Source organism: Helianthus annuus, chromosome 9 (assembly GCF_002127325.2).
Source record: "Helianthus annuus cultivar XRQ/B chromosome 9, HanXRQr2.0-SUNRISE, whole genome shotgun sequence".
Taxonomy (NCBI): Eukaryota; Viridiplantae; Streptophyta; class Magnoliopsida; order Asterales; family Asteraceae; genus Helianthus; species Helianthus annuus.
In genome coordinates, this window is record NC_035441.2 from 12490481 (window position 1) to 12562569 (window position 72089).

At 37.7% G+C, this 72089-nt stretch overlaps 3 protein-coding genes and 1 non-coding gene across 4 annotated transcripts in view; 1 reads left to right on the plus strand and 3 right to left on the minus strand.

The window, feature by feature from the left end:
• Positions 1-171, plus strand: part of LOC110877210 — a 2299-nt gene extending 2128 nt beyond the window's left edge. The window contains exon 4 of the mRNA XM_035977433.1: positions 1-171. This exon is cut by the window's left edge and continues 264 nt beyond it. The gene's annotated coding sequence lies outside the window, so the exon portion shown is untranslated.
• Positions 172-1659: 1488 nt separating this feature from the next.
• LOC110875303 (TMV resistance protein N-like) lies at positions 1660-2230 on the minus strand. The gene has a single exon (XM_022123499.2). It carries the CDS (start codon positions 2157-2159, stop codon positions 1698-1700), a length of 462 nt encoding a protein of 153 aa, XP_021979191.1. The 5' UTR covers positions 2160-2230; the 3' UTR covers positions 1660-1697.
• Positions 2231-30917: 28687 nt separating this feature from the next.
• Positions 30918-31952, minus strand: LOC110875302. The gene has a single exon (XM_022123498.1). The coding sequence runs from the start codon at positions 31950-31952 to the stop codon at positions 30918-30920; it is 1035 nt and encodes a 344-aa protein (XP_021979190.1).
• Positions 31953-61366: 29414 nt separating this feature from the next.
• LOC118482403 lies at positions 61367-61472 on the minus strand. The gene has a single exon (XR_004868443.1). It is a non-coding gene; the product is annotated as a small nucleolar RNA R71 (small nucleolar RNA).
• Between the last annotated feature and the right edge of the window lie 10617 nt (positions 61473-72089).

A 72089-nucleotide genomic window follows, 5' to 3' on the forward strand; every position in this document is an offset into this window, starting at 1 on the left:
GATGCCACTTGATCAGTAACAGGAAATTCATGTTTAATATTTTACTGTTATTTCTTTTTTTGTTTATTAATTCAATGCGTAATAAAATTCTTTGATTGTAATTAATGATATGACCACCATGTATTGTATTTAAACTTTTGAATTTGTATTCCTTCTCTTTTTTTGTGAGAACTGTGAACTTTAATTAACCAACTACACCACACTCAGCTCAAATTTACACCATTTAACCCAATCATGGACTTGCACCTTGACTTATTCTTGAAACAAAGGAAGGACAAGGACTGTACTTCGTCTTCAATCCTCACTTCTTTAATGGCTCCTTCCTAATCTCCCTCAAACCTGAATGACTGTACACTCATCCGGACCGTAAAAACATGGTCATGGTTGGTAATCTATTATTTTAAGAGAACATTGGGTTGGTTTGTTTACATCCTTTTAAAACTCTTTAAATCCCTATGACCGGTTTTGAAGTACCTTAACCGAAAATTTAGATTTTAGTTATGACCGAACTGAACTGAACTTTTCTTATGCACACCCTTAGAATTACTAACAAGGGTTATGTTTTCCATTGCATCGCGAATTTGAGACACACAATGATGTGTCATTCTTAAAATATGATTTCCTTATGTTCTTTTAAAAGGATAATTTTTATGTAGATATTTATTATTCGTGTCTTCAAATATTTATTTTTAAATTACTATATATATGATTGATATTTTCTTCCTGTAACTGAATCATCTTCCTGTATATATGTCTACGTAGTTCTTTAACAAATGTCGAGTCGGGGGTCTCACTGGAAGCAGCCTCTCTATTCCTACGGGTTAGAGGTAAGGCTGGCTACATATTACCCTCCTCAGACCCTACCTTAACTTTGTTATTGGTGGGATTTACTGAGTATGATGATGATGACGATGAGTTCTTTAACAAATGTGAGTGTGATTCTTCTTCTACCACTTTCTCCTCATCAATAACCGCAATACTATGAGCGTTTTAAGTTTAGATAAACATAAGGCGTAAATGAGCCGAGCTAGAAATAAGCCAAGCTTAAACGAGCTTGAGCTCGAGTTCGAGCCTAAAAACAAGCTTGTTTGAGAAATCCTTTGAAATTATTATACCATCTCAACATTATTAGCTGTCGTGTAGTACTGTGTTGTAAATTGTCCTCGCAGCCGATGGACTGCTCACCACCCTATATAGACGGCAGACTGCTCCCCTTTCAAAGTGCAACTATAGTTTTTTTTCTCGAATTTACTTCATCTGATGGGATATAGATTGTGGGTTGTACATTGCTCATAACATTCATTGCTAGCTAATGCAGTTTTGGCACGTGTGTGTTTTTTTTAAATACTACGTTTTTTACTTATATTTTCTTAATAGCATGTTTGTTATTTTTAAAAAGCCTGTAAGGCTCATGGTATACGCCACACACGGATGCTACGAATAAGAAACTTAACAAACGTATAATACAATGTATCACGAGAAAATTGACAAACTCACAGTAAACGAATACCGCATAGTAAATTGTCGTCCCGCCGCATCGCGCGGGTATACGTCTAGTATATATATATATTATATATATATATATATATATATATATATATATATATATATATATATATATATATATATATATATATATATATAAAGTAATAACAAATTAATAATTAAGATGAAGGATTACCCATCAACAGTGTTTTTCAACTCCCACCCAACCAACCAGCTGCTTCTTTCAGAGCATCTCTCCATCTCCGAGAACCCTCTTTCTCTACATGTTTTGCAAAGGCTTTTCCGACTGACCCACTTTGGTTGCGGACTTCAGTGGGTTCCACATCATAGAAGACGGGATAAGCAGTCTGATCCTTTGTTTTTTGGCACTCCATAATCTTGACCAGCTCGTCTAAGCACCAAGATGAAGATGCATAGTTCTTGGAGAAAATAATGATGTGGCATTTCGAATCTTCAATGGATCTGATGAGTTGGTCATTGATCCTTTTCCCTTTCTCGATTCTTTCGTCATCTTTGTAAGTAATAATGCCTTTATCATTAAGGGCGTGATAAAGATGATCAACAAAGTTTTTGCGGGTGTCTTCTCCTCGAAAACTCAAAAAAACATCGTATTTAAAGCTCTTTTGAATGGATGAAACTGAATCAGATGCCATTAAATATATGGAAGGATTGAAAGAAATGAAATATTTGTCAATGGGGAGAAATTATATGAACCAGTATTAGATTACTCTTTGGAAAACCTTATAGTTAAATGTATGGTTAAAGACATGCATATATATATGGGCGAGTGCTGACCAGGTCCTATATCTACCAAGCCAACTAATCTTATATTTTATTTTGTTTTCTTCGTTGTAGCTGACTTAAGGGCCCACTGCCAACCCGGTCCAAGACATACCAAGTCAACCAAATTTTATTTAAAATTAGGACGTTGTTTTATTTTACATATTGTATATTTACCTATTTGTTATTTCTTTACATTTCTAAAATTGCATTATTATTTAGTTTATATATTAATGACTAATAAGGAAGGAAGATTGAGATGGTTTGGGCATGTGAAGTGGAGACAAATGACGGCACCAGTTAGAGTAGTGGAAACTCTTAGTGTGGTTTGGGCTTCAAAATGGAACCAGAGAGCGTACTTTAGTACAAGAAAAGTGAAGCTAGATTATGACCTCTTATGCATGGCTGTCCTGGTTCAGGAAATAATAAATGTCGACTATGCATTTGTTATTCATACCACAAATCCATCTCCAGGAGATCCATCAGAGATATACGCCGAGGTAATTAGAAAATATTAACATTTTTAATGTTTCATGTCAAATGTTACATTTATGTTGCCTACAATGGATTAATAATATTCAGTTGAACAGTTGAACAGATATGGAAATATAAAACTGTCTATAACTATTTGTTGTGCTAACAGGTTGTACAGGGACTTGGGGAGACTTTGGTCGGAGCTTTATCCAGGTCGGGCTTTAAGTTTCATTGCCAAGAAAGACATGCTCGACTCTCCTAAGGTACATCAGTCTATTTCCAAATTTCATTTTCTAAATAAATATATTAGTTAAAAGGAATTAAAAATTATAGTTTCATATACAACCATGTTGAATTCTGTAGGTTTTGGGTTACCCAAGCAAACCCATTGGCCTTTTCATAAGAAGATCCATTATTCTCCTACTAGGGATGTTGTATTGGTGGATGGCAATTTGTTCTAAAGTGGCAAGAGGCAAGAGGCGATCTACAAAGGGCGACGGTGCGGTGATAAACAAGATAATGGTAGCAATGCTTGGCTATGTCGGTACGACGGCCACATCTGGTGGTGAATGGTGGCTAATTCGCTGTTGTGAAAGGTGAAATAAATCTGCCCATAAAGTGCAGCGAACGAGACCACAATGTCTTATGTTTCGGGGTGGTTTTGAGAGCAAATCACGGGGTACCTCGCAGCAGTGATTCGGGTTGTTTGTGGCTAAGTGGGAGTTGCTCGAGGGCTGCAGATGACACCGGGTGATGGGGGTGATGGCTGCTAGAACAGAATGGAAAACGAGACATCCACGTCATGTGATTTGGGTTTGGTTTCGGGGTTGAATGTATTAGATGAAACAATTATTAAACTTAATTTATGATATGTATATGTATTCGTATGATAATATGATAACTAGAACTCGATATGTATATATGATAAGTCAAGGTGGATGTTATAAGCGGGTAATTTAAACTGCCAATGACAGTTTCCCGCTTGAATTAACCGCCAAGTTTGACATGTATATAAGTGTAAGGACCGGCATCATTTACCGGTACCAAGACACTCAATTTCCTTTCGTTAATTGTCTGTCCATTCGTTTGTTTATTATCTGTTAATTATGTCAAACAAGTCCGCTGCAAACCATTGTTTGAATCATCTGCAAGATGATGATGTTCAGATCAAACCTGTGTTAACCCCAACATGTGGTATCAGAGCCACGGGGACAACACTTCCCTGTCAACACTGCAATGACAAAGAATCCAGACGACCACTGAAAATGCATCGAACAAAATTATGTTATTATTGTCATCGTCCAGGCCATTTCATATACGACTGCAAATCAAAGGAGAATGATGAAAATACACAACTGATCTCTCAAGCAGTAAATGCAGGAATAAGAAAACAAAGAGTATCAGTGGAAGAAAGAAACGAGATGATTGTGACTGGTTCAGAAGGCGGTACATGGGGAGACATATGGTATGTTAGTCTTTCGTTTACACAACACTATGCCGGTAATCTAAATGTTTTTAAACGTATCAAACATTTAGTGGGGGTTGAAACCAACTCGGGGGAAAATGATTTCTTGTTTATGAGGGGTATAGGGATTGTGGAAGTCAAATCCAATAACGAAAAACTGTTAATTCAGGGTGTCTTATACACACCGGAATTAGACAGAAACGTACTCAGTCTGAATCAGTTAACTATGCAAGGCTTTACGGTTAAGAAGGACGGAGATACTTGCAAAATATTTCCTATGTTCTCATCTCCAATTGATAACACAGTAAATGAAATAACGGGGTTAACGAAGGAAGATGAACTAGGCCTAAAGGAAAAACAAAAGGTCATACGGCTAAATGATGTAAATGAAAAATATAAAGAGGAATATCTTAATTCCTATTTCGAAGATTTACATGTTTCCTCCGATGAAACGGATTGGAGTGTGATGATCATAAGGGCTTTGGAATTCAATGATTTCAAAGATTGTGTGAATCTGTTAAATATGTTAGAAGATAGCAAGTTTGTGTTCCATTACAAGTACGAACTCGAAAAGAAATTCGACGAAATGGTGTCTTGGTTTCTTATAAGTTTCCTGGGTATAACAACAAGGCCAATGCCTCCGGTTATGACCGAGAACAGGAAAGTGGATCTGCTGAGTTTATACATGATTGTGGAACGGGATGGGGGTTACAACAGTGTAACCGAAGATAATCTCTGGCCGATTATCGCCAAAGACATGGGCTTTGAATACAAGGATGGTGAATACATGCGGACAGTTTATGCCATGTATTTAGACATCCTTGTGTACTATTATAAGTTTAAAGCTGTGCAGACAAAAGCCAACGATTCAGAAAGGATGAAGGATAAGCAAGATGCACCTGAATGCAGTCTCGAAAGGAGCACAAGTGCTGAAGAAGTCAAGAATGTAACTGAAGTGGAATCCTTTGCGCTGTATGCAGAAAATAGTTGGGAAGGAGCATGGAATGCACACAAGAAACGAAGAAAGTTTAACTTTGATCATGCAAGAAAAGCGGTTGAAGAAGCAAATGCAAGCGTTCTCAAGGGTGTTTCTAAACGTAATTAAGTTTAGGGGGAAGTATTAGATGAAACAATTATTAAACTTAATTTATGATATGTATATGTATTCGTATGATAATATGATAACTAGAACTCGATATGTATATATGATAAGTCAAGGTGGATGTTATAAGCGGGTAATTTAAACTGCCAATGACAGTTTCCCGCTTGAATTAACCGCCAAGTTTGACATGTATATAAGTGTAAGGACCGGCATCATTTACCGGTACCAAGACACTCAATTTCCTTTCGTTAATTGTCTGTCCATTCGTTTGTTTATTATCTGTTAATTATGTCAAACAAGTCCGCTGCAAACCATTGTTTGAATCATCTGCAAGATGATGATGTTCAGATCAAACCTGTGTTAACCCCAACAGAATGATGGTGTATGTACAAAGTTTGAGTTCGAACGTTATAGGTGAGTTCTAAACGTCCACGGGTTTTAATGGGTTTTGGGTGATGATTACTTACACCTATCAAAAATGGTTTTATAATAGCGATGCTTAATAACGTTTTTGTTGATTTTCTCAAACTGAAAGCATGCTTCTTAAATGGGTTTAGGGCTTATTTAATTAAAAAAAGAACTTAGGCTATGTTTATGGTCATCTGGTACTAAATTTTGGTTCACAAGTTTTAAGTCGACAAATCTGCCCATGACTTTGGTTCATATTTCATACAGCCAATGAATCTAGATGTTGTATCGGTTCTAACCCTTTTTCTTTTCCGACTGATCTGCCCATGACTTGGTTCAGATCTCATAAAACCAGGTGTTTTTATTAAAAAAAAAAGAGGAGGGAAATGCTACAAAAAATAGACGTATCTACCTGACAAGGAAAAATGGGCAGAACCAAATGGGTTGGCTAACCTGTTTTGGTTATGACCCTTTTCTTTGGCCGACTCATTTTCAATGCCTTGGTTCAGATTTCATACAACCAATGACTTGTGAAAGTTTTGTAAGATACGAATGTGGCTGATCTTAGTTATGTGTTATCATGTCTAACGGACAACCAAATGGTTTGAATTGGTCAAACGAGTTTGTCAGGCACAGCGAAAGTCACTCAGATTGATCAAATCGGGTCAAAATAAACACAAACTGCACTCATATATTGTTCTATACTTTTTGTAATCACAATTACCCACCGTTCATTTGCTCTGTGTTATTTTAGAACGGCTAACTTACAAATCCACTTTTTCAACAACTTGATACCACTAGGCTACAAGCTCTTATTTTGCCATGTTTGACTCGTAGAACTTGTCAAAAATATAGTTTCCAATTTTGTTGTTTGTGTGCAGGAAAAGTTTGCAAACGTGAAAGCTGATGTATTGGTAACTTTGATCATGTTTGACTTCTATGTGGATGCACTAGGTAAATGGGTTTGTGAAGATGACAAAATAGTGCTGACTGTTTTGATATACTGAGTTATGAGTGTTGGCTGCGTTGAGAAGGATCACGGTTGGAAATGACTGCTTAGTGAAGTTGGTGTCAATAAATGCCAAGTTTTAGTTTTCACAAGATGAAAACCTTATTCTATATTTATAGTGCTTTTCCTTGGTTCCTAATATTAATAATATACAAGATGATAATCTTATAAGTTTGCATTGTTTTGGCCCATTGGTATGTTAATTATATATGCACAATCTGTAATAACCTTTTCTTCATCTTGCTTTAAGTAAATAGCGTATCTTTTATCTTTTGAGTGCTTTCAATTGTTATTGTTTTAATTATTTAAGTAAATAGCATTATCTTTTAAGTAAATATTATGTTGCTTTCAATTGTTATTGTTTTAATGATAATATTTTATCCATTGAGATGAAACATAACCTAAACCGAACCATTCCAAGTAGCGGGGTCAAATTTCTGGTTTTGATATTATATTAAATGGTTAAATTTATATTTGCAGATACATTATATAACTTTTAGAAGAAAGATCATGAGTGGGGTTGGAAAAAGTTCATGCAATTATCCAAAGTGAGGATGGGTTTGTTAATGCTGGTGCCTACTTTAATTGTTTTATGTAACTTATTGGTATTTATTATAATGTTACGTATTATGGTTTATAGCCCTTTTCAAGCTTCATTTCTATTTTTGTAGTATCTTATAAAAAAATTCTAATCCTCATTGAACTCCCTAAACTATGGTTCATCTTTTTTTTGCTGGTGCCTACTTTAATTATCTTATGTAACTTATTGGTATTTATTATAATGTTACGTATTCTAGTATTTTGTTATGGAAATAGTAGCTGGTCCAACGACTACTTAAATATCTTTTTAACACCTTTCAAAACGTGTTTATGTCATTGGCATTTTTTAAATGATTACGCATTAGAGTATCGTTTCTTATGGAAATAGAATAGTAGCTGGTCTAATTTTAGTATAATGTGTAATTTTGTATTATATCGAGTGCTCTCGTGTGAAATTACTATTTACCGTATACCCTAACGATGACCCAATCGCAAATATTTGTTTTGAACGACTTAAATCACACTAAATCCATCTTCGGCGGGACTCGAACCTTTGACCTCAAGGGAAGTAACCACCTTAACTCCAATGACCCGATCGCAAATTAGAAAGCATTTTATAGACGAAAAGAGTATTCTTTTGATCTTTTACAAATTTGTTACTAAGTATTGCTATTAGTTTTAACGTTTAATTAATATTCCTTATTCATTGTGCATTATTCATTTTTAAAAAATATATTTATATTTGTGTTTAATAAAATTTAAATATCCAACCCGTGAGTAATCACGAGTGATAACCTAGTTTTTTTTATAAGGGTGATAATGTGTAATACTGATCAATTATTCATAATTTGGTTAAAGACAAGTGAGTTAAACTGTAATTAAGATGAACGGATTAAAGTGTAATTAATGTCTCAAAGATCAATTTAGCTTCATTTTAGGGTTCTAGCTTATGCATTAAAGTAAAAACAAATTCTTAATTATTGGGTATTTTAAAATGCTATCCCCTTATATTATAATATAGTATAGATATAATGATGTGATAATTGTTACTTTATAAGACAACTAGGTTAGAACCTCGTGTGTTACACGGGTTGAATAAATGTAATTTTATATATTAAATAATAAAAAGTTATATCTTTGTGAAATTCGTATATTGTACGGGTTAAATAAATCTAATTTTATATATCAAATAATGTAACACCCCGAAATTACAAATTCTTATATTACAAACATGTTGTAAATAAATAAGTAAAATAAACTAACTAGGAATGACACTAACCTAGTTAGATGATGACTTATGAGTAGTTAAAGAGTTAAAACAAAATAAAAATGAAAGTTCAGGGCTGAAAGTGTTAAAATTGAAACTAGATTTAATTTAATAATTAAAACACACACCAAACACACACAAAAGGTGTGTCTGGTCGATTAAAACACAGGGGGCGACTTGGAGCTCCTCTTCAAACCCTAAACTCTCTTAAATCTCACAAATTGAAGGTCTAGATCAGTCCCAAAACGAAATTAGAGCCTGGATTAGTGATCCCCATTGTAAGGAGATCATAAGGTATGTAAAATTTGATAGAAAATCTCTACTTGAAGTTCTCATGAATTTAGGGAATTCGAAATTTGATGATGCATGATTGTTATATCGATAGAAAAGGAATGATATAGTGTATAGGAGTAAACCCTAGACAACAATATGTAAAATCATGTCTAATTTCTGGGAATTTCATGAACACATTGAAGGTGATTCATGGGTTTTGTGAGAAACTGATAAACACTGAGCATTATTCTAGTGTAATATGGTTCATAGAAAGAGATTTCTAAAACATTGATGTTAAATTTTATACGTGATAGCTTAATTGATGTTAATTTTGGCTAAATAACAAGCCATGAACTTGAATATAAATGATATAAAATCCTGTCCTTAAAGTGTTTGTGAAAATGCCGAATAGAAGGAAAATTGTTGAGATATAAACAAAAACGCATAAATTTTACTAAATGGTAAACTATGCGTTACATGTGAAACAAAGGGTTCTAAATGCAATATGATTGAACTCTATAGGAAAGGAAGCCGGAGCTTCGAGCGGACAAGCCGGTGTTGACGCACGATTAAAGGGTGTGCTTTGAACGTACGTAACTTGACTTGTTACATTGAGTAATTTGATAGATTGAATATGTATAGTTGCTCTGTAGAATAAAGGTTGTGTTGATTGAAGTGACAATGTTTGTTACTTGAAATGATAGGATAAGAATTGGTTGGAAGTCATTTGGTAGTCATCATAATAGAGGATTCCATAGATGAGCCAAACAGGTCGAACGATGGTATAATAAGTTATGTTGAGTTGATTTAATAGTTAGCATGGGCGGTAATAATCACAAGAGCATGAAACCATAAGTTTGCTAATGAAGTGTCGGTGATAATAAGCCCCGGAAGTTTGGGTAAAAAGCGCCTTATGTTTAGTATTAAAAAGGGTAGCAAAAATATAAGGGTAACTAGAATGGGTCGAATAATTTCATAGTGATCTTTAGTCGTCCGGTCCGTAAACCAAAATTTTCGGTATGTTGATCATTATAGGTACGTCGGTAATGAATTTACAGATGTATAGGAAAAAGAATCACCTAAAATGCACTTACGAGTCAAAAGTTATGGTCAAATGAAGTTGAAAATATGAATTTCCGGAGCCGGCAGCAAATGCAGGTCAAAAACCTGCACCTGCTGGAAAATGGTATCCCCCGCGCCACGCGACAGGATCACCTTGATCTGGCGTGACACGCGAGAGCTGCCGCGGCATGCGACAGAATCAGCGGTACCTGCCGCGACACGCGACATGACAAGTTTTGAAATTTTATTTTATTTTCCATGATATGATGCTAGAACTTGTTTATACGCACTATATTAACACCAAAACTAATACTTTAAGTGGTTTTGACCGTTAGGTGACAGTGGGGACTTTCCGGTTGGCGATCAAGCATGTTTTGAAGAACCGAACACACAATTTTGAAGCTTCCGCGTTAATTTAACTTTGTTAGACAATGTTGTGATGTAAACAATTTACCAAACGTGTTTTGAAATGTTTAAACTACTTTAGTAGTCAACTAGTATGTAATTACTTTAAAACTTCTAATTTTGCACTTGTGATGAAGTAAAGTATCCTTTTCATAAAGTCATGCTTATTTTCAATAATATCCGAGTAGTAATTAGACGGTTGTTGTAAATTGGTAATCAGAGCTCAAGGTTGTCAACAAAGTGTTCGGTTCAAGCTTGATCGATCATCCGGTAAGAATTAACTAATTATTTTAGTAGATTTTATCTTATGTAAGAAATGAGATGTGAATTAATGTGCATGGGAAGAGCGTGTTAACACACTCAAACCCGGAAAGTGCACCAAATGTGAACAGTTAAAGCAAGTTACGAACTTGGCTAAACCAAAGCAAATAAAGCTATGTTATAAATGAAATGTTTAATGATTAATGTAAACATTTCAGTTTCAAGATGACGGAAAGAAACGATGATGATCCAGTGCCGACAAGCACCGTACAAATGAAAGAGATCATTGTCGAAGAAGCGGGGAAGGCAATTGAAGGTAGTCTATCCGGGTTTATAGAAAAATTTCAAAACACGGTGTTATCACTAGTCGAAGAACGAGTCAAAAGGTTGGAAGATAATGTCAACCTTATGAAAGAGAAAGTAGGAGAACATAAAGGATGTTCGTACAAAGAGCTTATGGCATGTAAACTGCCAATCTATAACGGGGAGGTCGACCCGATAGTATGCCAGAGATGGTTAAGCGATGTTGAAGGACTATTTGAAAGGACTCATTGTGACATAAGTGACTTTGTTGCTTACGGAACGGGTCAGTTTAGGGGCCAAGCCAAAGATTGGTAGGACAATAAAAAGAAGGAAATAGGAGCCGAAGCGGCGAGGGTCATGACTTGGGATGAGTTTAAGGTGCCATTCCTTAAACACCATAGTCCCAAAGCGGTTATTAGCAGGATCAAGGAAGAATTCATCCAGTTAAGACAAAAGGGTGAAACAATCGATAAGATCACGGGCATCTTTATAGATAAGCTGAGATTCTGTGATGAGTTAGTCACCACTGAAGAGCAGAAGATATATTATTATTATAATATGTTGAGCGCTGAATACCGGGCGTTCATGACTCTATCAAAGTACGAAACCCTCACGGATATCATTAACACCGCTTGGGAGCGGGAGATTGAGTTAAAGAAGCAGATTGAGAGGGGCAAACGAAGGGCACAGGATGTGAATCCGAGCCCTACAAAGAAAGCTCGGACCGTTGAATTGGGGAAGAAGGCAGATGTGAAAGTCGGGTCGCCGAGTTGCAAGGTGTGTGTGTAGGTCCCCTTGATGTATGGATCTTTCACAGAATTGTCAATCTAATCAAGAGTGCGGAATCCTCTTGATCAGAATATAGCAGAAAACGTGTAGGAGTAGCAAGACACTTTCAATCCGGGTTTCTATTGATTATCAATCACAAGAATTACAATCAATCAAACCCTAATTTCGTCCTAGCTGTTATGCTCTCACAAAAATCTCTCTAAATTTGGTCCAAACCTTAAAGCTCTCACGAAATTCCTCTCACAAACTATTTTGGCTGATTAAACTAAACCCTAAAGCAAAGCCTTGTTTATATAACACAAGGTTGCAACTGGGCTAGGTCAAAACCTCATGGGCTGCGAATTGGACATGCCCAATTCGCCCCCATACGCCCAATTCGTTGGGTTTGGTAAGCCCGAACATAACAACTAACTATTACAAAGCTAAACCCGCTAACCGTTTATCGTTTAACTAATTACAAGATATCCAAAGACCAAATCTAAGCTGTTGTCACAGAATATGCACCAACAAACTCCCCCTTGACAATAGCTTCATAAAACTTTGTCTTCAGTCAAAACGTTGTCTTAAGTCTTCTTGCAATCTTCAAGTAATCTTGCACTGTCTTTCGTCTTTGGATAGCTTCAGCTTCAATAGCTTCTGTCAGCAACAGATTCCCCCTAAGCTGATGCATCCAATCACCAAATCTTCAACACGTTAGCACTTGAGTAAACTCCAGTTTAGCATTTGAATAGCAATCTTCAACTCTTCAATCTTGTCTGCAATATAGAAAGGAGGTTCTACCATGCATCCAACCAAACTCTCATCTTCACACTTCACATCAACTTCTCAGCAACAAACTGCTTCAATCTGTATACTATAAAACAAACTTCTCGAGAAACCATAAGAATTTTTCAACAAAGTTAAATAAATTATTATTTTTCAAGAGATGGTTAAACTGTATTACAGATTAAGCATTTTCAATTTATCACCAACACGCAAAACCTTTTGTTCAACAGACAAGAACCTGCATGATTTAAAAATTTTGAACTCACTTTGTAACACCATCTCCCCCTATCGGTAACAATTCCTCCACGAATAACAGTTTTCCGTACGTTAGGTATTTTAAACAGAAAAAATACACTATTTTTGGATTTTTATATTTTCTGAAAGCAAGTAAATTACAAAAGCAATAAACACTCTATTTTTGTGAGAATCATCAGTAAGAAGATCATATCAGCACAATCAAACTGTTTCACACAATTAGATTATTCTTTGTTTATTTTTTTAGTGAAAAGCAGTTCAAGACAATTACCAGTATGTTCGTCCACTTAAACAAAATGCATGAACATTTCAAGTACCATTACTGTATGATACGTTAAGGTAATTTTATTATACCGAAATACGAGCGTGTCCCACTTCAGGATATACCCCCGCGATCAAGGTATGCACAAAGATTCATCGTAGTAGGTGAGTATACTGAATTCATCCGTTTTATTTTTCAACGATAGATAATTGGTGAACAGGTCAGTACTTCCGTACAGCAGAGGGACCAAAATATCTTATTGAGGGCTAAGACAAATACCATTTTTGGTACGATTTATGCATTTTTCACTTTTTGAGTGACTCTCTATGAGAGCTTCTTCATTTTCAAGGTTTTGGCATTTTTAACTCTTTTAAGATATCCTGGGTGTGTCTAGGTCAGCATGTATCTGGATGCAGCAGAAGGACACCCCTGATATCCCCAGATGAAATAACAGTATAAAGACCCAAAACCTCAGATTTTGGCAATCTATCAATGCAAGATTTAAGGTCATTAAACCATACACCACTGATGTGTTCCCCACTCATATGCAGTTCATTTAGGTTTATATCACTTTGGTAAGTTGATTATTTCATGCTTTTTGCCTACTGGTACATCGTATAATGAAGCTGCTATCACACTTAAGCAATTTTGGTTCAATTTCAGTATGACAGTCTAACTTGCTGATGTACTATCATTTCTTCTTTTCCACACAGTGATAACTCATTTTTTTAATTTTTTATTTTTTTATGTTTTTGATTTTTCAATTTTTTTTATTTTTGATATTTAAGAAAAACAGTAAACTATTTACAAAAATTCTTATGAAAAAAACAGTTATTTAGGATTCCTCATCCCGTTGAGTTCGACTAAGTGTTCAAAGCGAGCCCTGTCAAATGATTTAGTATAAAGATCTGCCAGGTTATCTTCTGTGTCGACTCAGCACTTTGAACTTCAATTTAAATCATTGAATATACATATATATCAACAATCTCACATCCCCCGTCATGTACCTTGAGCAGCCACTATCAACCTAAATTGATAATCCTCCTTAGCAGCTCCTGCACACACCAACTAAGAAATTAATTAGATTGGGGGACCAAGCCTTTATGGTCTTGGATCGTCCAAATTCACCAACCACTGGAACATCCATCCAATATCCATTACTCCTAACTGGAGTCTTGGATCTCAGACCTGTTGGAATTTGATTTTGATTTCCATAAGGTTTCTGGTCCTGAGGGTTCCTATATACATTTGGACTATTTGACCTTTGGAAATTTTGATTTTGAAACCTTGAATTTTGATTCCAAGAAGCATTATTGTTGTAATTTCTGAAGCCATTGTTATAAAAATTTCGACCACCATTATTTTGGTATCGATTTTGATATTGACCTTAACTTCTGAAATTATTTGAATTAAATAGTTCATTCTTGGTGAACTACTTCTAGGTCTCTGATATCTGCCTGGTGGAGATCTAGGCTGAAATCTTGGTTGATTTCATTGAAAACGTGGAACTTGTGGAGTTCCTGTTCCAGCCTTATCTACACCAACAGCAACATTCTGTGGTTGCTTAGGAGCAGATTTCTTTGGAGAATTCGCAACTTTCTCCTCAGTATTATCACCACTCTTCTCTTGTGTCTTCTCTCTCTTCCTCTCACTCACTTGCGCTTCACTCTTTTTATTAGGACAGCAGCTAGCTACATGTCCCTTGGTGTGACACCTGAAGCACGATCTCCTTTTCAAAGACTTCTTGCCTGGAGTCTCTGAGGTAGATCCCTTATCAGATGGTGATGATGCCTTGGAAGAATTTTGTTCAATTTGCTTTGATTCAGATATTTCTTTGTTTTTATTTTTAGCAAACTCTACATTTGATTCTTTTTCAATAACAGTGGTTTCATTTTTCATATCACTACCTTGAACAAAATTAATCTTTTTAACAAAAGTTTGATTTTTGCTCTTAGGAGGTGAATTTTTCTTTTTCAAAGGTTCCCTGTTATTGTTCTTCTTAGCATCATCACTCTCAGACCCTTCACCTTGACTTGATGTAGATGCGAAACTACTTGGTGCAGTTGACATGAAATTGGTTAGTGTGACAACCCTCACCAAACCAGGTATCCATACGAATTAATTAATATTTAATTATTGCTTAATTACTGTTCTTGCTTACAATTGTAGATAAACTGCTACATGAATACTGATACATACACATACTTGCATCATACTTTATTAACTGTCACTCCATTATTTACAAACAGAACTACAGTGGCACACTTGATGCACAAAAGCAGAGTAGTACAATGAACGGCTAACCCATTAAACATGCTGATATAGCCAGCATCAGACAGACACTGACTCTAAGGCCAGTATGAGCCGGGAATAGTTTACTACATTAGTAGAGAGTGTAGGGAAATGAGGGTTGTAGAACCGCGTCACTAGGTGATAGCTATAGTGACCGGATGTGCCTAAAACATGTTTTAAACACAAATCCTGCACTCTAAAACAAAAATTCAGCATTTTAGCTAACTAGTAAAGTGCAAAAACATGGGAAAATAATACTAGACACTTTCCAAAGTGTCGGGAATTCTTCGTGTCACTAAAAATAATAATAAAGACACTTTAAAGCATTGTTTGCCACTTTAACGGATCAGTATCCAACCGAACAACCGGACATAACCCAGAACATAAAAATATTGTCATTGAAACTGTTTTTCTTTTTCTGGGCCAGTTAGGGTCCCCGAACACCCTAACACTCGTTATAAAACATAACACACTAAGTAACCAATCTAGTTACTTAACTAAACATAATTTAGCACTAACTAAATGGTTAGAATTCAACCATAACCCACCTCTCATGAACCGGACCGTTCCACAAGGGGGATACCCTTCCACCAATTCTTGAATATTTTAATCTAGCATGCCATATATCTAGCCTACATATTACACTTTGGTTACTAGTGGTGGTTTATAAAATGGATTAAAGGTTAAACATTTCACTTCATTCAAACACAAAAGCAAAGTTGACACTCTCTCTTTCCCCCCCATTGTTGACTTCGGCCGAACATAAGCCCACCCCCAACATCACTTTTCAATTTTGATCGAGGAAAACTATTATCATACAAAGGTGAAGGGTCACGTATAAAGAGGCTTGGTGCTTACGGAATCAAAAGGACCTCTCTTCAATGCTATTAACCACCCATTTTTCGTCTAGTTTCTTCCCTAGCCTTGAGCTAGTAGTAAGTGGTTCGAATCACCTTCGTTATCTTGTATAAAGTGGTTAATAAGAGGGTTGTCGAATAAAAATCATGAACATGTTAAAACAAAACTTAAAGTCTTGTGGAAATGATGAACATGGTGGTTAAAGAATAAATATTAGTGTAAAACTCATGGATCTTATTTTGTTATGATTATTTCATGTTGTTGATTTCTAGTGTTGGAATGGATCGTCATCAAACCACGTTAGATCATGTTCATGGAACATGAACTAGCCTTATGTTAAGTAGTAAAGTTACTAGATGACGAACCCTTTCAAACATAAACAAGAACTTGTGTAAAAACAATTTTTCTTATGAAATGGAGTTCTAAACTAGTAGATCTAAAGATCTACAAGTGGTATTTTCGAAGAACCAACTGTAAGACAAAACCATGTTTTAAAGCCGGATCTTTCATAAACCAAAGGTGTTTTTGTGAACAAACAAGTGTGTAGACACTTGTGTATCAAAAGGACTTAACAAAGGAATGTTTTTGAGACTTTTGACAAGAAGTTGTAAACTTACACTTTCTTTAAAAATAAAGCTTTCAAGAAACCGAGTTCATTTTTAAAGATATAAAGATCCACTAAAAGTGTTGGAAGATTACTACACACTTTTACACAACTTGCACGTTCATGTGTTTGCGATCTATGTATATTCTTGACTAGTTTGGTGTTGAAATATTGTTTGTTGATGTTGAGAAAATTGTTGTTTGAATATTGAAAAGAAAATGATACGCTTGTAAGCGTGGCCACCTCCAGTTACAGAGGAAACTCTGGCGAAATTTTTCCAGAAATATAACACTTGGAAATAATTTTACAACAAATGTTATGAACATATTTTCAACTTGTTTCCAAATAAAATTTCGCCATGACTTTTATTACAAAATAACCAAGTGTCGGAGGTGAAATTTTCGTAAACAAAACTGTTAAATATATATTGAGAATATATATTTTTCCTAGTAACACTTGTGTAATTTCATGATTATTTTGTGAAATATACAAATATTATTTTTAGAGTAAAAATAATATAACTCGTATACACTGAAAAGTAACGACTCCAAAATAATACTAACGCCTTCATAATATTTAAGTTACACCGGTATTATTGTTATTACCTCCCGAACTTCAAACGTAACTTACGTATTTTCAGAAAATACTTTTGATGCGTATTTTGATAAAGGTATCATTTTGGAAATGGTATGTAACAAAATATAATATTTTTGGGAAAATCATATGGAATAAAATATAATATTTTTGGGAAAAATACTTATATTTTGGAGATAGAATTAAAATTTATTTTAAGTCTGACTTAATAATATATTTTTGGAATTACAAGAAAACGCACATGTATTAAAGCCCCCATCCTGGGGAAGGAATATAATTAATACATATTTGCGAAGTGTAAACACGAAATAGTTGTCTAACTATTTCCCAAAAACTTAAACCTTAAGCTAAGGCACGGCCGTCCGTCTAATAGAAGTTAGTACGTGTAGGTCGTCGCACAGCAGGTTTGACTGGGAGATTACTAGTTAGAGACGCACTACGGTGAGTTCATGTCTCCCTTTTCTCTTAACTGTTTTCAGTTTTAAACTGCGGGGGTGAAATACATGTTACTATCATTACGAGTACTTTTACACATGGTATGATTAGCGTAAGGAGGGTTACTACTTAGATCATGTGAGTGAGTAGGCGGGAACTGAAGGCCATTAATCCTCATTGTAGGACCGAGGGACAATGGCGGTAGATCTATCTGGGTGTAGCGAGCCCCGCCCCAGGCCCAACAGCACGGACCTCGGGGTGACTTGGTACCCGACGCAAAAATCTGCTAGGTTTGAGTCTTCCTACTGCACTTCACACATATCAATGGCCTTGCAAACCATTGGTGATCTCTTTTTCTTTATTTGCTACATACTAGGGATTTTTATACTTACAAAGGTTTTACATACTCACTACACATGAACTCGCTCAACATGTTTGTTGATTTTTCCAAACTTACATGTATTTCAGGGAACTAAGGATCTGGCACGGTATGCTATGTTTTCGCGCTGCGTATGAGTTATGGGATCATCCAAGTTTAGGGGTTGAGGCTTTTACCTGGACGAGTCACAGTTCTTAAACTACGTCTATTTTAAGTTTGTGGTTGTGTCTTTCGAACAATGTTTTTATGTTATTAGGTTGTAATTTCCGTTGCATGTGTCAACGCTTTAAGACAATGTTGTGTTACTTTTATTTTAAAACTTAAATCAATGGATGATCTGCATGGTTTTACTTTCATATAGCTTTGTTGTGATTAAGCTATGGTATTAAGAATTCACACCAAATAAACCCACGCTTCCGCAAAACCAGGGTGTGACAGTTAGCTCATCTTCATCAGGTAGGAATGAATAATCATGACTAAGAGGAGGTGGGACTTCATTAAAGCCTTGGAATCCCACACTAGTCTTGTCATTACTCTTCTTTAACCCACCCATCATGTGTTTCATAACAAAAGTAGAATCCCTGAATTGTCCTAACTTCTTTTCAAGCTCAACAATTTTGAGTTGTGCATCTGACAACTCTTTGCATTTTTCAGAAATCTCTTTTGTTTTCTCAGCCATCATATCAGGAGCTAAATCTATGACTTGAAGTTTTTCGTTTAGTTTGCAGGTTAAAGAATCAATTTCGCTTTCATAGCCTTTTATCTTCTTCAAGTATAAAGATTCGTTTCTTTTGGCAAAAAAGTTTGACTCTTTTATGCTAGACATCTCACTTACCAGACTTTGGTTTTGTGCTGACAACCTGTCAACTTCACCCTGTAATTCACGACATTTTAAGCACACAGAATTAGATTTTACCTCTTCCTCATGAACTTCTGTAGTTTGATTAGTAACAACCTATTCAGCTTCACTCTCTTTCTCTACTTCAGCATCCACTTTTGCTTCATCATTTTTTACTTCAGATTCAGCATCACTCACAGTAGTTTCAGCCTCATCAACTGGCACTATCTTTGCCATGAATGCCTGAGTGACACTCTCATTTCCCTGATATAGCTTTTGTAATGCATCCCACATATCCTTTGAATTTGTGTACTTTTTGAAGATATGCTTGATGCTATCAGGTAAGGACGTCTTGATAGTAGCTAAGACTCTCTTTTCAGCTTCATACATTTTCTTATCATCCTCTTTCATGTTCAGATAGTCTGTTCTACGTGGTCTGCCCTCAAAATCGTGTGTTGGGTTTATGTACCCATCTACAATACAGATCCACATGCGTGCATCCTAAGATTCAATGAATGATTGGAAGCTGTCCTTCCATGTAAGATAATTCTCCACCTTCATCATCTTAGGAGCATTCAAACTCTTCATGTTCGAAATTTTAACGCAACAGACTGGCAAAACCGTACAAAATATCTCCGAAAACAGTGGTTACCAAATTACATCGTTAGAATCGTCTCGAGAAGACGAATCCAATGATATATAATGTCAAAAACCGAATTCAGGATTTTACAGAGTTTTTTTTTTTGTCCTAAAAATGCAAGGATTTCAAAGGTGCAGACGGTTCTATCAAATGAGCTATGGATCACTTTCTATTCACGAAAACGTGAATTTTTTCTTACGCTTGCCAGAAAATGTTCCACCACTTGTTAAATACTCTACTAATTTCGCTGGCCAGTTTAAATTCGCTGGTTATTTCGCTGAAAAGGTTAATTTCGCTGGTTATTTCGCTGGACTGGTTAAATTTGCCGGTTATTTTCGCTGGTCAAATTCGCTACTACGACGACATGTAAAGTCGCCGAAAATCGTGATAATTTCGCTGTGGACAATTACACGGTTACCAAAGTCGCCTTTGGATTTTAAATTCGCCGATAACTTCGCTGGACTGTTAACTTCGCTAGTACAGTTAATTTCGCTGGTCTTTAAGTTTGGAAATTCAATCTTCTCGAAAATTCTGATGATTTACCGGATTCTCATAACAGTTTCCAGCAAAATCACAAGGCAAAATATCAGTAATTTTTCGAAAACAATATCATGAACACGAAGAACAGTCTTCGAATTCCAGCCAAATACTCTTCAAAAACAACCAAATACTGTCCTGAAAACCTGCAAATCAGCAATCAAAGGAACAAACTGATCAAACACTAACAAATTCGCTGAAATTTATCAAAACTCAAGAAATTTCGAAACCCTAATTCAGGTTTCAAAATTCCGAAAATCTCCCTATTCTTCTGCAACCAACAATTCTGAACCAAGCCTTCAAGATCCTAATGCTCTGATACCAATTGTAGGTCCCCATGATGTATGGATCATTCACAGAATTGTCAATCTAATCAAGAGTGCGCAATCCTCTTGATCAGAATATAGCATAAAACGTGTAGGAACAGCAAGACACTTTCAATCCGGGTTTCTATTGATTATCAATCACAAGAATTACAATCAATCAAACCCTAATTTCGTCCAAGTTGTTATGCTCTCACGAAAATCTCTCTAAATTTCGTCCAAACCGTAAAGCTCTCACAAAATTCCTCTCAAAAAACTGTTTTGGCTGATTAACCTAAACCCTAAAGCAATGCCTTGTTTATATAACACAAGGTTTCAACTGGGCTAGGTCAAAACCTCATGGGCTGCAAATTGGACAGGCCCAATTCGCCCCCATACACCCAATTCGTTGGGTTTGGTTATCCCGAACATAACAACTAACTATTACAAAGCTAAACCCGCTAACCGTTTATCGTTTAACTATATACAAGATATCCAAAGACCAAATCTAAGCTGTTGTCACAGAATATGCACCAACAGTGTGGAAAGGGGCACAAGGGCGAGTGCCGTTTCAAAGACAAGCCGTGTCCTATATGTGGGAAGACGGGACACACCGCATCGTTATGTCCGGGAAAGGTTTCAGTTTGCTATAAATGTTATCAGCCCGGCCATAAAAAGTCTGAATGTCCAGATTTAGTTGGAAAAAGAGACATTAAAGAATCTCCAACAGAAGCTCCAAAGGCGAAGGCTAGGTCCTTCCAACTTACCGCGGCTGAAGCAAAGACAGAACCCGATGTGGTCTCAGGTATATTCACAATAAACTCAATTCCTGCACGTGTATTGTTTGATACGGGTGTGAATAAATCCTTCATTTCACATGGATTTATTCGACATCCTTCATTTGTATTGACGAAATTATTTGTTCCCTTAGAAGTTGAAATAGGGGACAACAAAAGTTTTATAGTTTGTGATGTTTGTCGAGGCTGCAAATTAAGTATCGATGATGAGGAATACTTAATAGATCTAATCCCGATGTCGATGGGGGAGTTTCAAGTAGTTGTTGGGATGGATTGGCTATCCCAGCATCACGCAAAGGTCGTGTGTTTTCGTAAGGAGATAAAGCTAACATCTCCGAGCGGAAAACACGTCACCATCTATGGCGAAAAAGGAGGTAACCCCATCATATACTCATGTTGAAAGCTCACAAGATTATGAAGCAAGGATGTAAGGCGTTTATGATATACGCAAATGAGCCCGACAAAGAATCACTGAAGATAGGAAATGTACCGGTAGTACGGGACTTCGAAGATGTATTTCCGGAAGATCTACCGGGGATACCGCCCGAATGGGAAGTAGAGTTCGGAATCGAATTGATTCCGGCCTCGAAACCTGTAGCTAAAGCACCGTACCGACTCGCGCCGTTGGAATTATAAGAATTGATGTCACAAATTCAAGACCTGCTCAACAAAGGATTCATAAGGCCGAGTGTGTCTCCTTGGGGCGCACCGGTGCTATTCGTGAAAAAGAAAGACGGAAGCACGCGCATGTGTATCGATTACCGGGAGTTAAACAAACTCACGGTAAAGAATCGATACCCGCTTCCGAGAATAGACGATCTATTCGACCAATTACAAGGTGCGAACTGGTTTTCAAAAATTGACCTTAGATTGGGGTATCACCAACTAAAGGTCAAGGAGGAAGATATGCCGAAGACTGCTTTCCGCATGCGATACGGACATTACGAGTTCCTTGTGATGTCATTCGGGCTGGCAAATGCACCCGCGGCTTTCATGGACCTCATGAACCGGGTTTGCAAGCCGATGTTGGATAAATCGGTAATTGTGTTTATTGACGATATTCTGGTATACTCGAAAAATGAAGCAGAACATGCACGACACTTACAAGAGGTGTTAGAGACACTCAGACAAGAAAAGTTGTATGCGAAATTCTCAAAATGCGCCTTCTGGTTGCGAGAGGTGCAATTCGTTGGCCACATCATAAGCGTCGATGGAATATTGGTAGATCCTTCAAAGAGAGAGGCCATGTCAAAATGGAGCCCTCCGAAGAATCCTTCGGAAATTAGAAGCTTCTTAGGGCTTGTCGGATACTATAGGAGATTCATTCAAGATTTTTCCAAGATTGCGTCGCCGCTAACTAAGTTAACCCGGAAAGAGGAGAAATTCATTTGGGGTGCTAAACAAGAAAGAGAGTTCCAAATGCTAAAAGAGAAGTCAACTCAAGCTCCGGTATTAACATTGTCGGATGGGGTCGAGGACTTAGTGGTTTACTCAGATGCCTCACTATCGGGGCTCGGATGTGTTTTGATGCAACGGGGCAAAGTTATAGCTTATGCCTCGAGGAAACTGAAAATACATGAAAAAAATATCCCACGCACGATCTCGAATTGGCTGTGGTGGTGTTTGCGTTAAAAATATGGAGGCACTATTTATATGGGGTAAAGTGCACTATATTTACCGATCACAAGAGATTAAAATACTTCTTCGATCAGAAGGAGTTAAATATGCGACAAAGGCGATGGTTAGAAACGATGAAGGATTTCGACTGTGAAATACACTACCATCCCAGAAAGGAAAAAATGGTGGCGGATGCCCTGAGCAGAAAAGCAGACTATGTCCCAATATGAGTAAGGTCGATGCAGCTTGTTGTGACCTCGGGTATACTTAAACGTATCCGAGAAGCGCAAGTAGAAGCAGTGAAAGAGGAGAACTGGATGAAGGAAAGAATAATCGGTCAGCTAAAGGATTTGTCGGATAGAAAGAACGGGTTGAAGACTCGATCCGGAAGAATATGGGTTCCAAATTCTTGTGGAGTTAAGACGCTTCTACTCGATGAAGCTCATAAATCCTGATACTCTATTCATCCGGGTGCGACCAGGATGTACAACGATCTGAAACAAAACTATTGGTGGCCCGGAATGAAGAGAGATATAGTAAAATACGTGGACAAGTGCTTGACTTGTTTACAAGTGAAGGCGGAACATCAAAAACCATATGGAAAACTGCAACCTTAGGAGATCCCGGTTTGGAAATGGGAACATATCACTATGGACCTGTTGACCAAACTACCTAAAACAATTCGGGGATTCGATGCTATATGGGTGATTGTGCATAGATTGACAAAGAGTGCTCATTTTATTTCTATACGCGAGACATATACTTTGGAAAGATGTCCGAGGTATATACAAACGAAATAGTGGCACGTCACGGAGTATCGGTATCCATTGTGTCGGATAGAGATACCCGATTTACTTCAAACTTTTGGCGAGATTTTCAAGAATAAATGGGAACGAAACTTCTCATTAGCACCGCCTACCATCCTCAAATGGATGGGTAGAGTGAAAGAACAATACAGACGGTAAAGGATATGTTACGGGCATGTATCATCGACTTCGGCGGAAGTTGCGATTTTATCTACCGTTGGCCGAATTTTCGTATAACAATAGTTACCATTCGAGAATCGGCATGGCACCTTACGAGACACTATATGGTAGGAAGTGCAGACCCCCGGTGTGTTGGGGTGAAGTGGGACCACGTGAACTAGCCCATAAGGATGTTGTCGAAGCCACTAATGAGAAAATTAAAGTGGTACGAGCCCATTTGAAAGCAGCCCAAGATAGGCAAAAGTCTTATGCCGATAAGAGATGAAGACCGATTGAATTTCAGATAGGTGACATGGTTATGTTAAAGGTTTCCCCATGGAAGGGCGTTATCAGATTCAGAAAAAAGATGGAAACTAAGCCCGAGGTTTATCGGGCCATTTAAAATCATCGAACGGGTTGGCAAGGTGGCTTATCGGCTCGAGCTACCGGAAGAGTTGAGTGGAATACATGGCACGTTCCATGTGTCATAGTTGCGAAAATGTCTAGCGGAGGAAACAACTTATATCCATTACGACGATATCGAGGCGGATAATAGCCTGAATTATGCGGTAAGGCCATTAGATATTCTAGATCGAAAGGTTAAGCACTTGCGAAATAAGAGAATGGATCAAGTTAAGATCAAATGGGAGCATAGGAAAGGTTCGGACACTACATGGGGGTCCGAAGAGGAGATGCAACGTCTCTACCCTACACTATTCGGTACATACTTTGGTTTCGGGGACGAAACCCTTTTTAAGGGGGGGGGGTGGACTTGTAACACCCCGAAAATAAAAATTCTTATATTACAAATGTGTTGTAAATAAATAAGTAAAATAAACTACCTAGGAATGACACTAACCTAGTTAGATGATGACTTATGAGTAGTTAAAGAGTTAAAACAAAATAAAAACGAAAATTGAGGGGCTGAAAGTGTTAAAATTGAAACTAGATTTAATTTAATAATTAAAACACACACCAAACACACACAAAAGGTGTGTCTGGTCAATTAAAACACAGGGGGCGACTTGGAGCTCCTCTTCAAACCCTAAACTCTCTTAAATCTCACAAATTGAAGGTCAAGATCAGTCCCAAAACGAAATCAGAGCCTAGATTAGTGATCCCCATTGTAAGGAGATTATAAGGTATGTAAAATTTGATAGAAAATCTCTACTTGAAGTTCTCATGAATTTAGGGAATTCGAAATTTGATGATGCATGATTGTTATTTGGATAGAATAGGAATGATATAGTGTCTAGAAGTAAATCCTAGATAACAATATGTGAAATCATGTCTAATTTCTGGGAATTTCATGAACACATTGAAGGTGATTCATGGGTTTTGTGAGAAACTGATAAACACTAGGGTTTTGAGCATCATTCTAGTGTAATATGGTTCATAGAAAGAGATTTCTGAAATATTGATGTTAAATTTTATATGTGATAGCTTAATTAATGTTAATTTTGGCTAAATAACAAGCCATGAACTTGAATATAAATGATATAAAATCCTGCCCTTAAAGTGTTTGTGAAAATGCCGAACAGAAGGCAAATTGTTGAGATATAAACAAAAACGCATAAATTTTACTAAATGGTAAACTATGCGTTACATGTGAAACAGAGGGTTCTAAATTCTATGTGATTGAACTCTATAGGAAAGGAAGACGGAGCTTCAAGCGGACAAGCCGGTGTTGACGCACGACTAAAGGGTGTTCTTTGAAGGTACGTAACTTGACTCGTTACATTGAGTAATTTCATAGCTTGAATATGTATAGGTGCGTTGTAGAATAAAGGTTGTGTTGATTGAAGTGACAATGTTTGTTACTTGAAATATTAGGATAAGAATTGGTTGGAAGTCGTTTGGTAGTCATCATAATGGTGGATTCCGTAGATGAGCCAAACGGGTCGAACAATGGTATAATAAGTAGTGTTAAGTTGATTTAATAGTTAGCATGGGCGGTAATAATCACAAGAGCATGAACCATAAGTTTGGTAATGAAGTGTCGGTGATAATAAGCCCCGGAAGTTTGGGTAAAAAGCGCCTTAAGTTTACTATTAAAAAAGGGTACCAAAAAATAAGGGTAACTAGAATGGGTCTAATAATTTCATAGTGATCTTTAGTCGTCCAGTTAAACCAAAAATTTCCGGTATGGCGATCATTATAGGTACGTCGGTAATGAATTTACAGATGTATAGGAAAAAGAATCACCTAAAACGGACTTGGTCAAATAAAGTTGAAAATATGAATTTCCGGAGCTGGCAGCAAATGCAGGTAAAAAATCTGCACCTGCTGGAAAATGGTATCCCCCGCGCCACGCGACAGGATCACCTTGATCTGGCGCGACACACGAGAGCTGCCCGGCACGCGACAGAATCAGCGGTACCTGCCGCGACATGCGACAGGACAAGTTTTGAAATTTTATTTTATTTTTAATGATATGATGCTAGAACTTGTTTATACTCACTATATTAACGTCAAAACTAATACTTTAAGTGGTTTTGACCATTAGGTGACAATGGGGACTTTCCGGATGGCGATCAAGCATGTTTTGAAGAACCGAACACGCACTTTTGAAGCTACTGCTTTAATTTAACTTTGTTAGACAATGTTGTGATGTAAACAATTTACCAAACATGTTTTGAAATGTTTAAACTAGTTTAGTAGTTAACCAGTATGTAGTTACTTTAAAACTTCTAATTTTGCACTTGTGATGAAGTAAAGTATCCTTTTCATAAAGTCACGCTTATTTTCAATAATATCCGAGTAGTAATTAGACGGTTGTTACAAATAATAAAAAAAGTTATATGTTTAAAAACCATGTGTATTACACAGATTAAGTAAATGTAATTTTGTATACTAAATACTAAAAGTGTCGTATCTTTAAAAAACCCATGTATAATCGGGTTGAATAAATCTACCAAATGATTAAAAAAAATTACATCCTTAAAAACTTTGTATATTACACATGTTGCATAGACTTAAAAAAGAGTTATATTTTTAAAAGTCATGTGTATTACACAGATTAAATAAATATAATTTCGTATATTAAATACTAAAAACGTCGTATCTTTAAAAAACCCGTGTCTAGTCGGTTTAAAAATCTACCAAATAAAAAAAATTATATCATTAAAAACCCCGTGTATTACACGTGTTGAATAAATCTAATTTTACATAGCAAAGGATAAAAAGTTATATCTTAAAAAACTTCGTGTATTACATGGGTTATATAAATGTAACTTTGTATGGTAAATAATAAAAAAAAGTTCAAATTTTAAAAGCCCGTCTTTTACACGCGTTGAATAAATATAATTTTGCATACCAAATAATAAAAGAAGTTATATTTTTAATAAATTACGATAACAATTAATAATAATTTATTATTTATATATTTAAGTAGGAAAGAGAGTATTTGTTTTAAAAATATATTAAACTAACAATTTAGATTTGAGGATAATATTTTATTAAATTATGATAAGATTTAATATTAATTTATTATTTATTTATTTAGTTAATATAAGATAATTTTAGATTTGAGGATAGCTTCAATGGATGACACGTGTACAAAAGTGGTTCTTTTATTATAGTAGACTTGCGGTAAGACCCGTATGCAAACACGGGTCGTTTCTTAGAAAACCATGTATAGCCCATATTGACAAAGAGTAAAAAAAATTAATTAGTGCAGACTTATAAAAGAAATATATACTAATGGTCAATAGGTTTATTCAACAGCAAATTCATTATGTTGATAGCAAACTACTGTTGTCTATTAACTGTTAAAAACTTTAGTTGCGTTCCAACAGACTTTCCTAAAAAATGTTATCCATTATCTCCAACAGAAATTACCAGATGGATAGCGTAAAGTAAAACCATTGTTTTCAAAACCATCAGAGATCGAAGACAATTCTTGCAATAAGAATGAGAAATATATGGTACTTGTAATTTAAATTCAAATAAAGTTAAAACCAATTTTTGCAAATAAAGTTGACCAAATCCATTGATGATTGCTTAAAGTGAAACCACTATTTTCAAAAAGTCTGTTTGACCAAAGTCAAACCACTGTTGGCAAACTATAATTCTTAATGGTTCAAAATTTGTTTGACTTTTGGTCAACATCTGTTTAACTGTTGGTTCAAAATAAGTAGTGTTAAGTTGATTTAATAGTTAGCATGGGCGGTAATAATCACAAGAGCATGAACCATAAGTTTGGTAATGAAGTGTCGGTGATAATAAGCCCCGGAAGTTTGGGTAAAAAGCGCCTTAAGTTTACTATTAAAAAAGGGTACCAAAAAATAAGGGTAACTAGAATGGGTCTAATAATTTCATAGTGATCTTTAGTCGTCAGGTTAAACCAAAAATTTCCGGTATGGCGATCATTATAGGTACGTCGGTAATGAATTTACAGATGTATAGGAAAAAGAATCACCTAAAACGGACTTGGTCAAATAAAGTTGAAAATATGAATTTCCGGAGCTGGCAGCAAATGCAGGTCAAAAATCTGCACCTGCTGGAAAATGGTATCCCCCGCGCCACGCGACAGGATCACCTTGATCTGGCGCGACACACGAGAGCTGCCCGGCACGCGACAGAATCAGCGGTACCTGCCGCGACATGCGACAGGACAAGTTTTGAAATTTTATTTTATTTTTAATGATATGATGCTAGAATTTGTTTATACTCACTATATTAACGTCAAAACTAATACTTTAAGTGGTTTTGACCATTAGGTGACAATGGGGACTTTCCGGATGGCGATCAAGCATGTTTTGAAGAACCGAACACGTACTTTTGAAGCTACTGCTTTAATTTAACTTTGTTAGACAATGTTGTGATGTAAACAATTTACCAAACATGTTTTGAAATGTTTAAACTAGTTTAGTAGTTAACCAGTATGTAGTTACTTTAAAACTTCTAATTTTGCACTTGTGATGAAGTAAAGTATCCTTTTCATAAAGTCACGCTTATTTTCAATAATATCCGAGTAGTAATTAGACGGTTGTTACAAATAATAAAAAAAATGTTTAAAAACCATGTGTATTACACAGATTAAGTAAATGTAATTTTGTATACTAAATACTAAAAGTGTCGTATCTTTAAAAAACCCATGTATAATCGGGTTGAATAAATCTACCAAATGATTATAAAAAATTACATCCTTTAAAACTTCGTATATTACACATGTTGCATAGACTTAAAAAAGAGTTATATTTTTATAATTCATGTGTATTACACAGATTAAATAAATATAATTTCGTATATTACATACTAAAAACGTCGTATCTTTAAAAAACCCGTGTCTAGTCGGTTTAAAAATCTACCAAATAAAAAAAATTATATCATTAAAAACCCCGTGTATTACACGTGTTGAATAAATCTAATTTTACATAGCAAAGGATAAAAAGTTATATCTTAAAAAACTTCGTGTATTACATAGGTTATATAAATGTAACTTTGTATGGTAAATAATAAAAAAAAAGTTCAAATTTTAAAAGCCCGTCTTTTACACGAGTTGAATAAATATAATTTTGCATACCAAATAATAAAAGAAGTTATATTTTTAATAAATTAGGATAACAATTAATAATAATTTATTATTTATATATTTAAGTAGGAAAGAGAGTATTTGTTTTAAAAATATATTAAACTAACAATTTAGATTTGAGGATAATATTTTATTAAATTATGATAAGATTTAATATTAATTTATTATTTATTTAGTTAGTTAATATAAGATAATTTTAGATTTGAGGATAGCTTCAATGGATGACACGTGTACAAAAGTGGTTCTTTTATTATAGTAGACTTGCGGTAAGACCCGTGTGCAAACACGGGTCGTTTCTTAGAAAACCATGTATAGCCCATATTGACATAGAGTAAAAAAAATTAATTAGTGCAGACTTATAAAAGAAATATATACTAATGGTCAATAGGTTTATTCAACAGCAAATTCATTATGTTGATAGCAAACTACTGTTGTCTATTAACTGTTAAAAACTTTAGTTGCGTTCCAACAGACTTTCCTAAAAAATGTTATCCATTATCTCCAACAGAAATTACCAGATGGATAGCGTAAAGTGAAACCATTGTTTTCAAAACCATCAGAGATCGAAGACAATTCTTGCAATAAGAATGAGAAATATATGGTACTTGTAATTTAAATTCAAATAAAGTTAAAACCAATTTTTGCAAATAAAGTTGACCAAATCCATTGATGATTGCTTAAAGTGAAACCACTATTTTCAAAAAGTCTGTTTAACCAAAGTCAAACCACTGTTGGCAAACTATAATTCTTAATGGTTCAAAATTTGTTTGACTTTTGGTCAACATCTGTTTAACTGTTGGTCAACATCTGTTTGATTTTTGGTCACCAACTGTTGGACTTTTGGTAAACATCTGTTAGACTTTTGGTCAACATCTCATTTAGAATTCAACAGAGAGTAAAAAAATAATTAGTGCAGATTTATAAAATTAATATGCACTAATGGTCAATAGGTTTATTCAACATTAATTCCTTTATGTTGATAGCAAACCACTGTTGTCTATTAACTGTTAAAACTTTTGTTGCTTTCCAACAGACTTTACTAAGAACTGTCATCGATTATCTCCAAGAGAGCCTGCCAGATGACGTTATAGATAGTAACTATCAGATGTTAGTCGACCCATGTTAAAAAGGCCAGTCAACAGAAATTACAAAGGTTAGTAAACAGATATTAAGATAATAATGTTATTAAGAACATGTGTTCTCAGGATAAGCTTAATGCAGAGCAGGTATCAGATGCTTTCAAAAAGTTGTATTGCTTTCCAACGAACATTTCCTAACAACAGTTCCTCCATTATACCCAACAGACGTTGCCAGGTTGACAAATGTTTAGTATCATCATAGATTTTGTAAAACTTCCTTGTAAACCACATTAGTAGTGGTTGTACAGACTCGTTTCTCTTTATCACAAATCAAAATTTTCAATCCCTTCCTACTTTTTACTCTAGATACAGCAACATAGAGCTGGCCATGACTAAACACTGGACGTGGAAGATATAAACCAACACGCTCCAATGATTGTCCTTGACTTTTATTTATTGTTATAGCAAAACACGGTGAAAGTGGGAATTGTCTTCGAGAAATCTTCACTGGTATTCTTTTATCTAATATCTAAAGGTGTCATCTTCAGTCTTGAAATCAAAGTATGATGACCTATATTAGTCCTTGTGATGATTTTTGCTTCAATCACAACTTTTCTGAGCTTCGTGATTTGTAAACGTGTACCATTACACAATCCATTTTCCTGATCAATGTTTCTGAGTAACATCACCGGAGCACCAACTTTCAGTACTAATTTATGATTAGGTAAACCAGATAAACGAAGATTGTTTAACACATCAAGAGGAAACAATGCCATATTAAGCTCTGATTCTTTCTCCGATTGGCATAAACTATCTGAACTAAAATAAACCTTTTCTTCACCAGGCAGACTATCTAACAAGTCTTTATTTATTGAATCCACCACTTCATTAGTTGGAGCAAGAATCGCTCTTTGTTGGAAATACGTTAAATCCCACAAAAACTTATTCATGTTCGGATATATATATGAAATGAGAGAAGAAATAGGATTGACTTGGTCATGAATAAGTAAATCATTTGGTATTTCAATATCAATCTCACCATCATTTTCTTCACCAAGCAGACCATCACCAAGCTTTAAAATCCATTCTCCAAATTCCTTTATTTCTTTCAAATCTGCTTCCTGACAACCAACTCTTAATCTTATATTCTCAGATAGCTTTAGTACTTTACAGTGCCGCCATATATAAGAAGAATTCAAAGAAGCATTGACTATCATTGTTCTGGTACCTTTAGGGATGACCGGAAGAGTTTGTCTAAAATCACCACCAAATAGAATGACCTTTCCCCCAAACGGATTCGATTGCATGTTCGGTTGACTGGAACGTGATATTTCTCTCATTGTTCTATCCAGAGCCTCAAAACAATGCTTGTGAGTCATAGGTGCTTCATCCCAAATAATCAATGTTGCTCTTTTAATTAAATCACCTAACTCAGTATTAGGCTCTATCGAACATATTGAATTCTTGTTAATGTCGATTGGAATTACAAACCTTGAATGAGCAGTTATACCACCATCTAGCAAAAGTGAACCAATTCCACTGGATGCAAACATTCAATACAACTTCACCTTTTGATTATAATGCAGCTGAGAATGTCTTCCAAAGAAACGTCTTTCCAGTTCCACCATAACCATATAGAAAAAACACACCTCCATCACCTTTTTCAATCGCTTCCATAACAATTTTATATATCTTTTCCTGTTCGGTAGTTAAACACTTTACATAACAATCATGTTCCCTTTGAAGAGCTAGTCTGTCATACGATAATTCTTTCATTATCAATCGATTGTTCGACGATGAAACATAATTGTCCGGAACACTTGGCATATCATCAAAATTTCTCACTGTACTTCCATTGGTAAGAAGCAACTTTTCAATTTCAGATAGACATATATTTTCAAGTTCTTCCTGTTGAAGATCCAAATCTAAAACAAATGTTGAAAAAAGTATTAGTTTTTTTTCCCAATGACAGAACTATTGCATAATTTTAATGTAATTGGATATAACTTTAATAAAATAATAAAATTACCTGCAATACCAGCTTTCGTTGCTGATACAGAATGTCTTCACATAACAGGGACTTCGTTTCTGACCAAAATTCACCAGGACGAGATATCGAATTTGACAGCAACAACAATACAAAAAAGGTCCTCACGAAATCTCTGGTTGACCATGTGCTAGCTTCTTTGACATCATTAACATATTCTTTATCATCATCCAACAGCCCCCATGCAAAACATGCATCTTTAAATGTTTATAAAACTTGCCCATCAACTGTTTTTATATCTTCAAAACAGATTGGTCCCTTAATATGATTCAGTAAAATCCTTAGGTAATAACAATCACCAAGTGATGCTGGGATATAATGTACCCTCCCAATTGATCCATACGGATGCTTTCTTTGATTACATTTGCGATTTTTAGCATTCCATACATAATATCCTGGAAACTGAACATACCTCAATGTCCTAGCAAATTCATCGACCTTATTACAATTCATCCACTCTGTTAACATTGTCATTTTCACAGTTGGATCAGTAACAATATCACACAAATTATCATGATCGTTCACAATACTCTGACCATCTTCACAATGAATTGAAAAACTTTAGATATTTAGATCTTATGTATTGAAAAACAGGTTGAAAATATGAAATGAGAGAAGAAATCAACTATTTAGATCTTATGTAGTGTTTTTGTTAAGCATAAAAAGAGGAAAATAAAACTTTAGATATTTAGATCTTATGTATTGAAAAACAGGTTGAAAATCCTCTAAAAGGACCAAAAATCAACTATGTTAAAAATACATTAAGAAAATCAGCAGTCAAAATATCCAGATCATGAGTAATGTGGAATTTGGCATGAGCAAGTGCAAAAATGTCCAAATTTCTCAAAACATTGCTGAAAATGATTTTGGATTAAGTATTTTTTCCTTGAAAAACCTTCTAGTAAAGGTTTCAATACTCTTCTATGGAAAGGGTAAAATGGGAAAGAAGAAAAATTACAAAAACTCAAAAGTGTGTTTATCTCAAAAGCTTTTTGAAATAAAAGGGAAAAGTGTATAAATCTAAAACACTTAAGAGTCCACAGATTTATCCTACAAAAGGAAAACCAAAAATAGATCTGCATTTTTGGTCAAACATATGTCATCAATCATCCATGATAAATCACTATATCAGGGAAGTTCAGGTAACAAAAGTATTTCCAGATACTTTTCAATAAAGAGAAATAGGCCACATTCTTCAGGAACTATCCACATGGTAATAAGGTTCACAAAGAACCTTCAAGACCTTTATAAACTCGCTCCTCATGGTAACAATCAACTGACAAGGAAATGGTACCAAACAGTGGTTACAGGACTTTGGTTCAAACCACTGACCATTGTCCTAAGCTTGAGAATGAAATGATCTTGACCTTATTCTATTATCAGAAAACTTTTATTTTCTGTAAAGTTTTCTTCAAATAAAATAGAATTTATTATTCTCTATTTTTTTTAGAATGATATATTTTGTGCTTTTACTTGTTTTTGATAGCAAAAGTTCAAACTCCTGTCAGGTTGTAAAACCCTTATTTTTTTGGTGATACTATCCTTGAAAATAGAACAAAAGGAAATGATGCAAGTGTCAAGGTCATATCAGACTCAAGTTTGTTTTTACACTGACCAAAGATTGTTTGCTAACAGACCTTAAAATATTTGGATACTCATGTTCTAATTTCAAATATTATGACACAAAATGAGTAGCCATAGTAAAAAGGTTTCCATCATCTGGGGTACTAAACCACTGTCAGGAATCTATAAAAGCTTCAAAACTGGTAATAAACATGTGGTAAAACCTTGAATGCTGAAACAAGTGAATTCTCTACATTAAAAAAAAACCCTACAAACCATGTTGTTATGTTTAATTTTGATAAACTTGCATTTAGAATGTGTTTGTCAAGAATTTGATTCTGCAGGTAAATCACATTCACCATCAACAGATGTTGGACGTGATACTAAAATCATTTCCATCATCAGAGCAGCAGATGTACAAAACAGCTGTTAAAGCTCATCCACTGATGAACAAACAATGCTTGACCAGAATCCAGTATTTCATTCATCCAAACACATCGACATTAGACATCACTTTGTGAGGGATTGCTATGAAAAAGGTTTGATTTCTCTGCATCATGTCCCAACTAAAGACCAACTGGCAGATGTGCTGACAAAAGCACTTGATACAGCCACTTTTGAAAGCTTGGTCTCTAGGATTGGGATGCTAAACATGGAATAACAAGCAACATCTTGTTGCTCTATGAATAAAAGGAACAAAATGTTTTCAGAAAATCAAAAATCCATCCTTAAAAATAGCTTAAAAATGAAAATTTCATTAAAATCCTTAAAAGTCTGCCATAACCACTGATTGTTCAAAAGTCTGTTCTACTTCAAAAAGATCTGCCCATTGCTGAAAGGCAACCTCTGTTCTCTCATTACTTGATAACCACTGTTGTTCAAAAGCAGTGTCTTATCCACTGATATGCTATCCACTGATAGTAAAAATCATCCACTGCCCCCTTTCCACTGCTTTCATCAGTTGCTTTCATCCAAAGTACTGTCCTCCATCTTCACCAGTGGTTGTCACGTGGGCAGTACATAGCAGTCAGACGTTTTGTAACGGCTGCCACGTCAGCATTCACTCTCTCTCCTATAAAACTCCCTACTCACCATCCAAACAGGGTTTTACTGTCGAATTGAATTCATAAAAATTCTCTTCTCAAAGCAGTTTTTCTTTCCATCTCTCACAAAATTCTTCGATCAATCATTTCAAAAATGACAAAATCGAAGTCATCTGCAAAACCCTCATCAAGATCATTGAAAACAGCCTCTCAAAAGGCAACCACCACTGAACTTCCATTCAAAAAATCACACAATCTACTGGGTCTTCTCACAAAACCCAAAAACATCGATACATTTGACTCCATCCTTGATACGCTCAACGCCTCAAAGTACAAAACTTTGTTAACCGCTGATGCACCGATCTATCTGCAAACTCAGAGAGAGTTTTGGAAGAATGCAACCCTTGAAAAACAAGGAAAAGTTGTAATAGCCATTAACTCAACTCTGCAAAAGAAAGCAGTCCAAATAACACCGCAATCAATATCTAAAGTCTTTCAACTCAATGATCTGCAAGGTAAAGATTCTTTCCCTAAAAATGAGTTAAAAATTGACTTCATTGAGAGAGGGTATGCAGACACAATGATGACGAAAGATACCTTAGAAAAAGGCTTCTTTCCTTCTGCAACCAGATTTTTATTTCATACCCTTCTCATGTGTGTTTCAAACAAAACCACTTCCTTTAATGAAATACCATTGAAAATTCAAAACTTGGGGTATGCTATTTTACAGGAAGAAAACCTTAACTACTCCAAGGCAATTTTCAATGATTTGGTTAAAAATGTTGAAACAAAATCATTCCTACTGTTCCCAAGATTTTTAAGTTATTATTTTGAGAAAAAGTTCAGTAAGGATGATATTGCGGTAATAAACCAAGGTGAATCTTTTCAAATAAATAGCTTAACTGCTGAAACATTTTCAAGAATGTTGACACCTTGCAAAACATAAGCAGAGGTGCCTGAGCAGACTTTAGCAGCTACCACTGCTCCTCAGGTATCTACTGCTGAGCCTACTGCTCTAGGTGATCAAAGCAGCAGAACAACTGTTTTGAAAACCACACCTACCAAACCAAAAAGGCCATCCAAAAAGAAAAATCAAAAACCCTCCAAAACAATCAAAAAGGCAACTCTGGCAGATGAGATACCAAAGTTAATGCCTGTGATAACACAAATGTCACATGAAACCACTGTTGCTTTTTCCTCACAACATTTGGTCCAAATATCTCAACCCATAACCATAACTCCTCCTGCTTCTTCACAAAAAGGACAGGTTGTACACAAAGGGCCACCACATCATGATGCTCTGGATACACTTGTCTCCATCATCCACAGCTCACTGCCCGGAGCAACTCCGCCTTCTAAACCCACCATCACATCCTCAATTCCACCAAAAACACAACTACTGTTGGATGCAATTGACTTGAACCAGGCACTATCCAGTCCTTCTCAATCACCTGTCAATGAGAATATACCTCAACAAATGACTGAGCCTGCTGTATCATCCATTGCTAACCCACCAACAAAGCCTGAGGAGGTTACACCCATTGAGTTACAAGTAACTCTTTGTGGTAATCCAAGTGAAGCAGCCACTACAACTGTTGAACCTACAGGTTTACAGTTGGACAGTGGTTTCATTAATAAGACTTCCTTGGAGGCAATTCCTTACATAGCACCTCTGCCAACCACTAGTGGATTCATATATCCAACTGGCATCATCAAAAGGTTGTCAAGTGTTGAAGGAAGAAGACCACAGTACCAAGAAAAAGGGGCATCAGTGGTTAGTGTTTGGAATAAAATCCCTACATCTGCCACTGATAAAACCACTGTTAGTGGGAAATCAGATGATCCCATTAAATTGGGTGATGATTTAAAGTACCAGAAATTGACGGATAGGGTTGAGAAACTTGATAACTCTGTTGCAGAGCTCAAAAATATGCTCCAGCAGTTGTTACAGGTACAAAAGGTACAATTCACTGCTGTTCCACCTCAAGCACCTGCTCTACAACAAGCACCTGCTACAAATGAGCTCTGGAATCTTTTTCAACCTTATCTCCATCATCAAGCACAACTGGCACATCAGCAACATGAAAAACATGTTCAACAGCTGAGAAATGCTATGGAGTCTAGGTTCAAAGACACACAGGCTGATCTAAAGGCTCTCAAAACTCAGATCCTGCACTCCACTGGCACTGCTCCTCCACCAGTGTTTTTCATTAATCAACTCCCCGAAGATAATGCCAAAAAGGGGGAGAAAATTCAGGAGTGGAGAAGAAAGGGAATAACTGATGGTCTGTATCTTGCACCAGAGAATTCAAATATGACCAAGTAGACCCTTTGCCAGATGGTAGTAAGAAAATTGATGTGACTACCAATGCACTTGCAGAAGCACTTGCTAGTGTAAAAAGGGATAGAGAGGCCAAGAAGAAAGCCAAGGTAGATTACCCGGATCAGGGTACTTCAGGGTCAAGAGATGATGAAAATCTCTTTGATAAAAAGAAGAAGCCTACTAGAAAAGTAAGGCTACCCAAATCCATTCCGGTCAGGCGTTCAAAGTCTGCTCAAAAACCACCTCCCAAAACAGGTGTTGTAACTTATGTTGTATCAACTGCTGTTGGTACCTCAGTAGTTTCAACATCTGCTCCCACTTCAACGCACACCACCTCAACACACACTCCATCTACTGCTTTACCACCATCACCACCAAAATCACAATCACCTCCTGTGAAAAGGCAGAAGACAGCAGGTGTTAAAACATCTGCTGTAAAGACCACAGTGGTTGGAACACCAGTTGTTTCAAAAACTGTTAGTCTATCACAATCCACTGCCACTACAACCACCTTTCCACCCCAAACATCTTCAAAACCTTTAGCTCTAGTCGATATACCAAAACCGGTTCCACTTTCTTCTGTTCCAATGCATAAACCTTTACCTCCTGCAGGTGTTCAATTTCCTCTTGAACTAGAAGCTGTCAGAGAAGAGATAAAATCCTTCTATACTGAGGATGACCCTGCCAAAAGGAGTTTGCCCTCAATCAAGGGATATCCATGGCCCAAAAACATTGATGAATACTTGAAGATAAAGGCCAAACAAGCAGAGGATATCTCACAAAGAAACTCACAAGGGAAATCTGACAAAGAAGTTTCAAGATACTACCAATATCTGCTTACACAAGTCAATTCCCTAGAACGTTTTGCAAAGAATGTTAGTCAACAAATTTCTGAAAGAGCAGCTGAAACTCTGAAGAAAGACTACATTGAAAGCATCATGTTCTACAAAAGATACAAAGGAGAGAGACACATGTATAAAGAGTGGACAGTTCCTGAGCTTGAAGCTGAAGCAGAAAGAATACAAGATATGATAAAAAGGAAAGTCACTCACACTCCACCTGATTGGGCAAAATTCAATATTCCTGACAAGCAGTTGGAACTAAAAAGAATGAAAGAAGAATTGGTTGCTGCTGATTTTGGCACCAAAAGACAAGTAGCTAGATGGAAGGAAGATTTGGTCAGGTCAACCTACAAAAGGTTGGAGGAATTAAGGAAGAAAGATCCTAAAATCCCTCAAAAACCTGACTACCCTGAAGCAGCGGTTTCAAAAAAACCATCAAAGCTGCAAATCAGGAGATCCACTGCTCCAGCTGGTACTTCCTCTTACAAAAGGAGGAGACAAAGCCAGTTAGGAGCTGAGACAGTTCAAGATATTCTTTCGGGCAATATAGTTGTAAAAGAAGGTGTGTTAAGAAGGTTAAAAGAAGAACTTGAACAAGAAAATTCTGCTCCCACTGCTCAGCCAGTGATGAACCAGCCAGCCTCTCCAAATACTTCTGCAAATAAACATCTCTCAAGAAACCCACCAGACTCAAAAATACAAAAGTGGGCAACTGACAAACAGACCCGCGTATTGACCTTGCTCAGGTCTGGTGGAGAAGTGAAGATAATATCAAGGGAACAAGCTATTGGCCTGAGTCTTGAAGATTTGCAGGATATCCTTGATCTTCCACTTAGCAGGGATGATGAAGATACAGATGCCCTGAACTTTGAATTACAATTTAAAGGTCAAATAAGGGAACTGTTGTTGAGGCAATAAAATATCCACAATAATGAAGAGTTTTGGCATTATCTGTTCCAGGGGGAGATTGTTGGGATTGAACCCTATCAGAGGAACAGATAATGTAAAACCAAAACTGGATCAGCTCAGTGGATCCAGAATAAGCAGATGTTGATGTACAAAAGTTCTCCCCTTGAAAGTGATTACAACATCTGATGACCTCCTATCTGCTGATCTTACTAACTGCTGATCAATAACTGCTGCTCAACTAAAGATCTGATGAAGACTCAAAGTCCTGCTGATTCAATCTACTGCCTTGAGTCAAGCACTGCTGATCCGGACAAGTGCTGATGGGTTCACAGCAGTAGAAGGTTGCAGCAGTTGTTCTATATTCTGTTATATAATAGAATGTAATAGCAGTAGTTAACACAAGCAGTGTCTGTATAGATCAGAGGTTAGAGTTTATTAGGAGGTTAGATGTCACTTTCATGGTGACGTCAGCTTTGATTCTCAGTGGTTTGATCTGCACTATAAATAGAGCAGTATCTGTACTGTTCTATTTGAGCTTACAGCTTTTGCTCATCTCCTTTCATCTTGTACGATCAACCAGGGAGTATCAGGCTGAGGGGGAGTTTAGTATGTAAACATGTATGTAATCTTTTGATTTGAATCCTTCGACTAATGAGAATCAATTGTTTATGAAAAACTATTTTCCCTTTGGTTGTGTTTACAAAGTTTGCTACACATTTCCGCTGCACTTCATCATATTATGCAAACAAACACAAATCATGACAGCCTCAGATCCTAACAAATGTATATCATACATGAATATTCTCGAAGGAGCTTTACAAGCAGAGATATATCTAGAATTAAGGTATGATTTTATCTCATCTACAGCTACATTCTGTTCCGTATTATTCTGGGTGCGATTGGCTTGAAAAACAGAAGCAGTCACTATATCAGGCCCCTTATTAATATATTTAAACAAATATTTGATTGAACCTGACTGGTTGCACCATTCAACGTTAATGTGGCACTGATACATTCTGAGCAGGAGAGCATTGTAAGGAACTACAAATCTATTATCAAGTGTCACACCATTCTTTACTACCGTATTACTTGTTTGACGGCGGCGATAGATAGGATATCCTTCAGAATCAACACAAGTCTCATCTACATATTATTTTGGGAAACTTTTTAGAACATTTTTGCTGAACCATACATGGACAAAGTGGGTTGTCTGTACCACATGGTCCATGAATCATAAATTGCTTGACAAGCTCATATAATTCAGGATTTCTTTCTTTATCTGGTACCTCAGCAGTAATAACACGATGAATATCAGATGCATTTGGAAATTTACTTTCAGCACCCAAGAACAAACATATGTGAGCATGTGGGAGTCCATGCTTCTGAAATTCCATTGTATACATAACTGAAATTTTTGAACAGTGGGCTGTTAAATAAATATAATTAGATGTTCAAAGTAAAAAAAAATATAAGTAAAGGGTACGTGCTTGTATATCACCAAAGAATTTATGTTTCTTGAAATCCTTTATAAGATGATCCAATTTACACTTGAATATTCTAGAGATAATATACGGTCTGTCTTCAGCATTAAGAGCTTTATCGTGCAAACACCTGGAAATCTCAGGCCAGTTTGGATTACAAGTCACCGTTATGAATAAATCGGGATATCCAACAGACTTGCAAATTGCCATAGCATCCAAGTACTTTTGCATCATATATCTAAATGATGAAGGTAAAAGTATAGGTTTACTACAACTTGAGGCATTATTCTCTCCACTTTCAACAGTAGCATTCAAATTCTTAAGATGTTGCACTCTAAGTTTAGGTTGTTGTGTCCTTATATAATTCAACTGGCAGATTCTATCATCGTGTATCCATCAACCAAAAACTGCTGAAATAGTTTTTTCACATTAACTAACAATGAAAACTGATTCTGTCTATCTTGAATTTTGTAACAAAAGAATTCTCTAATTATAAGATTGGTTCTAAGTACCTCATCATCAATCGCAATCCCTCTATGTTTAATACCAACTCTATAACCATCTTCAACATATGGGAAAATAAGTGGATATTGTCACACCCCCAAAATCCACACGCGGAGTATCACCGCTTGGGAGCGTGACCGACCAGGATCAAACCACCAATTATATCAAACATAGCATTTCACAACAATCAAAGACATAATTGATGTTCAAAAACCAAATACTGTTTAAATAGCGGAAGCAATATAAAGTAAACCCAAGTAAGTTATAAGTTTAATAACGTTCATGATCCATCTGTCCACAACGACCTGCTCCTTCCTTGTGCAAGCTCCATAAAGTACCTAAGGTCCTGCAAGGCATGCAGCAAATAATCAACAAACTAGTTGAGCGAGTTCACAGAAGATAAGTTCATAACCATAGGGCGTGAGCTAACTAGTGGGGGCTTCCCATGTTTATCCTGGCTAATGAGGGTTTCTCATCAACGGTACTTACTAGACTAACTTCCGACCATGTGTTCTTCTTTACCGAGAACAGGAAAACGTACGGGGTCACGTAGGCTTTACGTGACGTGCCCTTCCCCGAGGACAGTGGTACGCGTGAGGGCTACGTAGGCTTTACGCAGCGTGGCCTTCCGATCTGGAAGCCAGTGAATGGTATTGGGTTACGTAGGCTTTACGTAACGTGTCCTCCCGACCCGGGAGACAAATGGCAAACATACTGGGTTACGTAGGCTTTACGTAACGTGTCCTGACTAACCTGAGGACGATGGTCTATAGTCTAGAGAATGCGTAAGTACGAGTAATCATTCTATATCCAACGTATCCAACCCAATTCCCAACCCGGGAATCCCATGCCTTGGCTGTGTGAACTCACCTTGGTTTGCTCGGCAGATACACAAGTGAACAGGTAACAAGTAATGGTCAATCTCGTCCTATTATGGCATTATACAAGTTAGGTTCGGTGTTCAAATAGTGCACGTAATCAACCAAAGCAAGCACGTATGCACGTAAACAATCCAAAAGCATACACTTGTGCGATTCATTATATGTTTCCCAAACAATACCCGGCCCAAGCAATAAACAGTCCAGATACTCAATTGGCCCAAATAATCATAACATTTTAATAACGAGCCGGCCCAATTAAAAAAAATACAATAGCAACTTGATCCAATAACCTAAGCGGCCCAAATAAAAGTCAGACATAAGGTCTCTGTTAACATAATTTATAGTACAACATATTTGCCTACTTTGTGTATCAAATTACTGATGTAAATTCTTTAGTCTATAGGTGTGACCCGAGACTAGATAAATGGTCCAACCTGATAGTCGATTGCACCAGAATATGGGCCTAGCTGGTGGCCCATGGTCACGCAGCCCAGATTAATTACAAAAATCAATCCATATTCACACCAAATCAAGGCCACCGTATTCATATATTTAAGGAGTTGGCTAGCCCAACTGGTTATTCAACTAAGTCAGTTTCTTTCACATAAATGTTTACCAGATCTGGCCCATTCTGTCGGCCCATTATCGTTGTTTTACCCCCAGCCCCCATATTGTTTACGATAATAAAAACAACAGTATGTTTAAATCCCTTACTATGGCCGATTCCTGTTATATCTTATTCACCAAATAATTAACACAACATAACCCATCCATTGATTCACAATAATCGGTCAAACACAATATAGTCCATAGCATAATAAGTTAATATCATATAGTTCTTAGCGTACTTAGCATAGCCGATCAATAGCGTATTCAGTCAAGTAATCTTTTAACTTATTCACATAGCCTAAAATCTAATCAGACTCCTAGACTACGGATATCAAGATCAATAATAACCTGGATCATGCGGGAATACCCGGTATTACTCGGACACATAAACACAGAATCAAACGAACAAGAGAGAACATATAAATCAGACAAGTAGAGCTACTAACCAAGATGTTGACTCGGGGAAAATATCTCACGAACAAGGGGGTGGGTCGGCTTCCAGTTTTTGTGCGAACAGAAGGGATGTTGAAGGTTTGTTATACTTTTAAACGGATAGGGATTTTAGTTAGATTAGGATACACGCTCCTTGTTTGACAAGATTAAGGTGTGGGCTAATTAACTTGGGCTGATTAACTAATATAGAAGGTTGGGCCGGTTATCCCTTAAACAAGTGTTAATAAGTGGCCGGTTATATATTAAACTTAATTAAAAGATTGTGTGGGCCGGTTATATACATACGACATTCATCCACACATAAAGCATAACATAACATATATCATGAAATCAACTAATCAATCAGGTTTTATAAAATCACATATCGAGCACGAACGTTACATCAAAACAAGTCAAAAGTCAGTCAAAAGTTCGAGTTGTCACATTATCCCCAACTAATTGGAAATTTCGTCCCGAAATTTGGTATGCACTCACTGAGGAAGCTAGGCGAACTGCACCGTTCACTGGTTTTCCTGGGGTGTCACATTCTCCCCCCGTTGATCTGGAATTTCGTCCCGAAATTCCGAAGTAGTAGCTTCAGCCTCAGCAGTGGTTGCCTGGTTCCCGAATAACTGGGGGTACTTTTCTGTCATCCTGTCTTCGCGTTCCCAAGTGTACTCTGGACCACGTTTGGAGTTCCAACGAACTCGGACAAGAGGGATTCTCTTGTGTTTGAGGACCTTCACATCCCGGTCCGTGATTTCAACTGGTTCCTCAACGAACTGCAACTGTTCGTCGATAGTGAGTTCCTTGAAAGGAATGATGAGGTTTTCATCAGATAGGCACTTCTTTAAGTTCGATACATGAAAGACATTGTGAACTGCCCCGAGTTCAGCTGGTAAATTCAACTTGTAGGCTACCTTGCCAATCTTTTCTATAATTTCGAATGGTCCGACGTATCGCGGATTCAGTTTGCCCCGTTTGCCAAAACGTACCACACCCTTCCAGGGTGAGACTTTCAATAGCACCCGGTCCCCGACCTCAAATTCCAATGGCTTTCTACGCTTGTCCGCGTAGGCTTTCTGACGGTCGCGTGCTGCCGCCATGCGTTGTCGTATCTGTGCAATCTTTTCTGTGGCGTCCACTACAATCTCTGGACCCGTGATCTGACTATCCCCCACCTCTGCCCAACAGAGAGGTGACCGACATTTACGTCCGTACAATGCCTCGAATGGAGCGGCTTGAATGCTGGTGTGATAACTATTATTATAAGAAAACTCCACCAAGGGGAGGTGCTTTTCCCAGCCGTTGCCGAAATCAATGACGCATGCCCTAAGCATGTCTTCGAGAGTTTGGATTGTTCGCTCAGACTGCCCGTCCGTCTGAGGGTGATAAGCTGTGCTCATGTCTAACTGTGAGCCGAATGATTTGTGCATCGCTCTCCATAATTCCGATGTGAATCGTGCATCGCGATCCGAAATGATAGAGATGGGCACTCCGTGCCTCGAAACAACTTCTTTAAGATAGACGTCTGCAAGTGTGGAGAACTTGTCCGTTTCCTTAATCGGCAGGAAGTGTGCAGACTTGGTGAGTCGATCCACGATCACCCATATCGTATCGTTCCCACGCTGAGACCTTGGTAAGCCCGTAACGAAATCCATGGAAATTTCTTCCCATTTCCACTGTGGTATCCTGGGCTGCTGTAGTAGACCAGCTGGTTTCTGATATTCGACCTTGACCCTCGCACAGGTCAAACATTTGCCGACATAGGTGGCGATGTGAGCTTTCATACTTGGCCACCAGTATGTTGTCTTGATGTCGTGATACATTTTATCCGCCCCGGGATGTACTGAGTAGCGAGACTTGTGTGCTTCGTCCATCACAAGTTCGCGTAGACCGCCATAGAGTGGGACCCAAATCCGCCCCGTTACATAGTAGGCGCCGTCTTCCTTTAGTTCCATTTGCTGCCTTGAGCCGCGTAAGGCTTCAGCCTTGACGTTTTCGGGCTTCAGTGCTTCTAACTGAGCAGCTCGTATCTGTGAAGGAAGACTAGACTGAATCGTAAGCTGGAGCGCTCGCACGCGCTTCGGTAAAGTGTCTTTCCGACTGAGGGCGTCAGCCACAACATTGGCTTTGCCTGGATGGTACTTGATAGCGCATTCATAATCATTAAGTAGCTCGACCCATCGTCGTTGACGCATATTCAATTCCTTCTGCTTAAAAATATGCTCGAGACTCCTGTGATCGGTGTATATCGTGCACTTGGTACCGTACAGGTAGTGTCGCCATATCTTAAGCGCAAAAACAACAGCTCCCAGCTCTAAATCATGCGTCGTGTAGTTCCGCTCATGAACCTTTAGCTGACGAGAGGCGTAGGCAATCACTTTATCCCGCTGCATCAATACACAACCCAGACCCTGTATTGACGCGTCGCAATATACCACGAAGTCATCCGTGCCCTCTGGCAGTGAGAGAATAGGCGCGCTGCAAAGCCTATCCTTTAGATACTGAAAAGCAGTCTCCTGGGGCTCTCCCCAGCGATAAACGACACCCTTCTGTGTCAGTAGCGTAAGCGGCTGAGCAATCTTGGAGAAGTCTTTAATGAATCGCCGATAATAACCCGCCAAACCCAAGAACTGGCGTATTTCTGTCGGTGTACGCGGTGCAGGCCAATTCCTGATCGAATCTACCTTGGATGGATCGACATGGATCCCATCCCTGTTCACCACATGGCCTAGGAAGTGGACTTCATGAAGCCAGAAGTCGCATTTAGAAAGCTTGGCGTACAGCTGTTCCTTCCGAAGGAGTTCCAAAATAAGGCGGAGATGCTGCTCGTGTTCCTCCTGACTCTTGGAGTAGATCAGAATGTCGTCGATGAATACTATGACGAACTTGTCGAGATAGGGTTTGCATACTCTGTTCATAAGATCCATAAATACAGCAGGCGCGTTCGTTAACCCAAATGGCATGACGAGAAACTCGTAGTGGCCATAACGAGTTCTGAATGCAGTCTTGGAGACGTCCTCATCCCGGACTCTCAGCTGATGGTACCCCGACCTCAAATCTATCTTCGAATAGTAACACGACCCTTGCAACTGGTCGAATAAGTCGTCGATGCGCGGAAGAGGATAACGGTTCTTCACCGTCACCTTGTTGAGTTCACGGTATTCGATGCACATTCTGAACGTACCGTCTTTCTTTCTCACGAAAAGTACTGGAGCTCCCCAAGGCGAAGAGCTTGGACGTATGAAGCCCTTCTCCAAGAGCTCTTGCAGTTGCTTTGACAGTTCCTCCAATTCCGATGGAGCTAGACGATATGGTGCGCGAGCTATGGGTGCTGCTCCTGGAGTGAGCTCGATCTGAAATTCGACTTGACGATGAGGCGGCAAGCCAGGTAAGTCTTCAGGAAACACCTGAGGGTAATCACGTACAACTGGTATATCCTCCAGTTTCTTTTCTTTCGCCGATGTATCTGAAACGAGAGCCAAGATGGCTGTGTGACCCTTACGTAAGCATTTCTGAGCTTTCAAGAAAGAGATGATGCCCACTACTGCACCACTCTTGTCGCCTTGAACTTCGAGAGGTTCTTGACCCGAACGAGGAATGCGAATTACCTTCTCACTGCATAAGATTTCTGCCTGGTGTTGGGATAACCAGTCCATCCCAATCACGACGTCGAAGCTACCCAAGACTATGGGAATGAGGTCGATAGAGAAGGCTTGACCAGCTAGGATAAGATTACAACCCTGAACTACGTGCGTGGCTTCTAGACTTTTACCGTTAGCTAACTCTACTACATGCTTGGTGGGTAAAAGTGTTGGTGCACGTTTTAGCAGCTGACACATTTTCACAGACATATAGCTTGTATCCGCACCCGAATCAAATAAAGCAGTAACATAAATATTGTCGAGGAGAAACTTACCCATAACAACGTTGGGATCGTTCACCGCGTCTCCTCTTCCCAAGACGAAAGCTCGACCTCTTGCCTCGTTGCCATTATTGTTGTTGTTCCCGCCGTTGTTGTTGCCGTTGCCCTGATTGTTGTTGTTGTTGCGATTCTGGTTCTGGTTCAATTGAGGGCAATCCCGCTTGAAGTGACCTTCAGCCCCACACTGGAAACATCCCCGGTTTCCACGCTGTGGCTGCTGCTGCTGGTTCTGGTTCTGGTTCTGAGGAGCTGGTAACTGAGGTTGCTGGTTCTGGTTCGCAGGACGAGGGCTCCTACAATCCTTAGCCTCGTGCCCCATCTTGAGACACCTTTGACAACGACCCTTGTTGCATGGGCCATTGTGATGTCTGTGGCAATTGTAACACTTAGGCTGACTTCCCTGATATCTCTTCTGCCTGTGACCACCAGAGGACTGCTGACTGGGACTCTGATAGTGGTCGATCTTCTGCTGCTGAGCTTGTGGCTGAACGGTCGCTGAACCCTTGCTAGAATCTCCATCCCATTTTCTTTTGCCATCACTAGAAGTAGCAGGAGTAGCTGAAGTAGTGACTGTAGCAGTAGCGTTGACACGCTTAGGCAGTCTGTTCTGGTCCACTGCCTGGTCGGTGATGCGATGAGCGAGACGCTGGATTTCCTGAATGTTTTCAAGATTAGCCGAAGTCACGTGGCTCTGAATTTCTGGCGCCAATCCCTTGAGATACAACTCAATGCGCTTGTATGGAGGGTCCACCATAGTTGGACATAACACGGCCAGCTCATTCGACCGCTTAGTATACGCTTCGATTTCCGATCCCACCATCTTCAGATTATAGAGCTCATCCTCCAACTTATGAATATCCTCGCGAGTGCAATACTCACGCTTGATGAGTTCCTTGAAGTCGTTCCATGGGGTGGCGTTAGCAGCTGCCAACCCTAAGATCTGGACTTGGGCGTTCCACCAAGTCAGTGCTATTCCTTCCAAAGTACCAGTAGCAAACTTGACCTTGCGAGCCTCAGGGCACTCGCACATTTCGAATACCGATTCTAGCTTTTCAAACCAATGGAGGAGTCCAACCGCTCCCTCCGTGCCACTGAAGGAATTTGGACGACAGTCCATGAAATTCTTGAAGGTACACACAGGTTGTTGCTGAGCGGGTTGACCTATTGTGTACGAATAGGACAAGGTTAATTACGAGAATTAATGTAGGATCTAAAGACCCTAGTATGAGTCTATACTGCAGGATATACTACCTGCTTGAGCGGCTGCAACTGCCGTAGCAATGAGAGCCTCTAGCTGGGCTTGTGTCATGGTAACTCGTCCAGACATGATCTTCATTGTAAAAAGGTAGCGTAAGTAAGAATGGTTCGCGAATAGGGCGATGACAGAAAAGTATAGGCACATAGGTGTTCTCATATAACAAAGGCATGTGTATCTAAGCGTAATGCGAGCAAAGTTCTAAGCAGTCCTAGCAAACAGGCAATAAACATAACATAACCCTTATTACCTAGGATGTCGAGTCTTGCACGTGGAGCGAAGCGTCGTTGTGGATCGTTTGAGAGCACTGTTCTGGTTATAGTCTGGTTTTAATAAAAACGTTTTCCCATATTAAAACCTAGTTCTCTATAACCAATGGCTCTGATACCAATCTGTCACACCCCCAAAATCCACACGCGGAGTATCACCGCTTGGGAGCGTGACCGACCAGGATCAAACCACCAATTATATCAAACATAGCATTTCACAACAATCAAAGACATAATTGATGTTCAAAAACCAAATACTGTTTAAATAGCGGAAGCAATATAAAGTAAACCCAAGTAAGTTATAAGTTTAATAACGTTCATGATCCATCTGTCCACAACGACCTGCTCCTTCCTTGTGCAAGCTCCATAAAGTACCTAAGGTCCTGCAAGGCATGCAGCAAATAATCAACAAACTAGTTGAGCGAGTTCACAGAAGATAAGTTCATAACCATAGGGCGTGAGCTAACTAGTGGGGGCTTCCCATGTTTATCCTGGCTAATGAGGGTTTCTCATCAACGGTACTTACTAGACTAACTTCCGACCATGTGTTTTTCTTTACCGAGAACAGGAAAACGTACGGGGTCACGTAGGCTTTACGTGACGTGCCCTTCCCCGAGGACAGTGGTACGCGTGAGGGCTACGTAGGCTTTACGCAGCGTGGCCTTCCGATCTGGAAGCCAGTGAATGGTATTGGGTTACGTAGGCTTTACGTAACGTGTCCTCCCGACCCGGGAGACAAATGGCAAACATACTGGGTTACGTAGGCTTTACGTAACGTGTCCTGACTAACCTGAGGACGATGGTCTATAGTCTAGAGAATGCGTAAGTACGAGTAATCATTCTATATCCAACGTATCCAACCCAATTCCCAACCCGGGAATCCCATGCCTTGGCTGTGTGAACTCACCTTGGTTTGCTCGGCAGATACACAAGTGAACAGGTAACAAGTAATGGTCAATCTCGTCCTATTATGGCATTATACAAGTTAGGTTCGGTGTTCAAATAGTGCACGTAATCAACCAAAGCAAGCACGTATGCACGTAAACAATCCAAAAGCATACACTTGTGCGATTCATTATATGTTTCCCAAACAATACCCGGCCCAAGCAATAAACAGTCCAGATACTCAATTGGCCCAAATAATCATAACATTTTAATAACGAGCCGGCCCAATTAAAAAAAATACAATAGCAACTTGATCCAATAACCTAAGCGGCCCAAATAAAAGTCAGACATAAGGTCTCTGTTAACATAATTTATAGTACAACATATTTGCCTACTTTGTGTATCAAATTACTGATGTAAATTCTTTAGTCTATAGGTGTGACCCGAGACTAGATAAATGGTCCAACCTGATAGTCGATTGCACCAGAATATGGGCCTAGCTGGTGGCCCATGGTCACGCAGCCCAGATTAATTACAAAAATCAATCCATATTCACACCAAATCAAGGCCACCGTATTCATATATTTAAGGAGTTGGCTAGCCCAACTGGTTATTCAACTAAGTCAGTTTCTTTCACATAAATGTTTACCAGATCTGGCCCATTCTGTCGGCCCATTATCGTTGTTTTACCCCCAGCCCCCATATTGTTTACGATAATAAAAACAACAGTATGTTTAAATCCCTTACTATGGCCGATTCCTGTTATATCTTATTCACCAAATAATTAACACAACATAACCCATCCATTGATTCACAATAATCGGTCAAACACAATATAGTCCATAGCATAATAAGTTAATATCATATAGTTCTTAGCGTACTTAGCATAGCCGATCAATAGCGTATTCAGTCAAGTAATCTTTTAACTTATTCACATAGCCTAAAATCTAATCAGACTCCTAGACTACGGATATCAAGATCAATAATAACCTGGATCATGCGGGAATACCCGGTATTACTCGGACACATAAACACAGAATCAAACGAACAAGAGAGAACATATAAATCAGACAAGTAGAGCTACTAACCAAGATGTTGACTCGGGGAAAATATCTCACGAACAAGGGGGTGGGTCGGCTTCCAGTTTTTGTGCGAACAGAAGGGATGTTGAAGGTTTGTTATACTTTTAAACGGATAGGGATTTTAGTTAGATTAGGATACACGCTCCTTGTTTGACAAGATTAAGGTGTGGGCTAATTAACTTGGGCTGATTAACTAATATAGAAGGTTGGGCCGGTTATCCCTTAAACAAGTGTTAATAAGTGGCCGGTTATATATTAAACTTAATTAAAAGATTGTGTGGGCCGGTTATATACATACGACATTCATCCACACATAAAGCATAACATAACATATATCATGAAATCAACTAATCAATCAGGTTTTATAAAATCACATATCGAGCACGAACGTTACATCAAAACAAGTCAAAAGTCAGTCAAAAGTTCGAGTTGTCACATTGCAAAGCAAGGTAAGAGGGATGAAGCTCATTAATTCTTTGAAGACCACCAGACTTCTTTCTAACAACAATGTCCCGTTTATCAAATGCTCCATCAAAATCACCATGTATTAAAGCAACAATTTCTGATGTTGTTGGCAAATTGTGAACTCTTCCATCCTTATCTCTTGTTCCAATAAGCTTCAAGCTTACATCTTGAAAGTCATTTTCTTGAAAACAATCTCTTACCATTCTAAAGGATTGGACAAGAGGATTGCAAGAATCCAACATATCTTTAAGACCCTCTATGGTTGTACTATCAAGCTGGTTGTTTCTTGTAGTTTTGCATTCTATCTGAGAACTGCCATAAATATAAAATGTTAAAATTTACATTCATTTCAAATGATAATGAAGGTCAATATACTGAAAAGCAAAATATATATTCTTAAATGCCACAATTATCATAAAGAAATTACCTTACTACTTTTTGACGAATTTACAACTTCGTTTTGTGAATCATATATGTAAAGCTGGGAGAATTTAGGTTCTTCCCCGTCGTCTAGAAGTAGACTACCCATTCGATGATAATTCTGACCTTGTAGTCTAAATAATAAGGACCTTTACCTCTTTAATAACTTTTGTCAACCTTCCCACCAAGAGATGTGAAGGAAAACATCATGTTATATGCTCGAATATTATCCATGAAATTACGAGACTGTGAGGTACGACTTTTATATTAATGACGTAGTAACGGAGGAGGTGTAGGCGGTCGTGGTAGCTCAACATCTCCATTTGAACAACAAAGAGAATAGGATATTTTGTTAATTTTTTGATTTCCCCTATGCATTTCATCTTCCCATAACATTGTATCACATTTACAACACACAAATATGGCATCTCCATGATCAATATAATCTAAAGACTTAGTAAATTTATAAGTCAACATAAGTTTTCTACATATTGAAAAGTTACCAGGAATTTACATTGGTATCTTATACCTTTAGAAATTCCATGAATCTTCTTAACCACAGAATCTGGTAACATCTCATCACTCATTTGTAATTCAATTTTAGATATTCCACCTATATTGAAGCTTGTAAAATAAGATATATATAACAATTCATAAAACTTAAGATTAAACAAATCTTTTGTTTTAATATCTGATAACGGAGTTCTCTCAACAAACTTGGATATTTGCTTGGTACTTCCAAAAGGAGTGTGATGGACATTCCTTCTTTCGACATTGTTGGTTGAACCTTGTAAAATAGAACATATGTAAGGATTCCAAAAACATAACATATACATACATATTTCTTTTAAATTTTGTTTGCAAAACTATAATACATACCACTTGAAGTATTTGAAAATGGAATCCTTTCAACAGAATCAGATGTTGACGCAGGATGACAACCTCTGTTGTTTTTCTTTTGTTGAAGAACATACTTCCTTTTTTCTTTTTCTTCAGCACACATTTGATGTTGAATTGCTTGAAGGTCAACTTCATACTTACTTGAAATTATGTTATCTATATCCAAATTTTAAAATACTTGAATGGAAAAGATTGTTGACAACTCGAGAAAAGAACTTTGAAAGTATTGTGAAAATTATTTGAAATTACCAAAAAATATCTGCAATAAGTATACCTTTTACTTGTGTAGATGAGTGAAACAAATTACTACTAATATTTGGAGTAGCATAAACAGGAAGATGATACACATTCCTTCTCTCAACATTGGTGGTTGAAACTTGTAAAATAGAATATATGTAAGGATTCCAAAAACATAACATATACGACATATTTCTTTTAAATTTTGTTTGTAAAACTATAACACACACCACTTGAAGTATTTGAAAATGGAATCCTTTCAACAGAATCAGATGTTGATGCAGGATGACAACCTCTGTTGTTTCTCTTTTGTTGAAAAACATACTTCCTGTTTTTCTCTTTCTTCAGCACACATTTGACTTTGAATTGCTTGAAGGTCAGCTTCATACTTACTTGGAATTGTGTTATCTGTATCCATATTTGAAAATACTTGAATGGAAAAGATTGTTGACAACTCGAGAGAAGAACTTTGAAAGTATTGTGAATTTTTTTTAAATTACCAAAAAATATCTGCAGTAAGTATACCTCTTACTTCAGAAGATGAGTGAAACAAATTACTGCTAATATTTGGAGTAGCATAAGTAGGAAAATGATACACATTCCTTCTCTCAACATTGGTTGTTGAAACTTGTAAAATACGAAACATATGTAAGGATTCCCAAAAGATAACATATAAATATATATTTCTTGTAAAATTTTGTTTACAAACCTACAAGACATACCACTTGGAGTGTTTAATAATGGAATCCTTTTAACAGAATCAGATGTCGATGTGCGATGAAAAGCACTCTTGTTTCGCATTTGTTGCAGAACACGCTTCCTTTTTTTCCTTGCTTCGGCACAGACTTGACTTTGACTTGGTTGAAAGAACAGTTCATACTTACTTGAAATTCCATTATCTGTAGCTATAATTTCAAATATCTGAATGAAGAAGATTGTTGAGTACTCAAGAAAAAGACTTTCAAAGTATTTTGACTTATTTGAAAAAGAAAGCTATATTATTAGGGGGTAAAATGTAAGTTCCTTATCTCAATGGCGGTAAAATGTAATTTATTATCCTAATGGCGGTTTACCTTTTTACATAGACGCAGATAGAAACATACTTTACCTTTTTAACGACTCTCCAAATCCCCTTTACAAAATTGTTTGTCTGATCTCATAAAAAGTGCTTCAAGTTTTAATCACCGATGTCCATTTGAAATATTGAATCACTCCACTTGAATTCTTCTTACTTTTGACATCATCAACAACTTCGATCAAGGTATAATAATATTTATTAAAATTTGTATATACATTAGTTTCATATGCACATGATTAACAACTGTTCTGAAGATTGTTCTCAATGTATTGCATGTTTTAGATGATATATCAATTTAATTTTACAAGCTTTTTTATTTTTTATAATGTTTCTGATTTGAAGTTTTGTTCGATATGGTCTTACATTTGGATTCTTGAAAGCAACCGATAAGGTATAATTTGTTATTTTTCTTACTTGATATTAAAGAATATGATTAAATGACAAATATTTTATTTATTGTTATACTCTAGATAAATCGATAAATATTAAATGTGTTATCTGAATGACATAGATATGTTAAACATTGTTGGTTCACATTTGTTATCACAATGAAGTATCTGATAAAATACATTGTCTTATTTTTTCTTTCATTTTTAACCAGAAACATAATATCTTGGAAGATGTCTTTTTATAAATATCTGGATTCTCTTAATTCCAAAATCTTGGTAAGATTATTACATTAAAACTATTTTCTACAGTTTTATTGTTAACAACTAATTCACATATAACATTTGCCAATACTTAAATACTTGAACTCAAAAGATAATACCCCAAAACTTTGCAAACAATCATTTACTCAAAGAAGTTCCTGGTAACGTTGGCGTTATAGAGTGTGTAAACGTATGAGATGGGATTACCGATTTTCAAAACACAATGGAACTTTTGCTCTAAAAGAAGGATGGTCCTCAGTTGTCTCTGACCTTTCATTGAAAGAAGGATGTCTATTGGTTTTAAAAAAACTGCACCATATACATACCTGCTGACACCTTTTGAAAAAGTTCATCATTATCCAACAAAACTTCCAATGATTTCCATGTTCACATCAATATCGTTTGAGAGGAAGTTTGGATGTATGGATTCATTCCCCACAGTTTTACTGATGTTTGTAAAGACGTGTTGGTAAGTTTTGGTATTTTAATCCAATACTTAAATGTTACTATTGTGATTAGTGATATATTTGTTAATTTTATTGTACCTTTGTTTGATTTCATAATTTTATATGTTTTTGTTTAGCTAATACCCAAAGAGTTAGTCAACGTCAGTATTGGAGTTGGTAAACTTAAAGAGACATTTAAGATCTATGTGAATCAGTGGGACTCTTTTGATGTACTACTTCAACGTGATCCTCTTCGGAATTGTTACTTTATAACCGATGGATGGGAAAAGGTTGTACACTACATGGGTATGCAAACAGGAATTGTACTTGATTTAAGATACGCAGGTGATTACATCTTTCTGCTTACTGCCTTTGATTTGAATATATGTGAGATTGTTGCACCAAAATCCAATGACAGTCCGATAGACGATACTTCCTCACCCAATTTGGAAGTTCCTCAAATTACCGAGGATTGACGGGTGGTCCATTAGACAACCCTTTTGCAATGCTAAAAGACAAGTTTATCCCTCATTTATGTATGTAATTATCTTGAATTAGATAACTACTCTTGTCTATGTCTCAGGTACGGTTTAGCGGCTCAAATGGAGGAAAAGTGCAGCTTTGGAAGCTTTCGAGTCGAACGGGTTGAGATGCGGAGCAAAAGATGAACAAAACACAAAACTCAGGTTGCCACCGTAAATTACGGTCCCACCGTAAATTACGGTGGACCTGAAATCCATCTGGAGGCTACCGTAAAACAGTAGTGCAGCACCGTAACAGTTTGATGTGTACCGTAATTTACGGTAAGGCCGTAAATTACGGTGGAGTCTGCGGAATTTATGTAACTGCCACATTAAGTGAGTTTTGATGGTGTCCTTTCATCATTCTCATCATTGGACGTTTTTGGGAGCTTGCTAGGGGCGATTTTGGTGATCTTGCTTGGTTGTAAACATTATCTAAACATTTCGTTTGTGTTTTTCGATCCGTATGAACATTAAACTTTATGCTATGATGATTCACCAAGCTATGTGTGGCTAAACTCATGGTGATCATCCTGAATTGAAGGTTTTTCTAAGACTTTTGTGTTTGGATTCGTATTTCTAGAATAATAGACTTGCAATGTTTGTTTGTTTGTTTATTATGGTGTGTAGATGTTTGTTTGTAAATTGTTGATTGATGTTATACTCATATTCTAAACCGTACGTTCTTGGTGTCGTTGACAATCGAGATATCACGGGAGGGGTTAGGGTTGGATATTAGTCAATTGGTTATCGGGTAATAACCTCGCATTGTCATAATGTGACATCTGTGTCTGTGATATCATTTTTGCAAACTCTGAACAATACAATATTAATAAATCAGTGTGTTTTGATCCCAATATTTGTCATTTATGTTTGGTTTTGTGTCCATGTTGATTTTTGATCGATTTTGAACTCTATATCGCTTTCTGGAAAGTTATACGTGAACTGATGCGTAAACGCAGTCAGTTTAACGCGACAAACACTCCGGAACATCATCATAAACTTAACATACCTTAAATAACCTTTACATAACTTAGAAATAAGTTTTAAAGTCTTTGGTATGGCAAAAAACAAGTTTATTCGCTCTCAGGGACTAATTGCGTCAACTTGCGAAAGTCTGCCGTTTCGTAAGGCAACGTACAGTCCGGAACTTGATCATAAGTTAAACATACCATAAATAACCTAAACATGGCTTAGAAATAAGCTTTGATAGGTTTGGTGTGTGAAAACATGCTTATATGATCTTTCAGGGACTAAAAGTGTCAAAAACGGCGTAAGTTTGCATTTTCGCGCATATCTTACGTTCTGGACACATCTGGACATCCAAAATTTTTGTACACACTAAAATATTTTTATTTTAGTGATCGCCATGCAAAAATTCCATTCGTCGCTTAATTTGGTTCGTTTTCGCATCTGTTTGAGTTTCGTCGTAAATAACCGAACAACGCGATCGTACGACCAAACGAGCCGACATCCGAGATGTTTTCGAGCATATTTCAGGTCCCCTATGCTTTAACTTCATTTTAGAGCCTTGAAATGAGGTTAACGGGGTTTAAACGCATCGAAAAAGGCTTTAAACACGTGCAGGGACCATTTCTGTCAATTTTGAAACTTTGCTGAACCTGATGCATGATAGCGTAGCGCGAGCCCTCTTGCCTATGTTGTCGCGCTACGCGAGTGCCTCATCTGGGCAGAATGTGTGTTTTTAGCAACAGTTTGTAATTTCAGGGGCCAAACTTGCAATTTCTTTGTGTGGTAACCAAGTTACCACCTCTCCAAGGCTTTGCACCTGCTCTTAACACATGTATGGCTAGGATTAATGCTTAATGACCAAGCAAAACACTTGTGATGATCCTATTAACTCACCACAAGTATAAATAGCCATCAAATTTCATTCATTCTTTGCTCTTTCCTCTCATTTCTTTTCTAAAATCTGCTTTGGAGCTCTCTTCTAAGCTTATTGGGACTTTGTCTTCTTTGTTGAAAAGATAGCAAGGACCCTAAGTGAGCTTCTTTCATTCTCTTAGTTGTTTTTCCTTATGTAGTGCAGAAAGTCAAACAGTGTTTGACTTTCGGTTTTGACCATTAATTGGTCAAGTCAAAGTTCAATTGAACTTTGACACGTGATTGTAATCACGATAGTTATAATCCTTCGTGATTATAAACGCTGATTACCACGTTAGCTAGTTGTAGTGTCGAGTCAAAGTTTCGGTCAAAATGCGTTTTAGCACGCATTTTGCAACGCAACTACATTAGGGTATCAAAACACTTTGTTTTGATACCAAATCAGTAGATTAGACATGTTTTGACATGTCTAACTCAACACTATTAGTTTGTGCTTGTTTAGGGTCGTAAGGTGAGCGGTCTAAACAACCGCTTATACTTCCGAACCCGACCCGTTTGGTTGATCTTTAGGATCCGACCAAGCTTGGTTAGTGATCATAGTTGCATAGGGAATAACCACTGAGGTTATACCTTATGATCACATAGGAATGGTTAGTCATATGCTAGTTAGCTTGTATGCCCATAGGAAATGACCAAAATGCCCTTTTGAAGCTAAAATCCGTATTTTGACTATGTAAACATATTTTTAACATATAATCTGATTTAGTAACATGTTTAGGGATAATTGAGCATGTAAGACTTGGCATAGCACATAGTTAACCATCCGAACATAGTTTTACGCTAACGACGCCTTATAGTAGCTTATGTTACCATAATGTGTCAAAACGGGTCAAAAGCACTTAGGTAGGCTTTCCAATCAGAATGTAGGGCCTATTAAATCATACCATATGAGTTCAATTACTCATTTGATTTATAGAACCCCATTCTATCCTATCTCCCGATTTAGGAGCCGATTATTAACATAGTTACCTAAACTAGGTGCCGGTTGATTCCGTGATACTTGGAGCTTAAATTGGTCTTATTCTCAAGACTAATTAGCAATCCCAAGTGAGTACATAGTTCCCCTCTTTTACCGTTTTCAAATGTTTTGGGGTGATACACATGTACATACATGTTACTTTTGCGCATTTCATGCTTTTATGACATAAACATGCTAGTTTCACCTAGTACACTATTAGTACATGTTTTCCATTGTGTTTTGCTATGTATGTCAAGCATGCTAGCGCATTGATTTGTTACACATTTGTTGCATATGTTTACTTAGCATATGGAACACATTGATTTACATGACATTTTTGCTATGTATGTTTACTTAACATGCTAGCACATTGTTTTACATGAGCATTTTCTACTAGGCATGTTTACTTAGCATACCTAGTACATGGTTTTCACATGCTACATTGGTTATGACATTTGGTATGTATAATCGGGACAATAATACATTCATTAACATTAGCTACGCCGCTCGGTAGTATGTAATGGTACCATAGGAATTGACAACTCCCGTTTCCGACTTCCTAGGTTTGTTTGGAAGTTGGGAATGACAGAATCCGATATACATAACTTTAGATGAACCTTTAATTTGTTTAAAGGTTTGTCGCCACAGTCGCAAGGCTTGAATGTATGCGATTAACATTACTGCATAAATGTTTGTAATCATAAAGCATTGTTTTTCTGCAAAACATAACATTTGATTTAAACTTAGGTTTATTCAAAAACATTGTTTTGTACATTTTCTATGGGGTTGAGTAACTTCTAGTTATTCACCATACATGACATTTGTTTCACGTTAACATCATCACATAGTTTAAGTAGATGATTTCCTACTTATTATGCATTTCATTGGTTATACATGACATTGAACATGGTTTATACATATACATTTTGACATGAAGCATAACATTTTGGTTGGGTTTTGATAAGTGACTTATGTAACGGGGCTATGTGTTATATGATAAAAGCATGGTGGATACGCCGCTGATACTTCCTATATATAAGTGCTTTTATTATATTATACATTGTTGCGTTATTTAAACCACTTGGGCAAGACATGAAACATTTTGTACCAACAACATGACATTGTTTTACAAATTATACATTTTATACAAAACTCACTTATACTTGGTTATTTATTTAACCATGCATTATCATTTCATCATCACTTGAATTTCATTGATTTTTCACATGGTTTTTACAAAGGAAAACATTTTATAAGGTTCATGACTACATTTTGTTAAACATTTTTCAAAACCATAAGTCATGAATCTGCATAAACAAAACCTATGTATCTCACAGGCATTTTTATGCTGACGTACCTATATTTTTACATGTGTTTCAGGTGCTAATGCATAAGGATGTTTGTGCTACACTTAGGCGGACTCGGGCCTTAGTGACATAAAAGACAGTTATTATGTAGTTTTAATTTGAACTTAAAGACAATGTAAAACTTTAATCTTAATAATACGTAACTTTATTTGCCATGGTTGTTGAAACAATAATCCTGTCGCATCACTCCCCGACGTTTCCGCCGCGGTTTGTTGTTTTACGCGGTCGGGGTGTGACACATAATCCGAGTACTTAGTTCCCTTTTATCACAACAAACAGTTACACACGAATCATGTCTATGTGATTCTTTCTAGTGAATTTAAACACAATTGTCCAAAGCAAACCGAAAATTTAGGATGGTCGCTTGTTCCTAATCTGTTTACAAACTACGGTCTTTGATTTGCAACTTAATTAGTTAATTTTAGTTATTAAAACCAAAAAAATCAACTCTTGAATTTTAATTTCTGCAATTTTATTTTAATAGTAGTTTAAGCACAAAGCTATAAAATCACACATTTTCCACATACTTCCTGAGTTCGATACCCTCTTACCACTATCTATAGTTGTTTTTGGGATTAAATTTGATTGTGACCACGACATCACGTCAAATTTTGGCGCCGTTGCCGGGGAGTAGTGCGCAACGTGTGTCAGTTTATTAGTTTTGTTTTGTTATTTTCGGGTTTACGCTGGTTGTGTTTTAGTGTGCAGGTACTTCAGGTGTATGCATACTAGGGGCTCTCACAGGTCATCACCGCTATCGTTTGATCCGGAAATTGAAAGAACGCTAAGACAAAACAGAGTTTTAGTACGAGAAAACAAAATCATTGGTTCACCCACTTCACCCATCACTCCGAGAAACATCATGGCTGATTCTCAAATTCCACCTACAACGGGTCAATCATCCTCATCCTTTATACCTACTTCCACCCAACCATCACCAAACACCACATTACCTAATACCACCGCTGAATTCACACCATCCAATGTCACCCAACCAATCACCACCCAAGTTGAACCCGCCGTTACCTATAACCCTTCTACCACAATCCCACCCTTATCCCACTTCTTTCCACCAACTACGGGTCAATCATCATCCAATTTCACAATTGCACCAAATTCAACTATTGTGCATACTACTTCATCTTTTAGACCACAACAATAATCGGGTTTTCAGTATTCGACCCTTCCATTTGGGCAAACTTCGGGAATTCAAGGAGATGGTTACGATGAAGGATTTGAAGATTTTGAGGGTTATGAAGAGGATGGGTATTTTTATGGAGGTTATGGTGATCAAGGGGAGTTTGGGTATGTTCAAAGTCAATCTCAAGGGATGGCAAGTGTTGGTGGAATACAACTACAACAACTCATACCACAACACATTCGGCCAAGACCACAAGGGCCACCAATGCAACAACCTATCCCGTTGCAACAAGTCCAGCCACAACATGTACAACCACAATTTCAAAGACCACCTCAACGCCCACCGATGCAACAACAACAGTTTCAACAACCAATCGCACCACAAGGGCAAGTACCAAGGCCAAATGGTCCTATTATTCCAAGAGGTAGGTATGGTGTACCAAGGAGACACCTTAGAGAAAATGTGAGGGGCATCGAAGCACATTTTCGTCCGGTAATCACTCAAAACCCTTCACCGGTAGTCATTCCTCATAATGATCAAGGGCGAACATTTGAAGTAAGGACCAACTCTTTGCAAAGTTTACCAAAGTACAAGGGGTTGGCAACGGAGGAGCCTTACTTTCATTTAGAGGCTTATGACTCGATTTGCAACACTCTTGGGAGTCAAGGGTTTTCGGCCGACGATATTAAATTGGTTTTGTTCCAATTTTCCTTGGAAGAGAAGGCGAAAAAATGGTTCTACACGTTACCTTCGGCATCCATATATACATGGGGGGAGATGCAACAAACTTTCTTGGATGAGTTTTACACCGCCCAATAGACCAACGATGCAAGAAAGGGGTTGAGAAGCTTCCAACCACAACATGGTGAGATGTTTCATGAGGCATTCGAGCGTTTCAATATGATGATTAAAAATTGCCCTCACCATGGAATTGAATTGTGGGAGTTGATGAATGCCTTTCACGAGGGGTTGAGTGCCGAAGATGCACGTGACTTGATGTCTATTACCGGTGGGACTTTTGGAACAAATTATGAGAACGATGATTGGGGGTTCTTGGAAAGCATGGCAACTACATCAAAGAGGAAAGCCCAAGCCTCAAGAAGAGCTCGACCGGCCATTGCCCGACCTCAAGTGCACGCCATAGATGATGGTAATGTTCAAACTACTAACCAAATTTATGATGTTCGTGCTTTGTGTAATGAAATAGGTCATGCGGCTGAAAATTGCCAAGGGATGTTTGAAGGGCAATACGAAGAAGTCCATGCAGTTCAAGGTCAAGGTCAAGGAGGAGGTGGTAGGAACTACAACAACATGAACTCTAATACCTACCACCCCGGGTTGAGGAACCACCCGAATTTTCGGTATGGGAACCCTTCAAATCAAGCAAACCCGAATTTTCAAGGTAGCCAAGGTAACTTTGGTTCACGCCAATCTTACAATAACCAAGGTGGATACCGAGGCGGAAACAACCAAGGCTATCAAAAACAATACCAAACGGGTCAAGAACAAGGGGGGTCTTCGGGTGGAAACGAGATGATGGAGATGCTAAAGAGCATGCAAATGGAGATGCAAAAACGGAACCAACTTGATGAAGTTCGAATGCAAAAGGATGAGGTTCGTGATAAAAGCATCCAATCACTAACAACCCAAATGGGTCAATTGGCAACCGACGTGGCGGAATTGAAGAAAGGCAAGGCTCAACTTCCAAACGACACTAAGGTAAACCCTTCGCATGGTTCATCACGAGGTAATGTTAATATTAATCATGTTAGTGTTTTAAGAAGTGGACAAGAATTTAAAGCCAATTTGTCACCCGAATTAGTTGAGGATATCACGGATAATGAAAGTGATGATGAAGTTTCACCGGTTAAACCAAAAGAAACAATGGTTAAAAAATCGGGTTTGGGTGAAAACAAAAAGAATGAAAAAGTTGAGGGTGAACCGAGTCAAGTCCCGTTTCCATCGGCCTTACTTGACCCGGGAAAGAAAATTTTATTGTGTCGAGAGGTCCTCAAAAAGAAGAGATGTGGGACATGTTTAAACAAGTGAAAATAAATCTCCCACTCCTCGATGCAATAAAACAAGTCCCCGCTTATGCAAAATTTTTAAAAGAATTATGTACACAAAAAAGGCAAAACAAGAAGAAAGTGCCTAAGCGGGTGGATTTAACCGGGCAAGTGAGTGCGGTTTTAAATGGGGAGCTTCCTCCTAAGCTCCAAGATCCGGGCACGCCATTGATTAATATACAAGTTGGTAATTTTCAAATGGCTAAGGAGTTGCTAGATCTTGGAGCCGGGGTTAGCATTTTACCGGGGGGCTTATATGACCAATATGACTTTGGTCCGTTAGCAAGGGTGGAGACAACGGTTGTTTTGGCCAATTTGTCTCATAAGCTACCTCGGGGTATGGTTCAAAATGTAATCGTAAAAATTGATGAGTTTTATTACCCGGTTGACTTTTTAGTCTTGGATTACTCATCGGCGGACCCTAAGCAACAACAAAATATAATTTTGGGTCGGCCATTTTTAAGCACCGCACATGCTATTATTGATTGTAGATTTGGTACAGTTGATATGGCTTTTGGAAATAGAAAACTGCATTTGAATGTTTTTACTAACAATTCTAATGCTAATGGTGTTAATGAGTGTTTCATGGCAGATATAGTTGATGGATGCAACCCGCATGAGTATGAGGAGGATGGTTTGGATATTTGCCTGTGTGATTTTTCTGAACAGGTACATGCTTATGCACTTCGGGTTGAAGAGGAAATGCAAGATGCGATGGCGTTGAAAGAAGGTAGACCGCCATGGACCCACCAGTTCGAAGGTCTACCGGTGGAGATCGATTCGGGTACGAAACCATCATTAGAGGAACCGCCAAAGTTGGAGCTCAAAGACTTGCCTAGCCACTTGAAGTATGTGTTTTTAGGGGATAATGACACTCTACCGGTCATTATTGCCTCTAATTTGGATTTGGCACAAGAGCAAGCGTTGATGGAGGTTTTAAAAGAGAACAAGGGAGCTATTGGATGGACGATTGCCGATCTCAAAGGAATTAGTCCATCCATTGTCATGCATAAGATCATTACCACTGAAGATGCAAAGCCGATACGAGAGGCTCAAAGGCGATTGAATCCGAACCTACGGGAGGTAGTTAAAAAAGAGGTAATTAAATGGTTGGATGCGGGAATTATTTATCCAATTTCGGATAGTGCTTGGGTGAGTCCCACCCAATTTGTGCCTAAGAAGGCCGGCATTCAAGTAGTCAAGGATGAAAGTGGTGAACAAATTGCCACCCGACCGGTTACCCGGTGGCGTGTATGTATTGACTACCAAAAATTGAATGCCGCCACTTCTAAGGATCATTTCCCGCTACCATTCATTGATCAAATTATTGAAAAGCTATCGAGTCAAAAATACTATTGTTTTTTAGATGGGTATTCGGGTTACAATCAAATCGCCATACACCCGGATGACCAACACAAGACCACCTTCACATGTCCATATGGCACTTTTGCCTTTAGGCGAATGCCATTTGGCTTGTGTAATGCTCCGGCAACTTTCCAACGATGTATGATGAGTATTTTCTCGGACATGGTTGGAGAGTCGCTCGAAGTATTCATGGATGACTTTTCCATTTTTGGCACTAGTTTTGATGCTTGTCTCAACGAATTACAAAAAGCGTTAAAAAGATGCGTTGAGAAAAATTTAGTGCTAAGTTGGGAGAAAAGTCATTTCATGGTGCAAGAGGGCATTGTGTTGGGTCATGTGATTTCTGAAAAGGGGATGGAGGTGGATAAGGCAAAAATACGGGTAATATCATCTTTGCCACCTCCGAAAAATGTTAAGGGTGTAAGGTCATTCTTGGGACACGCGGGTTTTTATAGACGTTTCATTAAGGGTTTTAGTGTTATCACCAAACCCTTATGCAACTTGTTATTAAAAGATGTCCCATTTGATTTTACTAACGAGTGTATGCAAGCTTTCACTGCTTTGAAGGAACACTTGGTCAAGGCTCCTATTTTGCAACCACCAGATTGGTCAAAGCCGTTCGAGATAATGTGTGATGCGAGTGACACCACTATTGGTGCAGTTTTGGGTCAACGGGTTGACAAGAAATCGGTGGTTATTTACTATGCAAGCAAAACTTTATCCGAAGCGCAACTTAACTACACCACCACCGAGAAGGAATTACTAGCGGTGGTGTATGCTTTGGATAAGTTTCGCTCGTATATTTGGGGGAGCAAAGTGGTGGTTTATTCGGATCTAGCACGGTCCGATACTTGATGGAGAAAAAGGACGCGAAGCCTTGTTTGATTCGGTGGGTCTTATTGTTACAAGAGTTTGATCTAGAAATCCAAGACAAAAAGGGAAGTGAGAATGTAGTAGCGGATCACTTGTCTTGGATTCCGGTGGAAGGGACCGATGATGTGAGTGAAATTAATGAAAGTTTTCCCGACGAGCAACTTCTAGCCGTTTCCACTTTCGTTGTACCATGGTATGCTCATTATGTCAACTATTTAGCCACGGGTGCCATTCCAAGTCATTGGACCAAAAAGCGTCGACAACAATTTGGGATGAACCGGATCTCTTCAAGATTGGCCCGGATCAAGTTATACGAAGGTGTGTGCCCGAAACAGAGGTGTTGGAAATTTTGACCCATGCCCATTCGTCCGCATGTGGGGGTCATTTTAGTGGGCACAAAACAGGCTATCGGGTTCTTTCATGTGGGTTTTATTGGCCCACCATTTTCAAGGATGCATGTGAATTCGCTAGAAATTGTATAAATTGCCAAAAAATGGGTAGTATATCGAAGAGGGATGAGATGCCATTACAACCAATCTTGGTTGTTGAGATATTTGATGTATGGGGTATAGATTTTATGGGTCCCTTCCCGAAGTCGAATGGATTCCTATACATTTTGGTAGCGGTGGATTATGTCTCGAAGTGGATTGAAGCTATTGCAACACGAACAAACGACCATTCGGTTGTTTGTAAATTTGTTCAATCTAACATCTTTTCTCGCTTTGGAATCCCGCCGGTTATTATAAGTGATGGTGGTTCGCATTTCAAGAACTTCAACTTTGGGAAACTATTGAAGAGGTATAGTGTGAATCACCGAATTGCCACACCTTACCATCCGCAAACAAGTGGACAAGTCGAAGTGTCCAACCGTCAAATCAAAGAGATCCTCATGAAGACGGTAAGAACGGATAGAAAGGATTGGTTGAGCAAGTTAGACGATGCATTGTGGGCATACCGAACGGCCTACAAGACTCCTATTGGCACAACGCCTTACCGGATGGTGTATGGTAAGGGTTGTCACTTGCCAATGGAGTTGGCGCATAGGGCACATTGGCAATTAAGACGGTTAACGCGGATTATGACGAGGCGGGGAAGTTGAGGAAGTTGCAATTAAGCGAAATAGAAGAGATTCGGGATGAGGCGTACGAATGTGCATCGGCCTATAAAGATAAACTCAAGAAGGTGCATGATGCGAAATTGAGAAAGAAAACATTTGAAGTGGGGCAAAAAGTTTGGTTGTATAACTCAAGATTGAAGATGTTCGCGGGCAAGCTCAAAAGCAAATGGATGGGTCCGTACGTCATTCGGAGAGTTGGGAGATTTGGTGATGTAGACATCCAAGACGAGCAAACATTGAAACAACAAACGGTGAATGGTCACCGCTTGAAGCCATACTTGGAGGGGAACAACATCAACAACTTGGAGCTTGACAAAGCGGGCTACATCTTGCGCCCGGTTGATGAGGAACAACCATGAGAGGCCCAGGTTTGGTAGTGAACATAGTAGTGTTTTGTTTTGTTTGTTTTGTATAATTTGCACAATTGCCGTATTTCCTCGAAATCCGTGTTTGAAACAAGTGTGGGGACGTTCGGGTCACGAATTAATCTAACATTGTGTTGAGGACAACACGGGACTTTTAAGGGGGTAGGGTGATTTTTACAAGTTTTTGAAAAAATTAAAAAACATAAAAAAATATAAAAAAAATGCAATTTTTGGAAAAATTAAAAAATATAAAAAAAATGCAATTTTTGGAAAAATTTCAAGTGCCCAGACCGTACCGTAAATTACGGTAATACCGTAATTTACGTTGGGTGTTGAAAGTTTGGGGGGTTTACGGTGAAAGTCTACTTGTTTACGGTGGAAGAATTGATGTTCAGGTCTCACCGTAAATTACGGTGAGACCGTAATTTACGGTACGGTGAAAAATTCTGTCCGTCGTTTGGGGTTCCGCATATAATAAAAAAAAAACATAAACATAATAAAACAATAATCTGGTCACGTGAAGTTCCCCTAGCCACATAAAGTCTTCTTCATCTATCACAATCTCCATCACTTTCAAAGACCCACTTCTTCTTCTTCTTCCCCAACCTTCAAACCTCCATAACTCCATCAATTCTTGTCCAAACTAAGTGAAATCGGAGTCTATCTTGACTAATTTTTCATGTAGTTTCTGATTTTGACAAGAGATTTACAAGAAAACGCTGTTTTTGGGTCCGAATTCCAAACCCTAGTCCGAAAATTTTTGGGGGTTTTTGGAGTTTTTGTTTCACAAGCACTTGTGCATCTTCAAAACAAGGTATGGAAGTTTAATTTGTGTATTTTGATGTTGCATTGTGAAGATTGAGGTTATTGTGATGCTTGTTCATACCCATTTGCTTGTTCATAGTGTTACTTGCTAATTGTTCTTGAACATGAGTATGGTTGTAGATGTAGGATGTTTAGTAAAGTAGTGAACTTTTGGGGGATTCCTACATTGTAGAGACACCATGCCCAAATTTTTGAAAAACTTATACATTGTAGTTCACTAACATCTACAACCATAGTAACAAGCAAGTGTGGGGATGTTTTGGAGAAAGGAGCCTAATTTTGTTGTTTGCTTGCGTTGTTTGTCTAATGTGTGTAGGAAAATGGTTAAGACGAAGGAAAAAGCGGGATCTCGTTCGTCATCATCAAAAGGGAAAGGCAAACAAGTGGAACAACAACCGCGAAAAAGACAATATATGGGTCGGATAAGTGAAAGCGAGAGTGGGAGTGAAGAAGAAATGGAGTTGGATCCAAGCGATAAGCCGATATGAGACTCGGGTCCTCTGGATGATAAACCCGAGGAGTGGCAGCCCACATTATATCATGATAGAATGAATAAGCTTAAGAACAAGGCATCAGCTTTCATTTGTGAACCAGAAGTTAATGAGGCTCAACTTGGTCAGTTCGGGGTGTTCGATAAATTTCGAGCGTTAGGATGGGAATCGGCGCTTAAATGTTTCGATAAAGACAAAAGCAACTTGTTTATGACCGAGATACAAGAATGGATGGCGACCTTGAAATGTCACAATTTTAACAAGCCGTCATAGATGAAGTTGATTGGTGAGGTGCAAGGGGTACCGGTGGAGATGTCATTTGACACATTGAAGAAGCTCGGGAAGTATGACAGTCTCCCGGCACGTGATTATATGGTTCCCACTCTCGATGACCTCCTGCTTAAACAGGAGAAACATGTTCGATGGAATGATATGTTGGCAGCAATATTTTTACCCGGTACATACAGTGGTATCACTAAAGTTGGGTGCACGAGATTTGTTACCGGGAGAGCCGGACAAGCCAGAAAGTGATGAGGAAGTAGTTCCAAGTGGAGATGAAGACTATGCGGACGAGCCACATGGTGGTGAAAATGTTGGTCAAGGGGGTTATGGTAGAGGTCACGGTGGTATGTTTTATGACTATGCGCAACAGTCTTATGAGTCGGGTTGGGCTTATAACGGTACAATGCAAGAAGTGATTGAAAGTCAACGTCCTCCGGCATCTATTTTTGATACATGGTCGGGGTCGGAGAGGACATTGTATGATCAAAACACGAGGAATAGTGCAAGTATAGAGCGGTCGTTAAAACATAGCTTCGATCGCCAAGAGTCATGGAACCGCACCTTTGCATATTCCCAAGAGGTGGAAACGAATAATAGATATCATGACGATCAAGCGAGGAGGATGCATGCAGATTGGCATGCCGGAAGGCCGGTTGTTGAGGATCCACAACATGTGGATTATGCCTCGTTACCGCCTTATGATGGTAGTGTATCATATCCGACTCCACCACTTCACCACTCACAGTGGATTGACCCGAGGCAGCAAGAGGGAGCCCAACAACAAGGAGGGAGTAGCAGCGGCGCGTTTGGATTTGGAGAATGGAATGACATGATGTCTTCCATTTTTGGACCTCCAGGACCGCGCTACTATTAGTCAGGTGGTGTTCTCTCTTTTGTATAATTTGTGCATATTTGTAGTTTTATTTTTGATTATGGTTGGGCGGATGGGTGGTGTATGATTGTTTTGCTGAGTTTGGGTTGGTGTTTGTTGGTGGTGTCATGTGTTAAAAAGAAGAAAAACATAAAAAATATATAAAATGAAAAATACAAAAAGAAATTTGTGGTTTGAGTGAAGAAGTTTTTTTTGTGATGTTGAATGAGTTTAGTGATCAAAGCCTCCTAAAGCCATACATTGGGGTCAATGTATCCCAAGTGTGGGGATGGGGGGAATTTTTGAAATTTTTGAAAAATTTTGAGCCAAGTAAAACGATGTGAAAATTTGAACGCCCTAACTTAACCCCAAATGGTGCACCGGCAACCCTTGATACCTTTTCCATTCTTGGTGAGAATTGTAGCCACACTTGTATATAAATAATGCTTATCTTTGATGAGAGTGGCTACGGGTGGGGGTGCATTAGAACTTGTGCTTGAATGCGATTTGAGTCCTTAGTTAGACATGAATGTAGAAAGGATAAGGGCATTTAGGTAGCCTCGTCATTGGTGTGAGCAAGTGTGGGATTTGGGGGGTTGGACCTCATAAGTTATATATATGAGCATGGTTGCGAGAGGGGCGGGGGTTTGACATTTAGTTGCCCATTTTGTGCCTAAAAGCCGATCATTTGTTACCCCCTAGCTACTTACCTAAAAATTTGCCTAATTTAACCCGGTCTTTTAGTATTAGTAGTAGTTGTAGTAATGTAATGTAGATATGTGATGCTTTATTGCATGGTTATTGCTAAAAAAATCAAAAAAAAAAAGAAAAATATATGAAAAATGTAAAGAAAGGATGTTAGTTGGTTTATATTTAGTAGTTAGTTTGGTAGTTGTTATTTTTGTTTGTTTGTGTAATAAAGACCGGGCCAAATTTTCGCTACTTCATATATATCCCATTTCCTACCTATACACCTAGCCACGTTACAACCGTGAAGTCCCTTTGATTTGCATTCATGTTTGGCACTTTTGAGGAGGAGGACAGATTTAGGTACAAGCTTATGATTGTGCAACCACCCGTGTGCCTATTGTGTGTTTAGCTTATCTTTGCTAATATTCAATTGTAGCCGAGATGAGAGATTTAGAGAGGGGTGTATTGGTTGGCTGTTAAAAAGGGGCTAGTAAAAAGATTGCTTGTTTTGCTTGGTTTACACTGATCACTTGTTTGGAAATTGATTTGATGAGTTGCTTTGGGACAAGCAACGGTTAAGTGTGGGGATGTGACGGGTGGTCCATTGGACAACCCTTTTGCAATGCTAAAAGACAAGTTTATCCCTCATTTATGTATGTATTTATCTTGAATTAGATAACTATTGTTGTCTATGTCTCAGGTACGGTTTAGCGGCTCAAATGGAGGAAAAGTGCAGCTTTGGAAGCTTTCGAGTCGAACGGGTTGAGATGCGGAGCAAAAGATGAACAAAACACAAAACTCAGGTTGCCACCGTAAATTACGGTCCCACCGTAATTTACGGTGGACCTGAAATCCATCTGGAGGCTACCGTAAAACAGTAGTGCAGCACCGTAACAGTTTGATGTGTACCGTAATTTACGGTAAGGCCGTAAATTACGGTGGAGTCTGCGGAATTTATGTAACTGCCACATTAAGTGAGTTTTGATGGTGTCTTTTCATCATTCTCATTATTGGACGTTTTTGGGAGCTTGCTAGGGGCGATTTTGGTGATCTTGCTTGGTTGTAAACAGTATCTAAACATTTCGTTTGTGTTTTTTGATCCGTATGAACATTAAACTTTATGCTATGATGATTCACCAAGCTATGTGTGGCTAAACTCATGGTGATCATCCTGAATTGAAGGTTTGTCTAAGACTTTTGTGTTTGGATTCGTATTTCTAGAATAATAGACTTGCAATGTTTGTTTGTTTATTGTGGTGTGTAGATGTTTGTTTGTAAATTGTTGATTGATGTTATACTCATATTCTAAACCGTACGTTCTTGGTGTCGTTGACAATCGAGATATCACGGGAGGGGTTAGGGTTGGATATTAGTCAATTGGTTATCGGGTAATAACCTCGCATTGTCATAATCCGAGTACTTAGTTCCCTTTTATCACAACAAACAGTTACACACGAATCATGTCTATGTGATTCTTTCTAGTGAATTTAAACACAATTGTCCAAAGCAAACCGGAAATTTAGGATGATCGCTTGTTCCTAATCTGTTTACAAACTACGGTCTTTGATTTGCAATTTAATTAGTTAATTTTAGTTATTAAAACCAAAACAAATCAACTCTTGAATTTTAATTTCTGCAATTTTATTTTAATAGTAGTTTAAGCACAAAGCTATAAAATCACACATTTTCCACATACTCCCTGAGTTCGATACCCTCTTACCACTATCTATAGTTGTTTTTGGGATTAAATTTGATTGTGACCACGACATCACGTCAAGGATCTACAACACCAGTCGGATGTTGAAGAATCCAATGACACTGATTCTGATAGTGATTATGTTGTATCAAATGAATCATCCGATGATATCGACGATGCAGATTTTGATGCCGCTGTCTCAGATTATGAAGCTGATACTGATGAATACCCCTTACAAATCGTATGGTACTGCAGCAAACATTTTGTAAGTTTATTCTGTTAATATATTATTCCTCATTCAAAGGATGTTAAATGTTTGTTACAATTAAGCTGTAATTTTTTTTACTTTACTTAAATACATTATGTATTTCTTATTAATTATTGGTATTTTATATTTATTTTTAAGCGTCTGAATGTGAAAGTAGCTTCTTTATCAAGGATTCATAGAACATTGAAGATGACAGTTGAAAATCTGAATGGACTTGACACTGTAATTGACTTTCGACGGGAGAATCATGGCAAGGGATTTAGATACGCGGCTTGTCAACTCACCAAGAAGTTCACTAAGCCCAATGGTATCTACAGAAATATGAGATGCAAATTTGTCTACTCTGAAGAAAAAGCCAAGCTGATCTTAAAGAAAGTCTACAGATAGTTGTGGTTGTTGGTATTATCTCATTTGAGATAAATAATGGGATGGTGATGTATCAAACTTCTATATTTTGAAAACTTACGACTTACGAATATTTAATCATGTATTCCTATCTTATTATTTACATTAACTTAAACCTTTGTTGTACATTCTCCATATATTTTAATTGGCTCGTCATGATAAATTATATACTGAATTATACTCTGTAAATTTATACACTCAACCTATATTTAGATAAAATCTGACTAACCAAAAG

Excerpts from the sequence above, each read along its gene's own strand:
- LOC110875302 (XM_022123498.1), bottom strand. The coding sequence starts at position 31,952 with ATGTTTGCATCCAGTGGAATTGGTTCACTTTTGCTAGATGGTGGTATA.
- LOC110875303 (XM_022123499.2), bottom strand. The coding sequence starts at position 2,159 with ATGGCATCTGATTCAGTTTCATCCATTCAAAAGAGCTTTAAATACGAT.